General features: G+C 36.1%; 3 protein-coding genes, 1 long non-coding RNA gene and 1 pseudogene across 7 annotated transcripts; 3 read left to right on the top strand and 2 right to left on the bottom strand.

The window, feature by feature from the left end:
• Window positions 1-20,042: 20,042 nt before the first annotated feature.
• On the top strand, window positions 20,043-29,381 carry LOC121266482. Its single transcript, XR_005940811.1, has 3 exons — window positions 20,043-20,055; window positions 23,741-23,748; window positions 28,991-29,381. It is a non-coding gene; the product is annotated as an uncharacterized LOC121266482 (long non-coding RNA).
• LOC121266471 lies at window positions 25,953-29,841 on the top strand. Of its 2 annotated transcripts, none has more exons than XM_041170305.1 (7): window positions 25,953-27,043; window positions 27,161-27,399; window positions 27,485-27,693; window positions 27,808-27,900; window positions 27,989-28,084; window positions 28,186-28,796; window positions 29,536-29,841. In XM_041170305.1, the coding sequence occupies exons 3-6, from the start codon at window positions 27,535-27,537 to the stop codon at window positions 28,540-28,542; spliced, it is 705 nt and encodes a 234-aa protein (XP_041026239.1). In that variant the 5' UTR covers window positions 25,953-27,043; window positions 27,161-27,399; window positions 27,485-27,534; the 3' UTR covers window positions 28,543-28,796; window positions 29,536-29,841. The 2 variants fall into 2 exon arrangements, with proteins under 2 accessions (XP_041026239.1, XP_041026245.1); XM_041170311.1 differs by having other exon boundaries at window positions 25,953-26,991.
• A 4,669-nt stretch (window positions 29,842-34,510) lies between these two features.
• Window positions 34,511-39,271, top strand: LOC121266435 (protein unc-13 homolog). Its single transcript, XM_041170253.1, has 5 exons — window positions 34,511-35,211; window positions 35,986-36,873; window positions 36,959-37,402; window positions 37,520-37,706; window positions 37,932-39,271. Exons 1-5 carry the CDS (start codon window positions 34,651-34,653, stop codon window positions 38,906-38,908), a joined length of 3,057 nt encoding a protein of 1,018 aa, XP_041026187.1. The 5' UTR covers window positions 34,511-34,650; the 3' UTR covers window positions 38,909-39,271.
• On the bottom strand, window positions 39,196-44,141 carry LOC121266446 (protein NRT1/ PTR FAMILY 5.2-like). 3 transcript variants are annotated; one of them, XM_041170280.1, is made up of 5 exons: window positions 43,904-44,140; window positions 42,514-42,731; window positions 40,406-40,971; window positions 40,116-40,285; window positions 39,196-40,012 (listed from the first exon to the last, which is right to left on the bottom strand). In XM_041170280.1, the coding sequence occupies exons 1-5, from the start codon at window positions 44,022-44,024 to the stop codon at window positions 40,002-40,004; spliced, it is 1,086 nt and encodes a 361-aa protein (XP_041026214.1). In that variant the 5' UTR covers window positions 44,025-44,140; the 3' UTR covers window positions 39,196-40,001. The 3 variants fall into 3 exon arrangements, with proteins under 3 accessions (XP_041026214.1, XP_041026198.1, XP_041026206.1); XM_041170264.1 differs by having other exon boundaries at window positions 39,196-40,285; window positions 43,904-44,141; XM_041170272.1 differs by lacking the exon at window positions 43,904-44,140 and adding an exon at window positions 43,350-43,491 and having other exon boundaries at window positions 39,196-40,285.
• Window positions 44,142-58,213: 14,072 nt separating this feature from the next.
• Window positions 58,214-68,825, bottom strand: LOC121266465 (annotated as a pseudogene).
• Between the last annotated feature and the right edge of the window lie 3,264 nt (window positions 68,826-72,089).

The following is a 72,089-nucleotide window of genomic DNA, read 5'->3' on the forward strand; positions in this document are numbered from 1 at the left end:
TGGTGGTAAGCAGGGACGGTGGTAGAGTCCCGCCTGCGATTCCCACCTACAGTGTCCGATAAATGGATTGTTTGTGTGAATCATTTTATGAGAAAATGTTTTACGGTTATTTTGGGCCAAAATGGGATTTTTTGGCGTGTGTTGGAAATAATCATTTTTCTGGGAAAAATGATATTTTATGGCTAAATGTATTTTGCTATATTGTTGGTTGCATTAATGTATTTTTATCCCGAGAGTTGTTTGGTTTATACTTACCTGTGGTACCATTTTATGGTATCGCAGATTTTGATGCAGATGATGATGACGAGCCTTAGCTTGGCTCCGTTGGAGGAGTGATCTGGGATTGCTCCTGTTTAGTGAGTTATGTGTTTTTATCAGTTTATGTATTTACCTTTTGTATTATATTTGGGATGACTGTATATTTATTTTTTTTTAAGATAAATTGTTTAAATATTTGTATTTAAATTCTGGTACTTATTTGACTATCCGCTGCGTTATTTTATTTGTACACTGTTGCATGTACACACACTGGCACTTCGTTGGGATGTGTGACCGTGTTGTCACCATCCTGGCGTCTCGATCCCTGTGTATTTATATAAGGGGGATTGGGGGCGCCACATTGAGTCACTCAATATATAAATTTACTCTCCTTTTAGTTTGAGAAATTATATCAGCTTATTTCATCTCATCTTATTATTATAATTTTTTTAAATTTTCACATAAAATATAATAAATAATTCAACTTTTTAAATTTTTAAATAATAATAATAATATTTAAAAATAATATTCTAATAATATTTTATTTAATTTTAAATTTTTATTTAAAATCATTCAATTTTATCTTACTATATCTTACTATCTAAATCGGACTTATACTTTGTTGAAAATAGTTTTTATTTAAACTAACTTGAAGAAAACAATTTTCAAACCCATTTATAAAAAAAATATAAGTGCTTTTCTTCATTATTTCTCAAATATTTAAGATATATCGTGAGAATTTATTTTTTTAAAAAAATATTTTAATTAAAAGAATTTATAAAATAACGAGTGATTTAATATACTAGGCCGAGGGAGCATTCCTGACTTTCATATACGAGAGCATTAGTATTAGATTGGTCATCCTATTTTTTAAATTTTGATTAATATATAGTTTTTTTACTTTTAGATAATCATTCAAAACTTAAAGTCTATATTGAATTAGTCATCACATTCTCTATAATAATAAATTTTTATTATTTTTTATTATTTATATTTTATTTTTATAATCTTCAATAACCTCTAACAATCATATTCATATTTATTTTCACAATTTAACAATCTATAATATAATAATCTCATATGTATATAGATTATAAAATTTCATATGAATAAAAATCTCATATCTTTAATATAATAACCTTAAAAAATACTTTTAAACTTGCTATAATTCTTTTCATATTTGAAAAGAAGAATAAATTTATTGTAACTTATAGTTTAGATAAAAATAATTTAATTAATTTAATATAAAATAAATATGAATGATATTTATTAAATTTAAAGATGAAAAGATATTTGACTAATTTAGTACTAATACTCTCAGGTCTGCCGTGCCTCCTATTTCCTATTACTGAGGCCCTATTTTTTTTCAATTTTTTTTTCTCCACGTGTACATTGAACGTGTTTAGGTAAAATAAAAATTTATAGATTTCAAATCTATTTTAAAATAGCGTAAGTTGTAAACATCGTGAAAGCATCTTCCGTTGCGTCTGAACGTTGGACTAATTTTAAATTATTCAAATTGATTTATAAATAATAATATTTTATAAATTTATTAAAATATATTAAAATATAAATAGATTAAAATGTATATTTAAATATATAAATAATAAAATAAATTGTGATGAGTTTAACTCTTTTATAAAGAGTTAAAAAAGTAACAAATTTCATTAATAACTACTTTGAAATTGGCTGACATCATTTTAACAATCAAATATAGTTGGTCTAGAGAATGACATTTTATTGGAATACAAAAGAGAAACTTATATATCTATAAGATTTATATTTTACACACTTAACACAACGTTGATATGGAATTATACTAAAATATTATTAGTATTTTAATTTTTTTAAGTTATACTAGATCATCTCATTATACGTGGTGCGCTAACACACCAATTTAAGTATAGCCAAATTCATATAAAAATATTATTAAAAAGTAAAATATCAGCTGAACCGCTGAAGAGATATCTCCTAGGCTGATCTTCAGGTTTTTCTTATTGAAAATAAAAGAAAAAAAATCTATTAGATATAAATGCTCGAAGAACGAGCTCATGCCCCGGTTTGAATAGACAGTTCAGATAAGATGAGATGAGATGAGATGTAATATTTTAAATAGTAGTAAAATGTTTTTAGTTAAGATGAAATGTGATAATTTGTAAAAAATTGTATGTTTGGATAATGAGATGAGATGAAATGGTTTTGACTTTTTGGAATTTGAAAAATGTGTAGGTCCCACAGTATTTATAGAGTATCCGAATTGTGTATTGTTTATATACTGTTCACGTCTGTTTTCACTATTTTATACTATTTATTTACTATTCATTTAAGTGGATATTTTCAAAACTTAAAAAATAAAATATTGTATTTAGATAGCCAAAATTATTGTACGGTATAACTTCAAATGAGATGTTTTCATCTGTATTGATTGACCAAATCCGTTACACTTTCCCAATAATTTCTCCCTCCATATCCAAGATATAGAAAAAAGAAAAAAACAAATATGGTTCTGAATTTCATCTTTTCTAAGGGTGCTCTCACATAAATATTACATTTACGCTACAACAAAATTATTTATTTGTGATCAATTATTTTTTACGATAATAACTATTTTCTGTTAAAGCAATTTTGTTTTCATCGCAAATAATTATTTTTATCATAAATTGTAATTCTTATCACAGATAACCAGTCACAAATACTCGTCTTTCTTATAACATATACGCCACATGATCTATTATATGTTATTTTATCACAGCTAGCGAATGTGATAATAAAAGATTTATAAGTATTACATATATGCCTTTAAGATTTGGTAGAAGATCTGATTCTTTAGACTTAATTTTATATTTGAAAAATGAATGTATTTTTTCAGTCATTTTCTTTTAAAATTTGTCAATTGTATTTTATGTGAGCATGAGTAATTAAAATCTTATCTTATTTTATAATTGTGCAACGTGCTTTATAAATTTTTGTGTATTTATTTCATCTCATATATAAAACTAGTGATCAATATTAAAGTTGACTTTCTAGAAGTTGACTTTCTGGAAGCCTCGTGGCGATGGAGCTCAATTTTATAAGCTCGCGCGGATCCAATAATTTCTACAGTAGAAATAACATTTGTGGTATGGCTCAGTTTGGATACGGTATTAATAACTAATTATTATTTATTAATATTTTTTACTTAATTATTTACTATTATTTAATATTTTATTATTATTATTTTATTACTATTTACAAGATATCTCACTAGTCAAACGTAATTTTAGAGTATAAATTTCGAACACCTTTATTGAAAAAAATAAAAAATTTAAAATTTATATAAAAAAATTCTTTTTAATATTATACTCTACTTTTTTCATAGAAAATGCATATAGTATATATACTCTAAAATTATATCTATCATTGCTATTTCTATAAGTGCCAACTTGGAGAGTGTTTGCGGGTTGTCATTTTTAGAAGAGAGAAGCATATATATATATATATATATATATATATATATATATTCTATACGGTGCATATGAAACAATTCCAACGTATGAATTAATCTCATATTTTTAAAAATCCTTTCAAATTTGTAATCATTTTGAGATATAGTCTTAGTCACGTACTCTTCAAGCATTCAGATTTTCTGTACAATATTAAATATTTAAGACTGTCCAAAAGGGGTGAAATACCTATCTTCAAAATAATCTTTATAAAAACTTGGCAGGTATGAATTACAACATCGATCATGCCATGCGTTTCTCAACCCTGGAAAAGGGGCGAGGCAGCGAGCCTAAAACAGTACCAGGACAAGTTCACTACGTGAGACATGATATTCGTGTAGCTAGCCCGGCCGACCAGCAGAATTTTTTTTTTTTTTTTTTTTGTTAAGATCGCAAACCTTATATTATTTTCTCTTGGCCTTCATCCAACGTTATTGGAAAATGATCACATAAAAAAGCAACGTCAACTATAAAACGTGTCCAGGACGGAATGGACGGAATGAATTTCAAGGTTTTGTTGTTGAGAACAAATCAAGATGCTGAAGGCAATGTTTGATATGGATTGCTAAACTGCAAAACATGCATATATTTATGTATATATATAAGACATTGTTTGGATAAGAATATCTCAGTATATCTGTGAATAGTATGTAGTGAAATGATTTGAGTTAAGATGTGTTAACGCCCAAAAATGACGTAGCCCAAAAAGGAAGAAATATATATTTCCAGATGCACTGAAGAGGACTGGGCCTTGATGGGTGAGGTGTGGAGCCCCCGGCGGTGATTCGATACGGCTGTAGGGTGTCCGTACGTATGTCTATGGCGGTGAATAGTATTTAAATGAGGAGAAAATAAAGAGAGATGGACACACAGATTTACATGGTTCGACATTCAGCTTACATCCACAGGAGTTTGGGGAGGGGAGATTCCAATATAATATGTTTGTTTACAATCTCTCACGGTCTCTCGTCCTCACCGCAATAGAGATATGATTTCTCTCCTCTCCTGGAGTCTCTCTGTCGTGAGGTTGAAGAATATGAAGTCTCTCCCAGAAGCTTGGCCAAAAATCCCTCCAACCCTAAAAAAAAAATCCCTGCAACTGTAGGGACCTATCCCTTTTATCTCCTACCCCCTTTGCTTTATGTTACTTCCATTTACTTTATGTCAAATTACCCATTTTCTTTACTTTATGTCAAATTACCCATTTTCTTTCTTGACACATTACCCATTGCATTCCCTAGTCCTTTCCTTGGAAAACCATGCCATTTACCGGTTGAACTAGAGCATAGAGCAAATTGGGCCCTTAAGACCTTTAATTCATACCTACGAAAACTGATAATCTTAGAAAATTACAATTGGGTGAGTTAGAGGAGTTGAGAAATTATGTTTATGAAAACTCTAAAATCTATAAAACTAAAATGAAAGCGTTTCATGATAAAAATATTCTTAAGAAGATGTTTGAGCCTAATGATCGAATATACTTATATGATTCTAGACTTCACAAGCACTCAAGAAAACTACGGTCTAGGTGGACCGGTCCCCTTTGTAGTGAAGTATGTTTTTGAAAACGGGGCGGTAGAAATAGAGGATCCTAGGGATGATCAGGTTTTTAAAGTAAATGGTCAACGTCTCAAAATCCCTATTGATAGACAAATGCTTGAAGTGGAAGACATTCCACTTGTAGACCCGATCTATCAACCTTGATCTCACCATACATGTATTTTTTTTTTCATTTGTTTTCATTTGTTTTTGTTTCTTCCTTTTTTTCTTGTTTGTTGTTGTTTTCTATTTTTAGGATAATGTCATTTTGCCATTTCATTTTATCATCTTTATACTTACCGGGCAACCCTCGTCACACATCAAGTGTATCCTATCATTTTCAGTTATTTTCCATTCAATTGTGATTATTAAACATTGAGGACAAGTTGGAGGGTGGTGCAACTTCCATATTTACAAATGCTTGTTGGAACTCTATGACCTTTTTTTTTTATTAGCATCACATGTATATCCTTTCACATATGCGCTCATTCTCGTATATAGTCATCTTAGTGAATTCAACAAACTCATCTTGATCATTATGTTGAGGTATTCACAAGATTTCTAATACACTCATCCAAATTTTGTGGTAAGATAATAGTTTAACCTATGTATCTAAAGAACTTTTTTGCCAAAGTTTGAATCTTTCAAGCCAACTCTTTCAATTATAGACCCTTAGAAACTAACTTTGAGTCAAAAAACACATATAGCTTTTTTCTTTATATATCTATATTATACATACCTCTTCACATTAGAGTATAACCTATATATTGATTTTTCCTATCATTTTTCTTCCAAGTGTGTACTAGATGTGGAATTCTTTTTTTTAAAGAATAAAAACAAATGGAATAACACGAGTTACTAGTTGTTTAAGTAAGTTAGTTTCAAAGGTAGAAATACCAAGGCTAGGTACAAATAGCAAAATACTAGGATAACATATACTTGTTCATCAAATTATAAATGAAAAAAAAAAAAAGTATTATTCGGTGATTTGAAAGATTGAAGAGTACATCAAGTGAAAAATATGATTTATTAAGATCTTTAATAAGATTACTTATGTATGTATTTGAAAGCTTTTGAATGATTTTCTTTCTTCCTCCTTCATATAGCCTAACCTAAGCCACATTGCAATATTTTATTTTGACCAATCTATCCCAAGTAAACATGTGGAAAGAATGGTTGAACTCTCATTTGTTAGTATTCCTATCATAAGATCAATATTTGCTTGTTACTTGTTCATAATTACTTAAATCTCCATGTGATTGTGTGCACACCATTTGTCAACTTTAAAGAAAGAGCCCTTACATGAAATACTATTATACCCGTAAGTTATGGAATTGAACCTTTTGCTTGAGACGTTCTTGATGTTGCATATGTCAAGGTTAGTAGTAAGATTGTTATAGCTTGGAGAACACACATTCTATGAATTGCTATAAGCGGATTGATCTTGATGGGGTTATTGAATTCTTTACATTGTTTTGATATATGAATCTGGAAAGTGTAAATTGGTGGCATGTTTTAGTGATTTTCTTTAGTCTCTTTCATTTTTTTTTTTTTTTTTGCATAGAAATTGCTAGAGACTAGTAATAAGCAAGCTGGAGGTGTGATGGGTATACGAAAGTGCACTTTAAATATCATATTATTAGACTAAGATGTTAAAATGTGAATAGAAATCATAGAAATTAATTTTTATTTTTGAACTTAGGTTCTATTAATTTTAAGATATTTCTAAACACATTTTTATATTTAATTTCATAATCCATAAAAGATGAGACCATAATCCAGTCAAATGAGAGCCAAAGCCCATGAAAAGAAAGATGCAAAGCCATTGACAGCCTTTGGATTTTAAAGGCCGAAATGCAAGTTCAAGATGAAGAGATTTGGAAGGACATGATATTTGAGGAGGGGGTTGGTAGGTTGTGATACACAAAATTTGAAGTGATCAACGGTGGGATAAATCCCAACTTTATCTTGCTGGAGTAGGGCTTTGAGGGATAGCAATACTTGAAGTGGGATGACTTATTAACGTGGACAAGACTTAACAAATCTGAGAACGATTTATTGATGGGTAGGTGGATTCAATGAGGTGGACTTTTCAAATATAACGGATTTTGAGGAAAGTTGGTAAGTTGGAAGACAGAACGAGTTTTGTTGGGCAAGAATTTTGTACAAAAAATGACTCTTCAATGGGCAAAAGATTTTCAAAAAGCAAGTAAAAGTCTTCAACAAGTAGAACTCTTCAACGAAACATGTCTTTTCAAGATGAATTTAATTGTACGTAATCAATGAGAGAGGAGGACGGACAGTTCTAAAAAAACTAAAAAAAAAAAAAAAAAGACCATTCTTTTGGTGCTTCTATAGAGAATTAAAATTTGAATAAAATCTAGGATAGAAATTGATTGGTAAAAATATTTTGACTATATTTCAATTTACAAATTAATTTTTATTGTTTAAGATTCTAGAATTGAATTCTCTATTTGATTTGGATACATTAAGTTTGAGATAATTATATTAAATCTTATTATTGTTTGATTTTGTTAAGCTATAGGATTGGATTATGAATGAGTAATGCTATACACCACAATCACATCTTATTTTGATCATACTAAGTGGTATGTGGCACATTCATCACCATTAGATGATAAAGAAGCATGTAACAAATGATCATTTAATGGTAATAAATGTGCCACATATACTTAGTGGGATGAAAGTGGAATAGTGATATGGTGTATAGAATTTTCTATTATAAATATATGATTGTGACTTAAACAGGTTTTCATGCCATTGATGTGATATTTTTCTACACTATTATTTGTGAATATAATGTCATCTTTAGAACTGATATTCCTTTTAGTACATGAAAACTATGGTTTGTAAAGGGGGAATAGATTCTATAATTAAATTTGAGAAATTAGATGAGTATATTTGTCATATCTTCCAATTAGGACATATAAAATTTAGATTGGAAAAATTAGAATATTGGATCCAGTCGATGGAAGCCCAAAGCTTTACTTGCATTTTTATTCATGTCCTAATCGCATTTTAATTACGTGTTTTAGGTAGATTTCAGAATACTTTTCAGATTCATGTCATCTTGTCATTGATCTTTTCCTTTAATGTTACGTTCTTATAGTGTTTCTTTCAACTCCCTGTGGATCGACACCCTGAACTATACTATAACACCGCGTGGCACGTAGTAGTTTGGGTGTAATTAAATCATCAGCTAAAGCACCCAAAAATATCTAAAATTACTGTAGAGATAATGTGTGAGTTATCAACAACTCAATAAATAGAGAACATATACTAATATGTAAAAATGAGCCATTTACAAAATTCATAATGCAGAACAAAATATTTAGTTTCAGAATACCAAAACAAAACACATTATCAAAGTATTGCAGCAATGGTTCAAAAAATACTCATATTCAAAAGTTCTTTGGCATAACATAACTGAACATCATCATTATATCATCTCATAACAGAGGCCATGTTAACTCCTATGGTAGAGTTGTGATATTCCTGGTGGCCAAACTGGGCAGAGACATAAGTGAATTTTTCCCTTATTATTCTTGGAACCTCGAGTGTGCACACAGGAAAAACTATATAGAAAACCAATTTGTTTCCAAAGTGAGTGTACTCAGAGACAGACATGTTGTACCAACCCAAATAGATGCCACAATTTTATACCCGTGATAACGTCAAAGTAGAGTAAAGCAGAAACAAAATCAGATACAGAATCAGAATGTTATGCCAAAGGTTTTCAGATGCCACATCATATGAAACAGAGTATTGAATAGAATTATATCATTTTGACATTTTCACATCATCAAAACAAATTCAGAGCATCTTTTCATAATCATGCCAAAAAATTTCAGATTTTATATTCGTTCTTTTTACGCAGTTTAGAAACAGAATACCAGAACTTTGCTCATATTTACGCCAGTTTTGACAAAAATATCTTTCTATTTTCTTATTTAGATACAATGAGTGATGCAGAACACAATGACCAAGGTTGTTTTTCAATTTTTTTTTCATAACAAAACATGCATATTTTTCATAAATCAATCTCAATCCATCTATTTTTATGTAAAATCTAGTATAAGAACCTCATTTACCTGGACTTTTTAAATTTTTTGAATTTTTCCATAATTGTGCCAAACAAAGATTAATGGTCACTTATAAAATAGAGACGTAACTTACTTAAATCTCTAATTAAACACATATTTTGATATTTAAGCATAAAATACTAAAATAACATATTTTTCCTAAAATCTAAGATTCTCGTTACTCTGACATATCATCATTTCCCAAATTAATCGATATCCACTTAATTTCTCTGACTCATACGTTAAACTCTAAATTATTTCTATAAAATAAAGTGTATGACTAATATATTTACCTAATTAAAACTAAGCCCACATAAAATATATCTCCACTTAATATTCACTTAAAATAATTTCAACTCAATCACAGGTTTATTTAACAATCAAGCCCATAACAAGGTAGACTCAATATAAGTCCAGCACATAAAACAATCCAAGGAAGGCTTAACCGATTCAACTACAAGCTCCAAGTGACAATAACCCAGCCCAATTTAAAAACACAAGTTGCATCTATTTTTAGGCTTTATAGAAGGTTACACGGCAGAATAAGTGGCATTTTTGTAATAACACTAAACTTGTGATATAGACTTATATTATGGAAATATTACATATAAAGGCAAGCCATGTTTTTTGAGAATAACAAAGTCACAAGAAGAGAGCACCATGCATCGGAGCTTGGAGGTCTTAGACTCGCCAAGAGAGAAACTCGCGACGACAGATTTGGGTGGAGATCAACGACGCTGCAGCTGGATGTGGCTTCTGATCGTGGTGGAGTACAAAGAAAGAAGGGAGGTAGTTCCGGTGGTATCAAACCGTGATGCAATGGAAGAGGAGGAGAGACGACGGTTGTGGGCTTATCAGAGCGGCGCGAGGTGATGTAGGGCGGCTGTCGGCAGTTTTTATGGCAGCACGAGGTTGAGTATGGTTGTTCGGGGTGGTGCAAAGGCACTATGGCTGTGATGGACGTATGATTTACAGTGTAGATGAAATGTTGCATTGATCGGCATTATCTGTGGTACTCCAAACTTCTTTGACATGCAGCAGTGGTCAGGCGACTGATTTGAGTGGCGTAGTTGGCCGTTCGGCTTGCTGGCTTCTCTGTGGTGGCGTTGGCGGGGCTCTTTTTATGGGTGTAGGAAACAGGGTACGAAGAAGAGCCTTGCATGGTGGCTCTCGAGTGTGAGACCGCTCATTTTGGGTGGTAAATCTGGGTTGGATCCGCATGGTGCAATGTTGGTAGTTCTCGGTGTTGGAGTTGCTCTGGTTGTTCCCATCGGTTTCGTGGTGATCTCTTGGCTGATTTGGTTGTTTTTATTATAAAACAGTGATTTGGAAAGGCTGGTGGTTTACTCGACGCGTGGTGGTAGTGAGGCTCACAGTGGCATTGCCGTGATTAAAGCTTGTAGAGGGTTAAACTTATTGAGTTGTAGTGTGGGGGTGGATTGCAGGGCCTTTGGTTGTTGGCTCTAAATTGAGTGGTGATAAGACGCATTATGGTGTGGAATATATACTGAGATGGCGTGAGGAGATGGGGCACAGAGAGATAGAGGGAGAGTTGAACTGTGATGTGAATGGAAAACGAAGTATCGGGGAGGAGAGAAAAATGAGAGAAAAATTTGGAAAAAAAAAAAGGGAAACTGTTCGGGGTGGGGGAGAAAAGAAAAAAATAAACCCACTTATTAGAAACGGCGCCGTTTTTCTCCGTTACTAGACTTCTCTACGAGCCTGGGCCAGAGTGTTACATGGGATCATGACCAGGCGATCATGCTCCCCCAAATCCATCCACCGCGGCCCGGCCTTTATACTTGCATTAAATTATCTATAATTTGGATAGTAAATCGGAGACGGTCTCAATTCAAATAAATACAACATTTTTATAGTATCCATTTTAATTCCCTTTTAATTTATTGGTTTAAACTTTGAACCCCTACGCCTTACAGTCCGTAATCGAGCACATTTTTTTTATTATTCTATTTAAAATATTGCCAACGGGGTATATCTTCTAATAGAAAACTAAGTGGAAAAAAATAGAACGAAAATGACAGTTATATGAACTTAAAAGAGGACGTTCAAGTAATGGGAAAAAAAATGGCCCATTTGATTTTTAAAAACAATTTGGTAATGCTAATTGTAATCACAAAAAAATTATATATCTACGTGACTTTTTTATCTGTAAACCATTTTCATTAAAAAAAATAAAATATTAAAAAAATTGTGAAAAATCACATAGATAGTTAATTAGTTTTTTATGAGTATATTACCATTTTCTTTTTTTTATTAAAAAGGGAAAAAATGTGGGTAGAATATGATCAACACCGGGTTCAAAACTTTTGCTAACGTGTGGGTAGCGTCAAGCAACGTGGTCTATTAGACACCTTTTAAATGGTAACTATATAATATATGAGTGGGGCTACTTGCCGACTGCATGTACTCACTTTGTGTGTTACCTAGTGTAAATTATACTTTTTTTTATTTACTTTTTTATTTTAAATATATTTAAATATTTTTAAAAGATAAAAAATATTAATATACTAAAAGTCACTTTCTTAACTATTAAGTAAAAAAAAAATTAAATATATAAACGATCAAAATAAAAAGATAAAATGAGACGACATAATAGCATTACTTATGATATATATACTTCCGGTGGCTGTGTTTCATTATCTTTTCTCGTAATTATAGACAAATTAATATTGAAAACGAAAGAAAAATAAATTATCTCGAATTCGACTGACTTCCAACTTCCAAAGAGATCGATTGACTTAAGTTTTTGTTTGAATCTTAAAATTATAAATAGAAGATATAGATTTATAAAATGAATTGTGTATTATTTATAATTATAAGAATAATTTTTTTAATCACCAATTTTTACCTATATCCCTATTATTTTGAAGGATCCAAGTTATTAAGAAACAAATTTTATTTATGAAGTATTAATAATATTCTATTGAAGCTCAGAAATATTTTGGAAACGAACAAGTAATATGAGTAATGGTAGCTACAAGTTTAAAATGTATACACAATATTCATTTTATAAAAAGTGAGTAAATATGAGATTTATGTAAAAAAAATAAAATTTTTAATGATGACTCCCACTTTTAATTTCAAAATGACGGCGTAGCACTTGCACAAATGATCATGACTGTATTATTACTCTTAATTCTTAACTACTTTTGTCTTCTCTTTTTTCATTTTTTTGCTTTCAATAATTTCCGGTTTACTCTTCTTTTATTTTTTTCCTCTTATTTTACAATAAACAGATTATTCTTCTGAATAATATGTACATGGCTGATGATAATTAAAGACATTATTGCATGAACATGACAACAAGTTTTTCATTAATTATTGATTAGTTAGTGGATCAATTTGACTGACTGACTTACCTACAAAGGGTAAGAAATTTACTTGGTCTAATAATAGGCCAGGTACAAAGTTCACAAAAGAGAGACTTGATTGAGCCATGGCCAATCCAGAGTGGCAACAACTTTTCCCCAACAACATTTGTCATGTGTTACCTGCAATCAAATCAGATCATTCTCCACTCCATTTGACCTTGCTTAGTAATGAGATTAGGGCTTGTAGGAAAAAGTACATTTTCAAATATGAAGCCTCTTGGACTTTGAGGGAGGAATGCTCAACCATTATCCAAGAAGCATGGAAACAAGTGGCTATTGGTGATTTAGCAGATGTAGTAATCAGAAACAGATTTTTTAACTGTCAAAGGGCTTTTCAGAAGTGGAATTCAGCTACCAACAAGTAGACCCGAATATATATCAAGAGGAAACTGAGGAGAATAGAAAATCTTCAGAATGTTGGTGATGGAACCATATCAGCAGTGTTTAGCAGCACCAAGAAGATGTAGAACTTCACTTAGCTGAAGAGGATATCAGGTGGAAGTAACGTGCTAAACAACACTAGTTGCAACATGGGGATAGAAACACCACTTTCTACCACATGTATGCATCCCAAAGAAGAAAAACTAATTCCATCAGGCAGCTGCATGATCATCATGGGCATGTGATTAATGATCATGATATGATTGGTGATCTATTTTCTGATTTCTTCTCCAATTTGTTTACTTCCTCTAACCCAACTGCTATTGATAGTTGTTTATTAGGCATGAACTCTAAGGTTGCAGCTACAATGAACTCGATGCTTTTGATGCAATTCTCTAAAATATAAGTGAAAGAAGCTGTTTTTCAAATGACCCCATTAAGTTTCCCTGGGCCTGATGGCATTCCAGTTCATTTCTACCAATCTAACTGGGAGAATATTGGGTAAGAAGTATGCATGTTTGTTCTACAAGTGCTCAATCATGGTGGTTCTTTAAAAGGTGTGAATGATACCTTTATCACACTTAGTCCCAAGATTAAGGAACTAAAGAAAGTTTCAGATTTCATACCAGTCAACCTCTATAATGTCATTTACAAAGTTGTTGCCAAGGTGCTAGCAAATAGACTAAAGTCTGTGTTGCCTGATATTATCTCACTTAACCAAAATGCCTTTGTCCCTGGCAGGTTAATTATAGATAATATTTTGATAGCCTATGAAACTCTCCATGTCTTGAACTCTCGTATGCAGAGTCAATCAGGTTTTACGGCTCTTAAATTAAATATGAGCAAGGCTTATAATCGAGTAGAGTGGAGTTTTCTTGAAGCAGTCGTGTGTAAGGTGGGATTTGCATCGAAATGGACTTTACTTATAATGGAATGCATCAACTCTGTGTCTTATTCAACTTTGCTCAATGGTGATTCTCAAAACTCATTTTTTCCTTCTAAAGGCTTAAGACAAAGAGATCCTCTTTCCCCCTATTTGGTCATCATTTGTGCAGACGCTTTATCATCCATGCTGAATCAAGTAGAAGCTATTGCCAGCCTCTCTAGTGTTCCAATTGGCAAGGGTCATATCTCTATCAATCACTTGTTCTTTGCAGATGATAGCCTTCTTTTTTTGCAAGGCTAATTCTCTAGAGTGGAGTAGGGTTATCCATATTCTAGACACTTATGAGAAAGGCTCTGGTCAAATGCTCAATAAAGAGAAGACATCAATATTTTTCAGTAGGAATACTCCTGTTTCTACTCAACAAACTATCCTGCAGATTGCTGGGATTAAGCCACATGGCTCTTATGAAATTTTCATTCACTCATTGATAGAACTTGGGCTAGAATTACAAATTGTAGGACTAAATTCTTATTTGCAACAAGAAAAGAGATACTTCTGAAATCTGTGATTCATGCCATACCAACCTATACAATGGGAATTTTGCTTCACCCACTTTCAATAATAAATAGGCTTAATAAACTTTTGAAGAAGTTTTTGTGGGAATACAATGAAGATCATTCCAAGATTCATTGGGTTAAATGGAGTCAATTGGGGCAATCAAAGGATCAAGGTGGTCTGGGCTTTAGAGATTTTAAATGTTTCAACATTGCTATATTATCAAAGCAATGTTGGCATATCTTAAAAAATCTAGACTCTCTTTTAGCTCAGGTTTTCAAGAAAAACTACTTTCCCCAATCAAATTTTCTGGAAGCTAACCTAGGACACAAGTCTTCCTTTTCATGGAGGAGCCTTCTGTCTGGTCACAAATTATTGAAGGCAAGTTTGGTTTGGAGAATTGACAATGGTCAAAAGGTCAGAATCTAAGAAGATAAATGGATTCCTTATATCTATTCTCACATGATCCACTCACGAGGTCAAGATGCTGGAAACTATGAATGGGTGGCTGATATTATTGACTCTAACTTGAAAAAATGGAAAGAAGACATCCTTCCAAACATCTTCTGGCAGTCAGATATTGAGCTCATACAGACTATACCAATTAGCCTTGGTGCAAGAGAAGATCAGGAGGTTTGGTTTTATACTCATAATGAAATTTTTCAGTTAAGAGTGCATATCACCTACAAAAAGAGATGGAGACTCACAAGGAACGGGAAACTTCCCAATGAAGAATGCATACTGCTATTTGGAAGTCTATATGGAAGCTAAATATGCCTAATACTGCGAGGATGTTCATGTGGAAAGCCTGTAAAGATGCCTTACCCAACCTATCTAATCTGTGAAAAAAGAAAATTATAATAGAGGTTTAGTGTCCTATCTGTAAACAAGGCCTTGAAAAAAAATCCAGACTCTCTTTTAGCTCAGGTTTTCAAGAAAAACTACTTTCCCCAATCAAATTTTTTGGAAGCTAACCTAGGATACAAGTCTTTCTTTTCATGGAGGAGCCTTCTGTCTGGTCACAAATTATTGAAAGCAAGTTTGGTTTGGAGAATTGACAATGGTCAAAAGGTCAGAATCTAGGAAGATAAATGTATTCCTTATATCTATTCTCACATGATCCATTCACGAGGTCAAGATGCTGGAAACTATGAATGGGTGGCTGATATTATTGACTCTAACTTGAAAAAATGGAAAGAAGACATCCTTCCAAACATCTTCTACCAATCAGATATTGAGCTCATACAGACTATACCAATTAGCCTTGTTGCAAGAGAAGATCAAGGGGTCTGGTTTTATACTCATAATGAAGTTTTTTCAATTAAGAGTGCATATCACCTACAAAAAGAGATAAAGACTCACAAGGAATGGGAAACTTCCCAATGAAGAATGCATACTGCTATTTGGAAGTCTATATGGAAGCTAAATATGCCTAATGCTGTGAGGATGTTCATGTGGAAAGCCTGTAAAGATGCCTTACCCAACCCATCTAATCTGTGAAAAAAGAAAATTATAAAAGAGGTTTAGTGTCCTATCTGTAAACAAGGCCCTGAAACAACTAAGCATGTTCTTTTGGGATTGTGATGCTGCCAGGGATGTCTGGAGTTGAGGATGCAAGAGGATTTAGAAGATGTCATGCCACAAAAGTTCTTTCTTAGAGGTATGGAGCCATATGATCAAAAATCTACAGCAGGATGAATTAGATGAAGCTGCAGTGATTGCTCGATTCATCTGGTTTAGAAGGAACAACTTGATTCATGGGAAAGGTTTCTCTCATCCAGATTCTCTCATCAATAAAGCAAGAGAAGAGATCCAAAATTTTCAGCAAAGTCAGGAAAGGCAGCATAAGAACCTGGAAAAAACCTTTCCAGTTGTTTATGGATGAAGAATCATGTTGTTTATGGAAAAAACCTCATGAATGCATCTACAAGCTGATCTGGGATGCTACCATAGATAGAGCTGCAGGAAAAATTGGCATAGGTGCTATCATTAGGGACTCATATGGCAATGTCATTGGCACACTAATAGCTCCACGTTCCTTATCTACTAATCCATTCACTGCAAAATCATATGCTCTGATGCTAGCAACAATATTTTGTCGACATATGGGCATTAAAGAAGTTGTTATGGAAGGTGATGCTCTCCAAGTGGTTAACAATCTTAGCAAGACTACTGAGGATTGGAGTCAAGGGGGTCTGCTGATTGAAGATGCTAAAAATATTCTTAATTCATTTGCTATGTGATCTTCTAATTATGTCAAGAGAGATTCCAATAAGGCTGCCCATAGCTTAGCTCGTAATGCACTAATGTTGCATGAACATCACTTGTATGATTTGGAAAAAATTCAGCCTACTTCATGTATTCAATCCATTGTATTCAGTGAGAGATGATGTAAGTCATTTGATTGAGCAATAAAGCCTTCTAGTTTTTCTATAAAAAAAAAAAAAAAAATTTGAGAAAGAACCATGGGTACGTACGTCCACTATTATATATCTAGCGCAAGTATGTTTAAAAAAAACTGTGTACAAGAACCATGCGCGCCAGGTAATGAAAAATGATAATTAGCCTGTAAAAAGAATTATAAAGATCAATTAGATTACACACTACAACAAAAAGTGGTTTTCGCTGCCAAATTTATTTCCGGCAACAACAATCTAGCAGCAAAAAGGCAGTTTTTCCTGTTGATACACTAAACTTGCAACATGTCAGCATTTCTCCAAAAAAATCATCTTTTTCAGCAAAAATGTGTGGCCGTAAAAGCTATGGACATAATTAATATATTACGGTGCTTTTTAGTCTGCTGCAGAGATAATGGTTAGACGGAAAAAAATAAGATGTCATCCGGTTTATTGAGGCAGCTATTGTCACTGCAATAAACCTTACGTTGTAATTAATCCCAAATATTTCCCTTCCTCTCCCTCTACCTCTTTTTCCTTCCAGTGAAAGACCTCCTCTCGTGAGATTCTAGAAAACCCATGCCCTAACCAGTTGACCGCCACCGTTGACCACCACCTTCTCGCAACAGCCACCACCTTCTCGCAACAGCCACCACGATTCTCTATATTTCCTTTTGTTAAAAAAAATACACCGTTAAAACCCTTTCACCCATTCTCAGTCACCATCTGCGTCGAAATCCATCCCAAACTTGAGCTAGCCGACTTAGTCGATTGTTGAAATCGACAACAATTTCCACGTAGCTACTCATCCTAATCCACGAAAATCAATTGTGGACGACGAATTTTCATGGCGAGCTTGCGAGTTGCGATCATCGACACTAATTAGTGCTTGATATCGATCAAATATTCCTATACCATAGGGATATGGGGCGAATCCAGCAAGGTCGGTCCAATCATTTATGCTTGAAAGTTTGATTTTTATGATCTTTATTCCTTAGCAGATAGTTCATGCAATCTGTTAGTTTAATGATGTGTGATTAAACTATGTTTTACTTTTGATTTTGGTTAACTGAGATTTAGTTGCTACACATGGTTGGGTCTCAATGTTATTTGAATGTGCTTATTTCAAATAAAAGAACCATTATCCTCATCTATTTGTTAAGTCTATTAACTGCATGTAATGGACATTTGTTGGAGAGGAAAATATCAAGTGAGAGGAACAAAGAACTTTTTAGATTTTCTGTCTACATTGGTTTAGAGTGAACTCTCTGGTGTTTTAGTTTTTACATGAAGAACTATTGTTTTTTAAAGGTACTGGGAAAATTGTTTCTCTTTAGACATCATAAATGTGATAGTTTAGGTGTTGAAGTTGCGCTAAATCCCTATTAAATTTAGTGTATCTTTCACTGACGTCATTTGTTATTTATACATTGCTCCCAAGGCAGAACAGAAAAACATTTCAGATTGTGTTGTCGATAGATACAACAAAATCACAAGGATTGTGTTTACTCACATCTTTTAGTTTTTCTTTGTACAATGATATAGTTGGGTTGGGGAATCCTATGGTATTTTAGTTTTTAGATGTGGAGTTTATGATGCAACCCTGTTTTGTTTTGTTTGATTAAGCAGTTTAGTTCAATCAAAACTTTCATTTCTACTTTCTCGACAACCTGCATTTAGTATCTCTACTTTTATCTTACCACTTGCATCCTAGGAGTAAGAACTAATTATCGAAGCCCTACCTAGGTGGGAAATAGCACTGATAATTAGGTTTTGATATACCTAGTTTACTTAATCTACTAGCGCTTATGGATAATCACTGCATAAGTACATCCATTACCCACATTTTGCATAATCAATTTAATCTGTGGGTTTTTTTTTTCTTATAATTTTCTATTTTTACATTTCACATCTCAATTTTGCATTGGTCAGATCTTTATTGGCTGATCAATGCGAACCCTCATTTTACTCGCTATTTTTAGTGCAACACAGGTTCACTACGTACTGCATTTGAATAGACATACACTAACATATTCAACACTCATACGAGAAGTCGGACTTCTTTCACCCCTTTACAAATATTAACTTATGCATTACATATGTATATAGTCATAGCATATTGAATTTCCATTATTGTATTCTAAAAGACTAGGGAACATAGGATATGCACAACAATCTGGAAAAATTTATTTTATGCTTCCTTCCATAAATCCACAGATTATAAAGTTGTGTGTTTAAATACTGATAAGGAAAAATATCAAGTAGTTTCTATCCAAAATAGTCATGAGACGTGCACTCTCTCTACTTGTAGTCTTTTCTTTCTCTTATTGTCTTCAGGCTATGTTCTCTGGCACTTGTACTGAGTTCAGTGGTTTTGATCTCTTCTATAATTATAGGTGTGACAAAGAATAACAAAGTTCAAGGTTAGCATTGACTAAATTGTGGTAGTAGCCTAGTAGGTAGATGTATAACACCATTGGAGTAGGTAACTGTATTAAGAGCATTTTATGCCCAGTTTATACTTTTTTTAGTTAATGTGCATAATTGCTAACCTACCAGATTTTCCCTCTCTCTCTCTCTCTCTCTCTCTCTCTGTGTACATATAAAAAAATGAGCACTAATTCAAATGGTATCTGGCAAGTATGCATGCTAACGAGAAGTTAAGGTCACGGATATGAAGATCATGCACACTTAAGGTAAAATCAAAACTAGCAAACTATTTTTCAATGTGGCAGTCTCAATGTGATCACCACGGCCTATTCTAATGGTATTTTTCATAATTTATATTTATTACACCTAACATGAAATCAGCTCCCTGTTAAGAAAATATACATATATAATCATTTTTTTATATCAACTATACCTCATACAATAGCCTATAGAGTTGGGGAGTACACACACCATAACCCTAGTTATATATACTTAGCTAGATGGATTACACTTTTTGCATCATTATTATGGGTTTATTTGTGACTTGAAGCACACATCTTTCATTCCAGCTGTACGTTTACATTCTTCTATTGCTACTTAAGATATCCTACACTGTACATTATATTCTTTGTAGTAGATATACAATGTATAGCATGTTGGAGTCGGTCCTATATCAACATGATATCATCCAAGTTAGAGGGGAGAGTTTGGGACAATAACTGTCATTAAAGTCTAGAGTGAACTTTTTCCATTTCGTTATCCAGGTTTTTTTTTCTTAAATAGATAGAGGCTTAAGCAAGCAGAAAAGGTACTTATTTGAACCCCCTATTTATAAAAGCAACGGGTAATATCACCATTATTATTTACTTCAGTTTATCATTAGGTCTATAAACTTGTGCATTTCCAAGATTTTGGTATGAACTATTTTTCATTAGGGCAACACTAAATACTTTTAGTGATACCCAATCATAACATACATAATTTGAATCTGTAAGGATCTCTTTCTAACAAGCACTATCACTGCAAAAATCCAAAATTTTTCATAAGTATGTTTTCTATAAGTGTGCCTTCCGTTATTTTGCAATTTGTTTGGAACTTTGTATATTCATCAATAGCCATATACATTTCACACTTTCATTTGTGGCATCATATCTAGATGTTAAGACATGGATGGATACTGAAGATAGATTTGTGTCTAACAAATATGCATCGGGGGTTAACCATTTCATGACTATGGCTTAGGAATATGCACCCGGAGGAGTTGGCATTAGGTGTCGGTGTTGTAGATGCCGTAATATGTTCTTCTAGCCAATAAATGTGGTCGAGGAGCATTTATTTATCATAGGAATTGATCCATCTTATAAGGCCTGTACATTTCACGGTGAGGATGAAGTATTGAATGTTAGTTCCTCAGATTATGGTGATGAGGCAAGCTTGAATGATGGCTACATTGATGATATGGATGAGATGCTGGATGACATTCAGGCTAGAGCCTCTATGGACCACTCAAACGGCTTTCAAAGACCTACTCATGGTGTAAAAGAATGGGGTCTAGGTGCCAACTTTGATGAATTGTTAGAAGATGCATGTCATCCACTTTATCCATCGTGCCTAAAGTTTTCAAAGCTATCATTTATCGTAAAGTTGCTTCATATCAAGACAGTTGGTGGTTGGAGTGTTAAATCCTTTAACATGGCTATTAAGTTGTTGAAAGATGCATTTCCTAATGCTCTTCTCCCTGACTCATACAATGAGGCATGCCGCTTGGAACGTGGTCTCAGCTTTAATTATACTAAGATAGGTGCTTGTTTGAATGACTGTGTTTCTTTTTGGAATGAACATTCTGATAAAGAGAAGTGCCCTAAATGCAACACTCCGAGGTGGGTGTTAAGCTCTAATAAGGTAAAGAAAATTTCACACACAGTATTGAGATATTTTCCTTTGATCTCAAGGTTGCAAAGACTATTTGTGTCAAGCAAGACTGTCGTGGCAATGAGGTGGCATGCTTGTGAACGGGTCAACGATGCTAATGTCATGAGACATCCTACATATTCGAAGGTCTGGCAAGATTTTGATCTCTAGTATCCCATGTTTGCCTCAGATTTTTGTAATGTGAGAATTGGTTTAGCCAGTGATAGTTTTAACCCATTTAACAATATAGCTAAACCGTACAGTATATGGCCAGTGATACTCGTACCTTATAACTTGCCCCATTATGTATGCATGAAAGATCCATACCTCATGCTATCTTTGCTAATCTCTGGCCCAAAAGCACCTGGTAATGATATTGACATCTATCTACGCTCTTTAATTGATGAATTGAAAACTTTGTGGGAAGATGAAGTTAATACATACGATGCCTCTGCCTCATCTAGGTTTCGCTTACATGCCGCATTACTATGGACCATTAATGACTTCCCAGCGTATGCTAATCTTTCTAGGTGGAGCATAAAGGGAAAGATGACATATCCAACATGCAATGATGAGACAGATTCATTGTGGTTGGTCCATGGGCGAAAGCATTGTTACATGGGTCATTGTCGATGGATGTCGGCAGGGCACATGTGGAGATCTAAAAAGGTTAATTTTAATGGTAATACGGATCATCGGCATCCACCTATACATTTTTCAAGAGACTCTATCCTAGAATAGTTGAAAGAAGTGACAGATGTATAGTATGAAAAAATTTAAATAAAAGGAAACGCACTGCCAATGAGTTGAATTGGACAAAAAGAAGTATATTTTTTAAGCTACCTTATTGGTCTTCCTTGAGTTTGAGACATAACCTCGACGTCATGCATATTGAGAAAAACATATGCGATAGCATATTAGGCACTTTGATGAATATTGATAGAAAAAGTAAGGACTCCGCCAATGCACGAAGGAATTTAGCCAACCTAGGCATACGAAAAGAATTACACTCACAGCAGGATGGTGATCGTTATGCCATGAGGTTGGCATGTTATCAATTAAATAAACATGAGAAGAGATCTTTCTGCGAGTGGTTGGTAAATGTTAAGTTCCCTGATGGTTTTGCCTCAAGCGTTGCTCGATGTGTTAATGTTAGTGAATCAAAGATATTAGGCATGAAAAGTCATGATTGTCATATTTTCATGCAAAGATTGCTTCCAGTTGTGATTGGTGGATACTTTACGAGTGATGTTCGACAAGCTTTGACTGAGTTAAGTATCTTCTTCAAAAAATTGTGTGCACAGGCATTATGCATTGATGTCATACAGAGGCTACAAATTGACATCTCTATTCTTCTTCATAAACTGGAAATGATATTCCTACCTACATTTTTTGATATAATGGTCCATCTCGCCATCCATTTGCCACACGAAGCCTTGCTTGCGGGACCTATGCAATATAGGTGGATGCATTCTTTTGAAAGGTATTTAGAAAAGTTCAAGCGCTATGTCAAAAATAAAGCCCGTCCAGAAGGCTCAATTGTTGAGGCCTATTGTTCATGTGGAGTGGCTTACATTTTGCTCAACTTATCTCAATGACATTGAGACAACTTTTAATAGAGAGGAACGAAATGTGGATGTTGGTCAAGACCATCAGGAATGAAGTTTGACTGTTTTCTCTCAAAAGGTTCGACCGATGGGTTCGTCATCTGCTAAAAGGTTGGATGATCCGCTTTTTGCAAAAGCGGAGTGGTACGTGCTCAACAACTGTCCTGAGATTGAACAATACCTAGAGTAAGTATTATGGTATTCTAAACAAAACTTCATACTCAACCTTCATCTTGTATACTTTTTTGAACATAAATTCTACTATTTTACTTGTCTCTGTGTGTAAACAACACTATAACAAGATTAAACAATAGGACACTAACAACGTTGATCGTAGGCACCAAACATAATTTCCCAACTGGTTCAAGAACCTTGTAAGTCATGACATTTATTACATAACTGTTTGACAAGTTTTCTACACAACATATATTTCATCTCCTACACATAAGATTCTTACGATTTTGTTCAATGAAAAATACAGATTCAAGAATTGCGCAACTTAAACCCGGATAAAGTTACAGATGAAGTTTATGCTCTGACATGTGGACCAGATCCATGGGTTGGGTCATATAGTGGATGTATAATGAATGGAATTAGGTTTCACACAAAGGACCGTGAACAACACTGACGCACACAAAATAGTGGGGTCGTTGTTTTAGGAGTACATTAGTTGAACTCAGTTGATTTCTATGGTGTGTTGACAGATATTTTGGAATTACGCTACATGGGCTAGCATCTTGTATACTTATTTAAATGTGATTAGTGGGACGTTGGTGATCCTAGACGAGGCATACATGTAGGTGACCATGTTACCAGTGTGAATACATCTAGAAAATGGTATTAGGTTGAGCCTCTTGCCCTTGCTTGTTAGTGCTCACAAGTTTTTTACTTAAAACACCCAAGTTTGGTTGGAAATTGGAAAGTGGTACAAAACATAACCGACAGGAATGTGTACGACATTCCATCCATCCCAACAGCTCTAGACGATGGTGAGGACTCCTCTGATAGTGAGGCATCTCAAGAGGAAGATGCTACCAACAATTATGGTCCAGTCAATCAAAGTGATAGTGGTTTGGTGAATCAATTGCATCGAGAGGATGAAGAACCAGTTGCAGTTAATGACTTAACTGCAGTACACAGTGATGTTGGGAATGATATCGACCATAATTTTATTGACGTCGAAGTGGACGGTGACACTTTTGACGATGATCCCAATACTGACCATTATGAGGATGGTGATAGTGAGGAAGATTTGCATTCGAGTTCAGAAACAGACTTTGACTGAAGATTTGCATTCAAGTCCAACTACTAGTTGATTTGCATAATTTAATTATTAGAAAATTGCTATACTTTAATTATAGAACTCGACTTGCTGAATGTTAGCTTGTTTGTTACGTAGGTCGATGGAAAAATGTGTGAAAATGGCATGATTTGCATGTTTGAATATATCAGGTTCACATGGTTATTAGTAATACATATTTTTGGGTTTTCTCAACAAGTTTCATTTTTAGGGACTACCTACTAACCATTAATAGTCAAACTTCCTTGCTATTTAGTCATACAGTGAAAGAAAAAAGTTGATAGTCCTTGGAATGGTGAAAAAAACAGGATATGATGTGTGTGAAATATTCTTTAACCTTGGCCACCATGTATCTCTAGTATGTGAAATGGAATACAAAGATTAGGGAAGATGAAACTGGAAACTAATGACTTATAAAAAAAATAAATAAAAAATAAAAACTGGGAACTAATGGTAAAAGTTGCTAGAAAATGGCATTTAGAAGGAAAAACCTGACTGGTTATGATTGCGTTCGAGTTATGGAAATATTAAGCTCTACTATGTATGTTTTTGGACTGCCCTATATAGCAAATTGTCCTTATGCTTGTTGCCATGATGTGTCAACAATTGCCCCATTCACAGGTGTTGAAGATACCATCAATTTATGCATTCTAAGTCCATCAATCTATTTGAACTTTCATGTCATCAACACATCTAATCTTTATGGACTTAGTTGAGTTGCCCCAATGCAGGTGCCCATTACCAAACAGTAGTCATCCTCTGTTATACTCAACATCAAAAGACAAAATCTAAAATATGAAAGAAATATATACTTTTTCCATTTGATTGAGCATACGTGTGCATACTTGTGTTATGGAGCAATAATGTCAAAGCTATTAAGAAGAGTATCATTTCTGTCTAGAAAGGCTGGTTTTTTTTTTTCTGGTTAATGTCATATTAATTTAAAATCATTAATATGAATGAAAAGTCATGAATTTTTTTTTTTTTTTAAAAAATCAAACCATAAGTGCAGATATGTTTTTTTTCTAGGGACAAAAGTTGTAAGATTAAACTAGAATGTCAAAGAACTTTCTCATATAACATTGACCAACACTATATAGCGGACTTAGTTTAATGTGAAAAGAATAGAAAATTAAAAAACTAATAAACAATGCTTTTCGGGAAACTTCTCTTCTGACATTTAATTAGTCAATTTTTCCTATTTAATGGTTGACAAAGTTTCACTATGTAATTCAGATTGATGTCAATTAAATGTAATAATCTTGTCAAGAGCTTCATGTATATGATATAAACCCAAGAAATGAAATTTAGAAATAGACAATGAAATTGGAGCTAAATAAAATGAAATAATGTAAATGCGATAAATGGAACCTGGGCCATTGGTAAGCTTCAGTAACATGACAATTCCAGTTATATTATAAATGGAGTAATTGTTATTATTGTATTAAGGCCAAAATAATTACCAATGGCCCAAAATGTCTTGCCTAAGTAGTATTCATGTGTTAAAAGTATATTCATGACCAATCAAACTGTGCTGCCCAAATACTACCAAACCAACACTTGACTGGAAACTGAGGCCTCAAGCAAGGCACAGTAAATGGATTTCATTTACATGGGAAAAATGAAATATTTTGGCTCCACTTTCAAAAAACAATCTCTTCATACAGCTGTATGAGGGTTGGTATACCTGCTGCTACCCATTTACCATGGTTAGATTGATGGTTAGTTCCATTATTTCCTTCACCAAGTCTCGAAGACTCAGTTTCTCACTTTGCAATTGTGAAAACTGAGGGTTATCTGAGAAACAACTGCTGACTAGCACTACAACAACACCAAGTTCGGCATATCTCAACACTCGATAGAGGCCAGGATATTTTCTAAACACCAAGAAACCTAATAAGTCCTCCATTACCTTTAATCTCCACTGCTTAACAATGGGTTAATCAGATAATGTGTAATGATATTTGTAAAGGTCTCAAATAATATGGTTGGGTTCGCAAGAAACACAATTGTTCAGCTTTACAAAATCTGGGGATGGGTTACGGTTTTGAAAAAAATCTCATAAGTTTATTAAGCACTCTTAAAGTGTCGATGGTAGGACTTTATGCATGTGAAATCTGTTTTATTTTTAATCATTTAGTAGCTGGGCTCTCTAAAGCATTATCTAGCAGTATATTTGTTTTGAGCTTCAGCTAGTACTAGGGTTCTTGCTAATCAGAAGATCATGCACACTTTTATAAGCACTAACTGCCAGAACTTCACCATTAAATGTGCTTATTTGAAATTGTCAGTTTACATTTGAGAAACATATTATACTAGATATTTGTTTTCAAGTAGGTCTCTACACTTTGGATAAAAGCTGGGTGGTATTGCTCGTTTTTTAGACATTATTAGATACTTGGTAATGTATAGTGCATACAGATATAAGTATATTTATATAAAATGAAAAAAAATGGATTTTTTTCTCACTTGGTTAATCACTCTCTATAAGCTAATTTGTGGTTGGTAGCCCATATAGTTCATACAATTTTGTCCATTACTTGTATATAAAATCAAACTTGGGTTGTGGTTGGTTATATAATGGTACATCCTATGAGAGGAACTATGAATTTACGAGGTGGGCGTGCTGGCAATCACGTAGCAGCCCGTGGTAGAGGAGCAAAAACACGGCCTTGAACACACATTCTAAGAGACGAGACTATTTCATTTTCAGATGCCTCCACTCAAGGACTGAGTGAGATCCCTGAGGAGGTGACAATTCCAGCTAATAAGGCTTCAATGTCTAACATTGATGTCCTTGCAGGTATAGAGATTAATCTGCTTTCCATATGTTTTGGTGTTACTAGTAATATTACCCAGATCAGCAGTTATTATCCATGTGTTAAACATATTATTATAATTGCGTGATCTTCTTCTCTAGCTCTACCCGAGAAAAAACGTGGACAAGGACCAACTAGAAGCACAGAATTTGAACGTATTAGCAAATTTGGCAAAATAGCAGTAGAAATTAAGGATGGATAAAGAGGAGTATCATGTCAGAATGCGACGATGTTTTCAACACGTGTGACCGGGATTGTGAAACTTTATGCAGGAATGCGACATGCAAGTTGGAGCCGTGTTGATAAACAGAACAAGGATGAACTAACGAATCGTGTCCGAGTAAGAGTTGTGTCAAATAAAGCAAAAACTATTGAATCCAAGTGTATTTACTTAACTTTATATAATGTGTCAATGTTTTTAATAGGCTGATTTTGCATTCGATTGGACCAAAGCAACCATCGAGAGGTAGTGACAATGACACTTGCTCAAAAATATAATGATTATTACTACCTACTGCACTGCAAGTACTTGGAGTATGATACACATGAAGCTGCAATTTCTGGATGGACAAAGTTGCTGGACAAAGCCGTTTGGCAATGTTTGTGTGAGAGATGGGGGAGTGAAGAGTTTAAGGTAACAACTTTCCTTAAGCTATTTCTTTAAAGTTTGTTAGTTGGGTTTTATTAGTTATTAAAGGTTTTATCATTTCATACAATAACAATATTCAACAACCTTTTTAAATTGTAGAACCTATCAAGGCGGAACAAACATAATTGGTCCAATCAAAGGATAAATCACACGGGTGGCAGGAAGTCTTTTGTTAGGATAATGGAGGAAAAGGTAAAAGCATAAACTCTTACTTATTTTTGTGTTTAATTTCTAACTCATATGCAAGAATGTGCTAACAAGGTTTGTTAATTCATTGAAGCGAGAACAAGCTTCGAATTATGTTGCTTTTTATAAAGAGGTGCATTGGTCTACAAAGAATGGGAGATTTGTCACTGAAGCTGCTGAGCGGAATTACTTGAGTGAATTCAGTATCGACTGTTTACTTTTTGCTGGAAATATATAGAGATTATTCACATGGTTAATGCCTAAAATGGATATGCTTATATTCTAACGTAGAATATGATGGTGGAGCTGTTGAATGAGATTCCACCAGAAGATGCAGGGGATGATAATGCAAATGTTGTGTTCAATGAGGTTTTGGGATCTCAATCGGGCTATGTTAGAGGGTTAGGCCACTTAGTTATATCTGAACCATCTGAATCATTGATGTCCAATAGGAAGTTTATACGACTTAGGAAGGAGAATGAGAAGAACAAGGCTGAGGCGGAAGGCTTCAAGAGGAAACTTGAGTCATTTATGATTGATGTCACAAAAATACAAGCTTGTTTTGATGAATTTGACAGGCTGAATAGCCGTGTTACAGAATTAGAGTTACAGAGGGAGTTTCAACGGGAGACTCAGGGAGATGCCTAGCCATCCTCCAATAATAGAGATGTGGGGAGTTTTTTTTATCATGTTGAACTTTTTTGAACTTGTTGGAGTATAAGTAAAATCTGGGTGCATCCTTTTGTTTAGCATGTTAGGGTGGATGTTTTGTGGGGACTTGGTTGGAAGTGGGAAATTATGTCAGGACAAAGATTTAAGTAAAGAGCATGTATCCGTTTGATAGTAGGCCCATGGAAATATAGGATTTACAAAGGCATCCTGCATGGGCTAGCATGGTACAGGTATGATATTTATTGCACCTAATGCTCTCAATTTTTTAATGTCATTTCCCTAAAATTGCACATTGCTATTTTATTTGCATTTTCTAGATTAGAAAATGTTAGATGACTACATGATAATTATAGATTAACTTAATTGTAGTTCATAAATCAAGTTCATAACTTTTGCATGGAAAGTGTATAAATTGCTCTTCCAGTTGAATGATGGTCACTCAATACTAAAATGCAAAAGTGATAGTGGCACAGGATATGAATCAAGGGCACCATAACTAGTATTAGAGTGTTAATGAGATATGTTTGAAACATATATGGACTTTTCACAAACTTTGGGAAGAGTGTCATAGACTCAGTCTAATATGCAAGAGATTGTCAAATAGGTGGGTGAAGCTTGAATGATTTGCATTAGATGTTACACTGTTATCAACTTAGGTAACTGGAATAGTCATAGACTAATATGCACTCTGCTTTTTATATTTCTCTATAAATGTTAGTGTTAATTTTTCATAAGCACACACTATGCACAACAATTAGTGATTTTACACATTACACATCCTCTTTTGAAGTTACATTATTATCAAGGAGATGAAATTTAGTTGTTGGGCTATCTATGGGTAACAGGACATGCATGGTTAATGATGAAAAATTTGGAACAAGTGAAACTTATATGGTCTGGTTGTGAGTCTAGAATTGGGGACCTTTTACATGCACACTGATATTTGACAATCTTTATTCAATATTGCAGCTATCAGTTACAGGGACTAAAGATCCCATATTATAAAATTCAAGTGCCTAAGTAGAACAAAGAACCAAGAATCCAAGCCTCCATGCATACAAGTTTAGGAAGAAGATCTTCATTACATGATATAGAATGAAAAATCTTCAATTGTATGAGATGCACGATCAAACTTTAAGTTAATACATGCTAGTAATTTTGTGTAGACTGCTCTAATGCATGTTTTATGTAAATATATGCATGTTGGTAACATGCAATGAAACGATGTGCCATTTCAATATATGTATGTACGATGATCTAGCTCCCCTTTCTGTTGTTACGTTTTGGGTATAATTTTGGATTTATGTTGGTCACTAGTAGGGGTGATACCCACCCCCCACGGGGCGGGGCCACCCCTCCCCCACCCCCCACCCCCGCATATGCAGGGTGGGGAATTTTTCCCCGTACCTCGCCCCCGCCATGTACCCCGTCCCGCTGCCGGGGTGGACCCCTATCCGTCCGCACCCCGCATCCTCCTCCTATGCCTTTGACCTAGTACAGTTTTCTGGGCTCTAAATGGCCCAGAATCGGTTTTTGGGCCACTTTGAAATCCCTAAATTAATTTAGGGTATTTCGAAACCCTAACTTAACAATATAGTTTCTCAGACTTGAAAGACTATAAGCATAACAACTATATAATGAACATAAAAAAAAGTATCACTTGACATTCATATATATGTATATATATATATATATTTCATCTTAATTAATTATATTGTATTTTGAAATACCCTAGTGCATTCTTTTTTTCTTTTTTTTTTTTGTTCAATTTGGTAGGGAACATGAAATTATGTCCCTAAATTAATTTTTTAAACCCCTAGTGCATAGCAATTTTAAAGATTAAACCCCTAAATTAATTTAGGGTATTTCGAAACCCTAAATTAATTTAGGGGTTGCAAAGATTGAAACCCCTAAATTAATTTAAGATATTTCGAAACCCTAAATTAATTTAGGGTTTCAATCCAAATTAATTAGATACAAATAATATCATGATTCAGTGATTCATACATATTACATAATGCAAACAAAAACAAAAACAAACGGACGAGACCCACGGGAGTCATTCAAAGTTCAAACCACATGCACGATCTAAGCTCCACAGCACACAATTTATAAAATCTCATCCTCCATCTCCGATAAACCCCAACCTTCCTCCAATCTCCATTAAAAATATAAATCACAAAAAAAAAAAAATTTGAATTTAGGGTTTCTTACCTTCGGATCTTCGATGACGAAGATGAAGAGAGAGGGATCGGGGGCGAGTCGTGCAATGGTGACGGGGACGGCGATGCAGAGAGAGGGATCGGGTGCGGCGCCGGGAACTTAGAGAGAGGGAGAGACTGAGAGGGTGAGAGCGACTGAGCGAGGGAGAAGTGACGAGATTCGGGAATCAGGAGGGGGGCCGGGGGGTGGGTTTTGATTTTTAACCCAGGCATGAAACGACGTTGTTTCATGCCTGGGTTTTTTTTTTATATATATAAATATATAAAATATATATATATATATACATCCGGGGTGGAGTATTTGCGGGGCGGGGGTCACCCCCATCCTGCCCTCGACCCCAAAGGGAGGCCCAGATGGGGGCGGGTGGCCCCGCCCCCAACATCGGCCGAACGGGGGGATCCGCCCCTAGTCACTAGTAACTTCTGGTTAAAACTACATTGACTTATTAGGCATGAAGTTTACGGCTTAAGACAGATTTTATGGACATGCACGTGGTTCAATATAAAATCTGCATATAATTTAATAAATGTAAGCAGTGGCAATTGTAAAGGGAAAAAAAATTTAATATATATTTTCCTGTATGTTAAGCGTGTCCAAAAAATGATCTATTTGTATAAACTAGAAGGACATTTTTGACGATTGTGTTCCTGTAAAAAATAATTATTTCTGGTGAATTTTTTTTATCGGGGTTGTGTGTTTCTGAAGGACCTATATATGCCACAACTCCATAAATTTCGCAAATACAAACCGCAAGAAAAAAATTATTTCTGACGACACAATTTGGTAACATATGAAATAAGGCTAATTCTGGCATAGATATCATGGACAAAAATCTTATATGGGAAATACATTTCTTGCAAGTCACTGTCCCCAAAAATATGTATCTTTGACCCAAATAGTTCACAGGAATTACTCATTTGCTGATGTATATTATGGACAGAAATACTCAATTTCGGTGAGAGATGTCACCATAATAACTTTTTACTGATGAAGAGGCCACCTACTAGGCCACCTTTTCCCGATAAAAAGTACACTTTATCTGAGGATTTAGTCATGCCAGAAAATGTACTATTTCGGATAGAAATTGACATCGTAAGATATAGTATGTTGGGCCAGTTATTCCTAACGATATTGCCACGACTAGAAAATGCCAGAAAAACACATTTGTGACATTATATGTGGGTAATATGGACAAAGATGTCCATGGGAAAAGCCGCTTTTTGTTGTAGTGACAATACATCAAAAAACTAATTACAAGTTAATGTGATTTTTTTTTGTTTATTTGAAAGGAAATTTATAACATTCATGATCATAAAAATCATAATAATGACAGAATGCATGAGGAGGATCCTCCATGCAGTCTACTACTACATCAAAAATAAGATCTATCGAACTAATTGTAATGAAAGAGTTTTATTTAACTTATTATATCAAACTATATATATTAATTTGTAAAATAAATTTGTATATTCTTAGAATTTCTGATAATTAAGTAACGAAGAGATCGATGCTGCACATATTTAAGAGTTTAACACTAGACGTACGTTACCTCTAGCTAGGTTATGTTCATTATTATTATGTGAGAAATGGTACTTAAGCGTATGATCATCAGCCATTTACCCTATTTATTCCATTGATATCTCAGCGTACGTACGTGTTCATCATGATGTGGGTATCGAATGGATCGTCAATCCTTACATTTAAATCAATAACGAAGACTTAGGTGGGGTTTGGATTGATAGGGAGATGAGATAAGATGACTTAAGATAAAAATTTAAAGTTAAATAAAATATTGTTAGAATATTTTTTTTAATATTATTATTGTTTTAGAATTTGAAAAAGTTGAATTGTTTATTGTATTTTATGTTGGAATTTCTGAAAATTGTAATGATGATACGAGATGAGATGAGATGAGTTAAGATGGTTTTGATATCCAAACTAAGCCGAATTCTAGTGTAGTACTATACTATATAATATATATGAGTTTTGATACGTACAACCACCTATGCGGAATCGGGTGACGTGGTAATTTATCACGTTAGCCTCTGACAGAAAATATAATAAAAAATTTTAAAAAAAATGAAAATAGAGAAACCGAGAAGACCATCGGATTGGAACCCAGAAGGAAGAAAGAAGGACTGTGTGACTTTGTACATCAGACTGAAACCCAAAGGATGAAAGAAAGAAGAATTGAAAGCCAGAATGAAGAAATATTTGCATGACTTGATTCAGTGGACTAAAACCCATAAGTCTGAAAAATGCCAAATCCATTTCAACAGCGTGACGTGGTTCATCGGACTGAAACAGAGTGAAATGAAGTATTCCGAGTGAAGATCGTTTGGACTGAAGAACACTACGTTCTGAAGCATTTGAGTTTTCGTTATCCCAAATCCATGTTCTCCAAATTACCAATAAATCCTGCAAAAAGGACAAGAAGTTCTATGCGGTAAGGCTTAATTTTTGAGTGTTAGATATCATTTTGGCATCTTACCTTCCTTCTTTGCATTTTTGATTAGTTTATACTTCCCTGCAAAGACATCCATATAGTTTTGCATTTCTTGTCCTGTACTCGAAATTAAGATTGATAAATACCAATGAGAATGGCAATGAGAAAGTAGAGGAAAGAATTAAGGCCAAAATTCAACATAGAAAAACGCACACAAATTCTATGTGGTAAGGCTTAATTTTTTAGTGGTAGATATCGGTGTGTTTTGTAGGGAGAAAGGGACGCACGGAAGGAAAAAGCTTGGGAAAGGAAGAAAGGAAAAAAACTTAGAAGGAGAAGGGAGAAGACGAACTGATGGAAGGAGAAGAGAGTAAAAACAATAAGTTTTGACTTTAAATAAAACACGCCGTTTCATTAAAGGTGAAGACTATCTATCTCGTGGTTCATCTCATCGCCAGCTTCAATTAAAACACACCGTTATATTTAAAGAACGTGGAGATTACCCTGCGGTTGCACGAGCCAATTGAACAAAGCTTTATTCAATATATATAGTGCTTGAGCGTTGGAATTATCCTACATATATATGCTTAATTAATTGCCTAGCTACACTCTTTAATTTTTACGTTGACTAATTTTAATATAGTAGATAATCCCATAAATATTAACTCATAATGATATATATATACATATATTGCGACGACAACTTAATAATTATTCATACACATTAATTAGTACTTGATCAATTAAGATGATATGAAAGCATAAATTCTTATAAAGCATTAACAAATTAGAAAATATTGTATGGCACATGACATTAATTAACTTGTTTAATTTTGTTATAGCGTACATGTTGACATAATAATATTGTCCAAATATTATTATGCAATGGTACGTACGTAGCATCTCGAAGAAACAAATATATCATTCATGGTAAAATTTCAAACAAATATAGGAGCTGCCAGTGCTAGATAGCTAGCTGTTTGTATCTTCTGAAAACAAATACCAAATAATATATATATATATATATATATATATATATGCTATTATTAGTACGATATGTGTATTAATTTGTCAACAAAACAAAAGAATCAAGAGAAGCAGAAATGTTGGGAAACACAGGATCGATTTGATAATGTCCCACCATGCATGCGCATGACCACCTCTACTTTCTCTCGCTTTCTTCGCACAACAACGTTGGCTAAGCTAACCACATGCAACTCATCTATTTCTGTCTCTTTGCATAAAAACGCTGTCATAACCATCAAAACTATTTTGTCCCCCGCTCTTTTGGCCTCTCCACCTCTCTCTCCTTGAAGAGAATGCATATTCTCTCGCCCCACTCTCTCCCGCCGGATATCTAACGAGCATCACCGCCAATCCAGTTACGCGTGCTTTCATCATCACTGCCCTCTGCCATGGGCCTCCAGTCGCGTCGTGAGTCTCTATCCTCACCCCACGTAGCCTGCAGGCCCGACTACCGCGAGGCCCTTGAGGCTGACCTTGTGTGGCCCTTCGGCGAGCTTCGTGGCATTGACCGCGACGACATCCGGGAAACTGCATACGAGATATTCTTCACTGCGTGTCGGTCATCCCCGGGATTCGGAGGTCGTAATGCGCTCACGTTCTACTCCTCGAATAACCAAGAGTGCAACGGGGAAGGGTCCGGGGGCCAGAAGCCGTATGGGGTGGTGATGAGCCCGACGAGCCGGGTGAAGCGGGCACTCGGGTTGAAGATGCTAAAACGGTCACCGTCGAAGAGGATGGTGTCGGGTGTGGGGGGAGGTGGCACCTCTGCTGGGACGAACCCTCCGTCACCTATAGCGCACGGGAGCAGCTCCTTGTCGTTCACGGTGCCACAGCCGTCGAGGCCGAGACGGCCAATGACATCAGCGGAGATCATGAGGCAGCAGATGCGGGTGACGGAGCAGAGCGATACCCGGCTTCGGAAGACGCTAATGCGGACCCTCGTTGGCCACGTACGTATTGAAACGAGTTGTTGGCATAGGTTATGTGAATATTATTTTAATGTTGTTTTCTTGTTCTTATTTAGTTACCTTCTTGGTTTTCCCCTATACATTTATGCTTAATTCGTAACTAACAAGAAATGTGCATAAAAACTACTAAACTAGTGATGATCTTATATTTTTAAAATTTAAGATTTTTCGTTTTTTGAATCCTTGGCTTTTCCGTCAGCATCATAAAGGTATAAGAAATGATCATAAAAATATGAGATCCTGATCCCCATTAAAATACACCTACCCGTTGTTTCATCTATATATATACAAGAAGTTATACTTCCACATGCACCCTTGATTCGCTGGTTTCAATTAGCTAGTAGCTTTTTGTCACATGTACGTACAAGGATTAAAAAAAAAAAAAATAGAGAGATACTGTAAATTTTTGTCAAATCTATATTTAATTTGTTATCATAAGGTATGAAATATCCGATCCATCAAGTCAATTTATAAGATTTTTATAACAAAATTGTTAGTGTCAAGTACTATTTTGCAAATATAAAATAAGTCCATGATCTCATGCTATATTATTATTTGTAAAATAAAGTAAATGATTGTACCCATTAAAAGACTTGTTTTTTGGGCTGATTGATATTAATGCACTTAATAATAAAAAGTGGATGATAAATTAATTTTTATTCGTTTATTATCGCATTATTAGAAGATGGTGAAAGGACGAAGGGGGTGGGTGATATATAACATTTCTCATTTGAACTTTTTCTTGGCGTGAAACAGATGGGTAGACGTGCAGAGACAATAATTCTCCCAATAGAGCTCCTTCGCCATCTAAAGCCACCCGAATTCAATGATTTCCATGAGTACCATCTCTGGCAAAACCGGCAGCTTAAAATCCTCGAGGCAGGGCTTCTCCTCCACCCTTCAATCCCTCTAGAAAAGTCAAACACCTCTGCCATGCGTCTAAGGGAGATTATCAGAGCTGGAGAGACGACACCAATAGACATCGGGAAGAATTCCGACACCATGAGAACACTTGCCAATGCCGTGGCTTCGTTATCATGGCGAAGTCCAAATGGAACTCCCACAGATGTTTGCCACTGGGCTGATGGATTCCCTCTCAACATCCACATCTACATTGCTCTTCTTCAATCAATCTTTGACCTTAAGGATGAGACACTAGTCCTTGACGAGGTTGATGAGCTTCTAGAGCTAATGAAGAAGACGTGGTCAACATTGGGAATCACTCGACCTCTGCACAATGTGTGTTTTACTTGGGTGCTATTTCAACAGTATGTTTTGACTGCACAGATAGAACCAGACCTTCTTTGTGCTTCCCAGGCTATGCTGTACTTAGAAGTAGCAAATGATGTCAAGAGACCAAACCGAGAGTCCGCATATGTCAAGATCCTATCCTCAGTATTGACTTCGATGCAAGGGTGGGCAGAGAAGAGATTGCTTAATTACCATGACTATTTCCAGCGGGGAAATGTTGGCCAAGTTGAAAACCTTCTTCCTTTGGTGTTATCGGCCTCAAGGATTTTAGGGGAAGATGTTACAATCACGGAAGGGGCAGGACGAGAGGAAGGAGAGATAACTTTGGTGGATTCGTCTGGGGATCGTCTTGGCCACTATATTCGGTCATCCTTGAAAAGCGCATTTGCCAAGGTTTGTAATTTAGACCCTCTCCAAATTTCTAGTTCAAGTTTTGGCATAATGCATAGTCATTGTAGTCTTTGATTGATAACGACAGATAATCAAAACTGGGAACATAAAAAATATGAAACAAGAAGCAAGCGAGGCTCTATTTCAATTAGCCGAGGAAACTGAAGATTTAGCATTGAAGGAGAGGGAAATCTTCAGTCCAGTACTTAAAAGATGGCACCCAACTTCAGCTGCAGTTGCTGCCGTGACGTTGCATAATTGCTATGGGGCTGTGTTGAAACAATATTTAGGCGGGGTGTTCGAGCTCACGACTGAGACAGTCAGGGTATTTCAGAGGACGAGAAAACTGGAAAAGCTATTGGTCCAAATGGTTGTTGAAGACTCAGCTGACTGTGATGATGGGGGCAAAGCAATAGTACGAGAGATGGATCCATATGAAGTTGATTCAATCATATTGAACCTCTTGAAAAGATGGATCAACGAGAGGTTGCAGAAAGGGAAAGAGTATCTCCAACGAGCAAAAGAATCCGAAGTAAGTTTCTTAACTTTAGATAAATTTGGCAAAGAATCTAGATTTACTTTTGAAGAGTGAGCAAACCTCTAAGTGGGGCAGGTGCCACAGACTGAATGGTTACAATTTGTGTTGCAGACATGGAATCCGAAGTCCAAGTCAGAGCCGTATGCGCAATCAGCTGTCGAGTTAATGATGTTAGCCAAGGAAACTGTAAATGACTTCTTTGAAATCCCAATAGAAATTACGCAAGATTTAGTCTTTGATCTTGCAGATGGTTTGGAGAATCAGTTCGAGGAATATGCTACATTTGTTGCATCATGTGGTAAGATCTTTCACTTTGTTGTTTAATTGTTTTCCCTTTAATGGGAACTCCTGCATTGGCAGAAAATTCCTCTTTCCTCTCTAAGTTATCTGGTGGTATTAGTACCAAGAGCATTAGAGAAATGCATGGCATTTTTATTTGCATTAGCGCGAAGGTTATTGCAATTCTCTAAAAGATTTGTGCCATGTATATTGCTTCTTCCTCACCTCTAACATATATTTTCAGGTTCAAAACAGAGCTATATCCCCACACTTCCTACTCTGACTAGATGCAATCGAGGCTCAAAGTTCCTTCAGTTGTGGAAGAAAGCTAGCCCATGCAGTGCTGGTGTCGAGGAGTTGCACCAAAATGGAGAAAATGAAGGTCACCGTACTCAATCATCAACAAGCCGAGGAACACAACGCCTCTACATCCGCCTTAACACCCTGCATTATCTTCTTGCCCACCTTCATTCCCTTGACAAAACCATCTCCCTCTCCTCGCGATCGGTTCCTTCAGCTCGAAAACGTTTCGCCAATGGCCGAAGGTCCAATAACAATTCCTCTTCATACTTTGATCTTGCAACCAGATCCATCCAAGCATATTGCCAACGTATCTCAGAAGTAGCTGCTTACCGCCTCGTCTTCCACGACTCAAACTCTATATTCTATGATAGTCTCTATGTCGAAGATGTAGCCAATGCACGGATTCAACCAACATTGGGCATTCTCAAGCAGAATCTCACTCTTATGACTACAATTCTCACAGACCGAGCCCAAGCCCTGGCAATAAAAGAAGTCATGAAGGCCTCGTTCGAGGCATACCTTATGGTCTTGCTTGCTGGAGGAAGCTCTCGGGTTTTCTTTCATTCTGATCACGAGATAATAGAGGAGGATTTCAAGGCGTTGAAGCAGGTTTTCTGCGCTTGCGGAGAAGGATTGATAGCAGAGGAAGTAGTGGAGAGGGAGGCCGAGATTGCGGAAGGGGTAATAGCATTGATGGGTCTGTGCACAGAACAACTGATTGAAGATTTTAGCATTGTGACTTGTGAAACGAGTGGGATTGGAGTTTTGGGTTCAGGGCAAAATTTACCGATGCCTCCAACAACTGGAAGGTGGAATAGAGCGGATCCAAACACAATACTGAGGGTGTTATGCCATAGGAGTGATGCAGTAGCAAATAAGTTCTTGAAGAGGACATTCCAATTAGCTAAAAGGAGATGAAGACATTTGTTTTCGCGTATATTTGAAGCAGAGAGATTGGATTTGTGATCTGATTCAAATGCTGGCTTCCAGCCGTTACTGTGAAAAAACACAAATCAAGCAAATGTTTGGGGTTCATAATTAGGTGGAAAAAACCTTCCTGAACTTTGAATGCAAAAATTAAGAAACTTGCTGTGGATCGAGAGAGAGGGCATTAATGTACTATTTTTTGGCAGTGGCCTTTGTGTTCTTGGCATACCCAAACCACCAGTCTAATGATCTTTTGATGATTGTGTTCTTGGCATGCATTCACGCCCCTAAATTCTTTTTCTATTATCAAGATAGTGTAAACGTTACATTCTCCTGACTGAGGTAAAGCAAAATCAACCATAGAATATCTTAATCCAAAAGCTATACAAACCAGTAGGAACACTATGATCAAAGGCCTGTCCACAAAGCTGAATATCGGCCTTGACTTCTTTTTTTCTTTCATTGTTTCCCATCACCTATGGTCCGATCTATTCGGCCAATTCCTATTGGTTTACAACCTTGACTGTCGTCCCCTTCAATTCTTCTGTAAGCACTTTTATTGAATCCGAAATTTCAGCCTTATAAACATAGAACTTAATCACAATCAAGAAGAAAATGAGGTTAAGGATGCTTAGTATCACAAAGAACGCATAATAGTAATCGAGATGAGAAGCATTGATGTTGTTTAGAATCCATCCATGGTGACCATGCGCCTTGGTGATGTCAGAAACTGTCGAAAGAAGGAAACTACTCAGGAAGTTTCCAATTCCTAGAGTAGTCATGGCATAGGAAGTCCCCAGACTCTTCATGCTCTCTGGAGCTTGGTCATAGAAGAACTCAATCTTCGCAACCTCTAAAAATGCATCTGCTGTTCCCATGAGCACAAACTGAGGAATTAAAATAAATATGGTCAAAGGAACTTGTCCTCCATTTTCAACTAATCCATGTTCCTTGGCCACCCTGAGTCTGTATCTCTCGGTTAGAGATGCGATTATCATTATTATAATATGAAAAACAAGGCCGATACCCATTCTTTGAAGGAGAGTGATACCTCTAGGGATTTTAGTCCACCTCTGCATAATCTTCACAAAATACCTATCATAGAGGACGACACTTATAAGCATGGATATGGTAACAAACCCAGCTAAACTTGCTGGGGGAATCTTGAAGCTGCCAATGCTTCTATCAAGGGTGGTACCCTGCTTGATGAAAAGTGTATTGATCTGAGCGCCCATTGTGCTCGGCACAAGCATGGCCACTAAGATTGGGATCATTCGTAACATTTGCTTAGTCTCCTCTACTTGTGTAACTGAACACAACATCCATGGACTAGTTGAGCCAGTTTTCACAGAAGCTTTGGTAAGGAATCTGCTTCCATGCGAACATGAAGATAGTTCAAATAAAAACAGTTAATTCCCAAACTATATATATATATATATATATATATATATATATTCAGTACTTGCCTATATTCCAGGTTGCACGCACCTTAAGGTCGGGGTAGAATCAATCCTGAACTTTCCTTTCCTTGTATACTCCTCCAAGTCAAGTTCATAGAGCTCTTTAGGATCATTAGGTACAGACACATGCGATTTCCTTATAGCAGCCACAATAACCTTGGCCATTCTTGTGAAGGGACTCCCTGAGGGCACCTTGTGCCTATAGAAAGGTGTTCCAGCCAAGAAGATTACAATGGATATAGCAAGTCCAGTAGTAGGAAGCCCATATCCTAAGCTCCATCCTACGTTGTCCTGTATGTACACAAGAACTGTATTGGCAAAGAGCGTCCCACTGAAGATGCTGAACATCCACCAGTTGAAGAAGGAGAGCTTATGCGCCTTCTCCTTGGGGTCGAAATCATCAAACTGGTCAGCCCCGATGGTGGAGATGTTCGGCTTGGTTCCACCTGTTCCCACGGCTAAGGTATATAGAGAACCGTAAAACACTGCTAGCTGCAATGTCGAGGCCTTCTTGCAGTTCTCTAAGTCGGCTTCTAAGCAACGAGGGGGTTTTAGGCTAGAGACTGAAACTGACAATGTTAGCAGTGACATTCCCTGCCAATACAGTGATCAAGCATGTCAATTTAGCCACAATAAACGATTCTCGATCCCAATTTGAGCAAAAAAAATATCATAATATTAAAGGCACCACCCCCTAATTTTTATTTAGTTTTATTTAAATTAATGAGATTAAAGTTCTATTTTGTCAACAAAAATCCAAGGATTGATAGCAAACCTTCTGTAATAATTCTATCATGTATATATCTTTCTAAGATTAAAAGAACGTACATTTTTCTCACTATCTGCCAAAAAAACATCACACATACAAAGTACTTCTTACATTTGACCATATTTTTTTTTATTCACTTAGGAATCTTTGTCTCTCTCTTGTGATTACCTCAGATTAAGGTCCCTGTCATGATTTGTCCAAAAGATGACAAGGTGATTTTAGGAGAGAAAATGAAACAGAGAAGTAAAGTCGAATATGATCCACATAATTGGACTTCCTCAGAAACTCTTCCCAAAGAGGGTGATGAGCTCTGTTGGATCCCATGCACTCTTCTATCTCTATCTTTCTTCAAGTCAGATGATCCCTACCATGATTACCATTAAATGGCAAGGGAACGCGGGCCTCCCCTTCTATATATATGAATATCATGTGACAAGAGACATGCAACGGTTTTCATTTAACTACTGTTCCATTTTATTTTAAAATAATTGCAACCAACTCAGCCAACTTGCTTTCCTTTTGTTTCCCCCGATCCTCGTGTATCCCCATCCTGTTCAGTTCGGTATATTATTATTCTGTCTATGATATATCATACCTTGGCAACATTCTTATTAAAAACGGTGTCTATAACATTAAATGTTATATCTACGCATGAGAAGCACGCATGCACTCTAAATTATATCATTATATCTCCAGTCTTTTCATTTAGAGAAGTATTTTAGCCATATATAGATTTTATAAAAGTAAATTCATAAATTAATATGACTTAATGTACGTCAGATTATAAAATAGATCTAACAGATTGCATGAAACCACTTCAATTTATAAAATTATTTTTGTAAAATCTCGTAATTTATGTCTAACACTTTTCATATATTCTTTATTATTGCATCATTTCAAACTAAAACAAGTATTTCAATGCCCCAAAAAGATAGAACATACATCTGTATCATGATAAAAGAGTAAACGTTAATGGTAAGAAAAAAATAGAGATGAAAATATGACATATTGTTAAGAAGAACTGACGTTTGGCACATGCGAAAAAACCAATGTTCTTTAATTGGACGTGCATGCGTAGGACCAGACAACAATCAAGTTGTGACATAGATATTGGTGGTCCACTTGCCACTAAAGTTACAGACTAGCAAGCAAAACAAGCAACTACTGCCTTATAAAAACAAAGTTCCAAAGTAGTCAAACGTTCATACTTCAGAAGGCTTTGGACAAAAATAGACGCATCACCCAATGCAAGTCCAAAATGGAGCATTGAACAGGGAAAAATAATTACAGAAATCCGATAAACAAGAAAAAGGCAGAAAACGAAAGATTCCGATTCAAAGGTTCACATGGTGCATGCGAAGACTTACCGAGATGTAAATAATGGAGGCAATGACAAACGTCCAGTATCGGCCGAGATGAGCATCAGCGACGTAAGCACCTAAAATTGGGGTCATCCAAATAGTTCCAGCCCAATTGGTAACATTGTTGGCAGAGGTGACTGTGCCCTGACGCAACTTCTCTGTTAAATATATGATCATATTGGAAGATATACCGTAATAAGCCATGCGTTCAAACACCTCGTATACTGCACAAAAACAATAATATTGAGAAAAATGATCAGTCACGATTAATAATATACGCGGCTCCATCGGAAAATATGCATGACAGGTGCCAACCAACTGATAGGAATAAAATCTCCTTTCGTTAATAAGTAGTGTTACATATACTTAAAGTTTTACTTACAAAACTCATTTTATTAATTTTCTTTTGAAATTTTAAATTTTAAATTTCATAATTTTCAGCACATCAAAATATGTGGAGAAGTAAGTTTTTTTGTAATTTTTTATTTAAGTATATTTAACATTTTCCTTTGTTAATAGATATTACACAATGAAGAATCTGAGACCGAAACAAACAAAATGAAGAAACTGAGACAGATCTAGAAGCAAACAAAATTCTTTTGCAGAAAAAACAATTGGATCAAGAGCAGTACTACCCATAAGTCTCACATGCTGCATATTTACTTAAAAACATATCATTTTACCTTTCTTATCCTATTTTACTTATAGACATATTTGGAATCATTTTCATTACGTAGTTAAAATAGTAAAATGACATGTTTTTAAGTGGGTGTGCAAGGTATGAGGTTTATGTTTAAAATTTTTCTTGGATCAAACATGTATTGATTCTAGATGTGTCATACTAAGAGAACTATTTCCATCTTCTTCAGCAGCAGCAATAGAAGGTATATCTTATGCATGCAGCTTGCTGATCCTAAGAACAACTTACCACCCAAGGTGTTATGTTCACCAAGTGGAGCAAATTAGTAAGTGCAGGAAAGATCATAATTAATCGAATTTCAATCTTAGACCATGCAAAGGGCATTACTATTTCTTAAATTTAGATGTATACCATCAGTACTTTTAAGTCTCCCAGTCAGATGGAGATTAAAAAAAAAAACACTGGAAGAAAATCCCAGTTTCGAGGAGCCATTGCAGAGACGAGTGGGACACGGTGCGGTATGGAAACATGCCGAAAGTGAGCAACTTTACGACTTAAACTTTACGACTTAAGAAATTCAGTGCCCTCGTAAATTGGCTTCCAAGTTTAACGATCTAGACACAGGTGACGTGTATCCCAACTTATATATATGCATATACATGTGTAAAGTGGATTGTGCGTAACGAAATCAAGGCTCGATGCTTTTTAGTTGAGAAGTGGAGAGAAATGGAAAGGGAAAGAGACTAGAGAGGTTACCGACAACAAACCAGCAAGCAGTCCATCCACCTCTTTTGGATCTAAGGACTGGGTTCCCTCTCAGATCCACTGTCCCATCCTGCGTGTATTCATCCAGTGCCAGCGGAGCTTCCTCTGCCATATTTTTTTGCTCGCCGACAGATTTACAGTGACATACAAGAGATTATACAACCCCACCTGTTTGTTCTTTTTTCTTCAGTCTCAGCTCCACTAGTCGGTGTCCAACCTTACCTCACCCACTTTCTAATTATTTATAGACCTCAATTTGCCATCCATATTAATAATAATATCTTTGGGATTTTTCGGCCTCGGCTATTAGCCTATTACTTACTTGCAACTGCGAGTAATGTGGACCAGTTCAAAAGAAAAATAAATACTGACATTCATCTTCTGGACGATGGATTTGCACTCACAATTTTTTTTTTTTTTTTCTTTAAGGTGTCGAAAATCATTGATTTTTTTATTTGGGATAGGTAAGTTTTTTTTTTATATTTACTAAAAGAATAATTTCGTATATAATCGTGAAGTGCGAAAAATTTATATAATTATTTTAAAAGAAAATAAAATTTATTATTAAAAAATTAATTTTTTTCATATAAATTTTATATTTTATTTATTTTTTAAAAAATAATTACATAATATTTATAATAATTATAAATATTTTTTCTCATTTTATAGTGGGATGTATTTCGTTTGAATTTTGTGGTTACGAAGTTTGTCCACGTATCGAAAACTTCAATGCTCAATGAAGTTTATTTTGGTGGCACAGGAATCCGGCGCGCAACGATGAACGACGTCCTTCTCTTTTTTCATTGGATGACAGTAAATGTTTGGGCACCAACTATTGTGCACTTTATGATATGCTTTGAATTCATTTAATCATTTCGGTATGGCATCTGTTTCCGTTTGCTGTAATAAATTTTCTGAGATATACAATGCCATTAATGCTCATAATAATTATAGGAAAATACTATTCTAGCTACTCATTTCTTTCGTTGTGATTTTTTATTTTTTTACTTTTATTTTGTGATTAGTAAATATTTTTTAATAATATTATAAGTTTTTTATTTTTTTAAAATATATTTAAAAATATTAAAAAATACATAAATAAAAAGGCAAAAAAGAATAATAAAAAAATCTTATAACTAACGATACCTCTCACGGTAGATGAGAACGATGTTGTAGTGCCACCCATAATTATAATAATGGACATTTTAAAAGCTTTTCAGGAAAACGATCAATAATGAGCTCGATGGTATCGGTATTATACGAGTAATGGGACATTAAATCAACGTGCAAGACATATCATTGGGTGCAATAAAGAATCTCATTGTGTCAAATGTGACATTTTTATTATTTGTAGATATTTATTTATTTATTTTTATATAAAATTAAATTAAAAGTACACGGATAATACCTCGTCATAATAGTAAGATGAGAACATCAAAATTAGAATATTTCTTCATAGAATATGCTAATCTCATCAGAATTAATTCCCTGAGAGAAGACTTGAATTAAAATCTTCATTCTTTCTTTATGACATCCTTTTTATGACCATTATTTTATAGAGAAATCATTTTTGTAATTTTAGAGTATGCAATTGATCTTGTGCACTTTCTTTAAAAAAAGAGATAAATTTAGGATTCATATAAAAAATATATTCAAGATCTCTATTGTACAGCAAGAAATGAGGGTGGTCTGGTACGGCTATGCATACATCCATGACAATGATCTAAGCCCAAATTTTCATAGTGGACTCGAAATTGATTCTTTCTTTCCTTCCAAACTGTTGTGTGATTTTTGGCATTAACAATTGGCGCCGTCTGTCTGTGGGATCTTAGTAATTTTTTACACCAAAAGCAGGAGAAAGACGATTTTTCGGCGTGGTAAATCATCTAAGACTGAGCAAATAAACTTTTCTCCAAATAAGTATTTTCAGATCCTCCACTCATACTTTTATTGGAGACACTGTCACTAAAATTGAACGAGTGATCATTCTCTCACCCATGTGGTTAATGATATTGTGCACTTTTAGTGCATAGTGCGCAAAACACAAGCACCCAACAGGCCAGGAAGATGAACTATCCGGCCACTTGAGTTGCAAGGGCATTTTACAAAAAGAGAGAGGGTGGGATACACTGAACGCGCACGTGGGCACAAACCAAGTGTGCACTGGTGCAACGTGGTGGTCGTGCATGGCATAAACAATGCCATGCATGTACCACATCGAGTGCATGTTACTATGCACCCAAAGGCTCGTGGTGTTCGGCCGTGAGCCCAACTGACCCTCCGATGGTCCCCACTTGGACAGCCAGAGGTTTTTGGCAGCAACCGAAACAGCCCCCGTCCACGAGGGTCGTGAACAGTGCACCTTATCTTGCATAGGGGACAGCAGCTCCGCCCATCAACGGCGTGACCAAGGGAGCTCGCCGACAGTCACCTTGTAGCCCGCAGGCGTCGTCTGTCCTTGCTAGTCTGGTCCCCAACCATCGAGGTGGGCAAATGGAGGCTCACGGCTTTTGCACTATGGGAGCACGTAGCTCGCTCACAGCAAACTGTTGTGAGCCACTTTGCCCGCCGGCGGTCATTGTGGTGCTCGCCAGTGTCCTCTGCCTGCTAAAGGGAGGTCTCTGACATCCATGACTGACCCTGATGGCCTTTCGGCCATGCATGCAGTGCACGAAATGTGCATTGGACTCCTCGGCCAACTCACGACAAACTGCCGTGAGCCGCTAGCGCTCATCGACGGCCCTCATGCACCTTCTGAAGATGCCATGGTGGTCCCCGACCACCATGACTGACCTAGCCAGTTTCCTCAACCACGCACCCGTGCAATTTGGACTCATTTGCCAGCTAAGGGCTAACTCCTCGGCCAGAACCCTCATGGGCTAGTGACGACCCAACCAATGTCCTCGGCCAGTGATGACCCAACCAATCTCCTCGCCCACGACCATGCACCATCGCCCTTGACTCCTAGCCCACAGATTAACCTTTGTTAGCCATACTCCTCGCCTATGACGACTCAACAGAACTCCTCACCCAAGCTGCCCAGCAACTTGACGACTAAACGCATCGACTGTGGTATCTCCTCATCGCCCAAGCTATCCAGCGACTTGTCGTCCATGCACCTCATCGAAGCTGTCTAGCGACTCATCTTAAAATTTCAATGGAACAAAAATTTGCACACAACGACTAAAAGACATCGGTTTGTCTATTTTTAAATATATGTGAATTCGATTTTTACTAACAAAATTGATTCTCATAGCTCGAAACACCAGCTACACAGCCACACTCAGGCACCGCTTGGACATCCAAGTTTGTCTCCATCAGAATTGACTTCTTGGAATTAACATGCACAAGGGCACCTCGGATCTCTATCACTGTCGAAACATGGCAGCTCATAGGCAACCCCAACGCACCTTAAATTTTCTCTACGATCCAACGGGACAATTAAAGTATGTAAATCTCGCACTTGTGACTGGAAATTATTTATGCTAACTGGTTTGGCTTCTGTAGCTCGATTATGTTCCCCAACTTTTCGCACCGACTCCCGTACCCCCAATAACGAGAAGACCAGGGGAGCCGAGAATCGTGTGTCCATGGCTTGCTTCATCCCTTCCCTCAGTCTACAAATTCGACAAGAAGACCAAGGGAGTAAAGCACCATGTGTCCCTGGGATTGCCTAATCCTTTCCCTCAGTCTACGTGTAACACCCCCTTCCCGTATGCTAGGAGTGCCACGTATTTTCCATAAAAATAATCCGGTAATAGATCCCATAATTTCATAATTTAAAAAAAAACTGAACTTTTATTATGCGGAAAAATGTCTAATAAAACTGTCTTCCAAAATATTAAATGAAATAAACTGAAATAAATTCATGTCATAAAAACATGTTTATTTTAGAAAGTCTGAACTAAAAAAAATAAATGCTCCTTCTACTCCTGGCCTGCCTGCTCGTAATCATCATCTTCACCTGGGTGGTTAAAAACATTGAAACAAACTAAAATGAGTCGATGACTCAGTAAGAAATTTATCACAACGTAAACGTAATGAACATAAGATTTTCATAACAACTTTCATACTGAGCTTAAAAAAAATTCATGACTGTTCATGCTGATGTTTATGCTATGTATGACTATCTTAACTGAATTAACAAACTGTTCTGACTGATTTAACTGATTTATCTGACTGGCCAACACACTTAACCCTGTGTGCAAGGTTGTGCACCGGCCCCACATCCCGCGGCCGCAAGGGGAGCCGCTGATAGTATTCTGACATACTATGGTGGACCACGACTGAGTTCGTGGCTTGCACATCCACCCTGAACTGAACTGCATTGGTACCATGCATCTGAATGGCCATCTTATTAACTGATCTGATATTATCTTACACTTGAATTTAAGATGGCTTACGTGTCTTATACACATGAGATGCATGACATACTACATACATAATCATAAATTCTGAATTTAAACATGATGCGGAATGACATGGTCATATGCTATGCTAGATGACATGCTTGCATATGACATGAGCGATTCATAAATAGTGGCTATCAATGAACTGGCTTGGATAATACATACATATAAGCTAACTGTGATGATCCTAATTTATGATCAAATTTACTTACCTCGATGCGTTTCTTCTTGAATAATACTTCGTAACTTGAGACTTATATTCAATAAATAACTATCACTAAATTGTTTGGAAATAAATAAATACTAATATCTTACTTAACTAAATTCGAAATTCTAAAATATAGTCAAACCAATATTTGTTTAACACTAAAATCAATAATTCATAGTATTTATATTACTTAAAATACTAATTTATAATTTAGTAGAAATACTCGAGCTATTTTAAAATAATTCACAAAAACTTAAATTCTTAAACTAAGTTTCATTTCTCAACATAATTATTAAATCTTATAAGAAACTTAACCAATTCCACTAAATTCTTAACATAGAAATTTTATTAAAATCTTACTAAATTGACAAAGGAAATTTAACTCAAACATTAGACTTAACATTATGCTTTAAAACATATTTCTAATTCTTTAAACATTTTTTTATTAAAAAAATGAACCTTTAATTAACTACATTTATTTAATAACTCAACTAGTAATATTAAACTCAATAAATTTCACTAAAATAATTATTGAAATAAAATAAGATCATATTCAATTAAACATTATTATAGTCTGTAAAAAGGGTTAAAAACTCTGGCCCATAAATATAATACTGTACAACATGAGCCCAAACAGGAAAATAAGCCCATCCCAACCCCATACGGGCCTAAGGCCCAAGGCCCATCAAAAAGAAACCACGGCAGAACCGAATACACGGCCAAAACAAAACACAGAGAGTTTGAGATAGAGAGAGGGTCTGCGATGGAGGAACTCACCGAGGGAGAGGGGCTGAGGCGATGGCGGCACTGGTGGCTGGGAGTGACCGGCGGCGCGACTGAGGGCTCCTATGGTGGTCGGCGCCGAGTGAGAGAAAGAGAGAGAGAGTTTAGAGAGAGGAACTACTAAACCGAAACCAAGAGAGAGAGAGAGCTGTGGCGGCCGAGGCCTTACCGGAAGGGAGTGGGTGAGCTGGGGCTGAGCTAGTCGGCAGTTTCTGGTTCCACGGGTGGTGCTTTGATGTCCTATGGTGGTCGGCGGCGGTTGGAAGAATCTAAGGCTTAAACGGCAGTGTTTTGGTACTCTGGGTGTTTCAGAAGCAGATGCTTTGGAGTGGCTCACGAGATACTCTTCTCGTACGAGGTAAGCGATATATATAATGGTAGGTGATAGAGAATTAGAGAAACCCTAGAAGAGCATAGACGTGCATGAGTAGAGGAATACACGGCACTAGAGTTGGTGTTCCACTAGGATGCTAGCAAAACAAACAAAATCACCGAGAGAAACATACGGGTTGGGAGGTTTGAAGTTCTCAACAGAGGCTAACAAAGTGATGAGGTTCGGTGACTAGAAGAAAAAATTTAAATTTTAAATTTCAAAACAAAACCGTAGTAACAAAATCTGATACACTTTAGAAATCCTTATTAAAACAAAACTCCAACAAATCATAAATCGCAACTATAATAGAAAATATAAAGATAAAGTACATATAAATTCTGATAAAATTATAATCATAAAAATATAAATTCTAAAAATATAAGTTTACTAGAAAAATTACTTATATACCCTAAAACCAAAACTGGTATGTCACACTACGAGATCAATAAGAAGACCAGGAAAGCTAAGCACCATATCTCCACGAACTTGCCTCTTCCCTTCCCTCAATTTACAAGGGAGGACGAGAAGAACCATGGGATGACATCTCACCATTTCCTCAATTGAGTTCATCTCTCGGAACGTCCCAGATCTGCACTTGCATCTTACGTGGTCGAGTACACCTGCCGCCTAACTCCACGCCTAGAAATCTTCATCACTTACAGCAAGTGAAAAGGATAACCAGGACCCACTCCTGGGATTTATTTCTCTACGAACCTCGGTGGATCATTTTGACTCCATATTTTATATTTAAAGATTCTCAATGTCTTTTTTGAAACAAATGATACTTAAGAATCGCGGGCAACTGGAATGAGTAAAATATATCCGGCCCAGAAGAGTCTAGCCTAAGGGGGGAGATCTCATCACTAAAAAGCAAAGGAAAAGAGAGGAATGAGAGACAATGAGGGGACAAGGGAAATGAGGATGTTAGGAGAAATGGACAAGACGAAAAAAATGAGAAAATGGAAAGAAGATAGGATTTCAGACATGCAAAGGAAAGTCGATCAATTCTCACCACTCCTTAAGGGCACTCGAAAAGAGTTGCACACAAAAGGAGAAGACAGATAAAAGGAAACGAACAGACTACTCCAAGGGAGTCTTCGACTTCTTCTTCAGTTTCTTCAACCTCTGGAAAGAGGCTCCAGCGAGAACATCTTCTCCAAAAAAATATATTCAAGATCTCCGTTGAGAAATGAGGGACCCTGAGAGACTGTAAAACAAGTATATCATAGTGGATTTCTCCTCCTCAAAAATCTAGTGGACATAAGCTTTATGCCGAACCACGTAAATCTGTGTGTCTATCTCTCTTTTACATTCTCAATATTTATTTTTTATTCACTGTCATGGACGTATGCACAGCCGCATCGGACCATGTCGGTGGCTCCAGACCACATCGATCAAGGCCCAAATTGTCATAGTGGGTCGAGAATGACTATTTCTCCCCTTCAAGACTGTTGTGTGACTTTTAGCACTAACACATTCCTCTATATCAGGCACCACCTATGGCCAACTTCTATCAAAGTAATATTCTTCATGCATGTGTACGTCTATTGAATAAAGTAGTACTCTATATGCCTAATCATTATCAATCAACAGACACTGATCTTACGTCCTTACCATGATCTTTTCTATCAGAGCATGATATAAAAGAAGGATGTTTTCCTTTCAAATATTTGGGAGTTCCTATTATTTCAGGTAGACAGAAGATTGTGCATTTTGATGATTTGATTGCAAAAGTACAGGCCAGGTTGGAAGGTTGGCAAGCTAGATTGTTATCCAGTGGGGCGCGGTTGATTTTTATCAAACACGTGCTCCAAAGTATTCATATGCATAGTCTGTCCATATTAAGGACGCCTAGATCCGTTCTTGAAAAAATTCAAAGAATCATTAGTACTTTTTTCTGGGGCGTAAAAGATGATAAACCTAAGAAAAAATGGCGTTCTTGGGAGAATATTTGTAAGCTGATTTCGGAAGGTGGTATGGGTATTCGTAATCTAAGAGAAGTACAGTCATCTCTCCACATAAGGCTAGCTTGGAATTTATTGAAAGGTAATTCTCTTTGGTCTAATTTTTTTCATGCTAAATATGTTGTGGATTGACATATTTCTATGGTGGATCCAAACAAAGGGTCCCGTTTTGGGAAGATGATTTTACAGAATATTCCTCTAGTGCAAGCTCATTCTAAATGGAAAGTGAGGGAGGGAAACCTTTTCTTTTGGCATGATAATTGGCATGATCCTATTCCTTTAAGTGAGAGTACTCAGATTTCTGATTTGCCGAATCTTAAATTGGAAGATTGTAAAACTGAGCTGGATTGGAATCTGGAGTTATTTACTCGGTTGATTGGTCATCAAAAAGCTGAGGATATTATCTTGCAGCTGGATAGGATTAAAGATGGGCAAGATGTACTGATTTAGCTCCCGAATGCTGATAGGAAATTTTCTTCTAAAAGCGCGTGGAATTGTATTCGTTCGACGGGTCCAGAATTTCCTTGGGCAAAATAGGTCTGGAACCCAGCTTTTCCAAAAAAAAAAAAATCGATTATAATGTGGAAGGCCATTCATGATTGTCTGCCGGTGGATGATCGCATACGGAAACTTGGTATTCCTATAGTTTCCCGTTGTGATTGTTGTTTGTCATATGGTGATGAGGACCTTAATCAGGTTCTTGTGAGAGGGATTTTGCAGAAAAAAAAAATTGGAGAATTGGCTAGGTTGTTCTGGGAGTACCTTTGATGGTAGGTAGTTCATGGATACAGAGGATAGATTGTTGGCACAGGAGGGGGAGGAATTCTAATCGCCCTGGTCAATTACTTGGAGGCTATGGGGGCGTCGATGCAAGGCTAGGATGGAAGGTGTGAGGGATTCGGTCCAACAAGTTTGGTGTTCCATAAAATATTGGGTGTATTGGATTGCTTTAAAACTTAAGGAGGTAAATGTGCTCACTCGGCGAGATGAAGGTATTTTACAGTGTTTCAATTTGCCCTTAAATTTCCTAAGAAAGGAGATTGCCATTTCGGTTATGTGGAAACATCCTATACCAGGTTGGGGTAAGTTGAATGTGGATGATTGTTCTCTGGGTAATCCCGGTGCTTCGGGTGCGGGTGGAATTATTAGGGATTATAAAGGGGACTTGATTTGTGGGTTTGCCGCTACGACTGGATATAATTCTAACAACTTTGTTGAGTTGATGAGTTTACTCCATGGGCTTCGACACATTGATCAGTTGGGTCTTTTATTTGTGGAAATTGAATTGGATTCCTTGTTAGTGCTTAACTGGTTGAGGGCTCAAAGATGTGGCCTATGGTATATGGAGGATTATTGGGAAGAAATACAAAGACGGCTAGCTGGACTTCAAGTTTCTTTAGTTCATTGTTACAGAGAAAGTAATTCAGTTGCTGATGGATTGGCTAAAATGGGTGCGAAAGGTTTAATTGGTTCTTGGGCTACGTTATCTGAGTTGTCTGCTCCTATTAGAGGTAACATTAGACTTGATAGAAGGGGTCTCCCCTATATTCGAAAACTTCGCAAAGTTGGCTGGGGGGCATCGCTCCAGGTATGTTTTTCTTGCCATTGGTTTAAGTTCTTATTGACTTTATGTTCGTGCAGGTTGGTTTTTTTTGTTTTGCAGGTTAATACTTTGGGTCTCGGTTTTGTATCCTTTTTTTGGTTTTTTTTTTTTTTTTTTTGTATCGTTGTTAAGATATCTTGGATTTTTTAGGTATGATTTTGGTCTTAGTTCTATATTTGTAACCCCAGGCCTCCAGATGTAACCACGGTATTCCTCTGCTATAAGTGAAGGTTTATCAATAAAATTGGGACAGGACCACAATTGGACATGTGACCTTCGGCTCTTTATTAAAGATTAAAAAAAAAAAAAAAAAAAAAACCACTTGCATTTACCAAAGAAGAAAAAAAAGCTAATGGCAGCCTTTATAGGAAACAGTAGTCAGGACTTGACCACTCAATCATGCATGCTCTTTTAAATTGAGAAAATACTCTAACTATAAGAATTACATAAATATAAATTAGCGTAATTTGATGTAGTACGTCAGATTTTTAAATTATTTTTATTATAAAAAGATCTAACGGATATCATGAAGTTACATTAATTTATAAATTTTTTTTATATAATTTTTTTTTTTTGTATACTTATATTTCTCTTAAATTGAAGCTAGTTGTTAAAATTGAGAAATATTCAAACTTTCATTCACATAACTTGATTTTTACAGTGAGAAATGTTACATATATATAGCCATAGAATGCTAACTTTGTATGGAAACTTTGTATGTTAGGGAATGATTTTCTAATTACAAAAATTATGGAACTAATTACAAGGATCAGACTAAGTATGGAAACATTTATCAAAGGTAAGTAGACTAATTATACAAATTAGACAGATTCCTAAAATTAAGGTGATTGATTTTCTAAAGATGGAGAATCTGGAAAATATAACAACTGTCAATATATGTCAACTGTCAATACTCCCCCTTAAGTTGGTGCATGAAGATCCGTAATACCCAACTTGTGTGGAAAATGATGAAAAAGTTCTCGTCCTAAGGATTTGGTGAAGATATCGGTAACTTGTTCAGTGGAAGAAGTGTGAACGGCTGTAAGGAGGGCCGAACGAATTTTATCACCAATAATGTGACAATCAATCTCAATGTGATTGGTACGCTCATGGAAAATTGGGTTGTGCCCAATGTAAAGAGCGGATTGGTTGTCACAATGTAACGTGAAGGACTCGGGATGAGAAATTTCAAGATCAATGAGAAGTTGCTTCAGCCAGGTGAGTTCATAGGTGGTGGCGACCATAACTCGATATTTAGTTTCAGCGGAAGACCTTGCTATTGTAGTCTGCTTCTTTGTACACCATGAGATTGGACTGATCCCTAACTGAATGAAAAATCCGATGGTGGAACGGCGGGTGGTGGGACAGCTAGCCCAATCAAAATCAGTGTATCTTATGACATGCATACTACTAGAGGAAGAGAAGAAAATGCCTTGGCTTTGACTGCATTTGATGTAATGAAGAACACGAGTAGCAACAGTCATGTGAGGAACCTGAAGAGCATGCATGAACTGACTGAGAGTATTGACTGCATAGATAATATCAGGTTGGGTGATGGTTAAATAGATGAGTCGGCCAACTAGGCATCTATAAGTGCAAGGATTAGGGAGGAGATCGTCGCCTTCAGTGCTGAGTTTCAAGTGTTGTTCCATAGGAAAAGGGGCAGTGTGGGCATCGAGTTGTCTATTGTCAAAAAGAATATCAAAAGCATATTTGCACTGATTGAGAAAGATACATTTGTAAGAGCGAGCAACTTCAAGTTTGAGAAAATATTTCAAAGAACCAAGATCTTTGGTTTTGAAATGGGGGAAGATGAGTCTTTTGAAAACCTCGATCTGAAAGATATCGTTACCAGCAACCAAGATATCATCAACATAAACAAGAACAACAGTAATATTGGTGGAGGTGACGAGTAAATAAAGAATGATCGACCTGAGACTAATGGAAACCTGCATCAAGAAGCACATAGGTTAGTTTAAAAAAACCAGTTGCGGAAGGCTTGTTTGAGGCCATAGAGAGATTTTCGGAGCCGACAGACATGGGTCTCCCCTTTTATGCAATATCCGGGAGATGGTGTCATGTAGACTTCTTCATCAAGGTCGCAGTGTAAGAAGGCATTGTTGACGTCGAGTTGATGAATGACCCAATGTTTGGCGGTAGAGACCGCCAATAAGCAATGAACAATGGTCATTTTGGCAACCGGTGCAAATGTCTCATGAAAGTCAAGGCCTTCAACTTGAATGTAACCCTTGGCAACCAACCAAGCTTTGTACCTTTCAATGGAGCCATCGACCTTGAGCTTATTTTTGAAAACCCATTTACAATCAGTTGGTTTTTTACAGAGGGGAAGTGTCGTAAGAGTCCAAGTGGAGTTATCCTCCAAAGCATGAATTTCATCAAACATTTTTTCACACCAATGAGAGTGACGGATAGCATCAAAATAACAGGAGGATCAATACATGTGATTAGAGCAGTTAAAAAGTGAGATGAGATGGAGAAAAAAAAGAATATGAAAGAAAAGCAGACAGAGGATGAGTAGTACCTGAGCCATGTGTAGCAGGTGAAGATGTTATGGGCTCCGTGTGGAGTGTGTTATGAAGATAGGAGGGCCGAGTGATGGTTCGATGAAGATGAGAGATAGGAGGAGACAGAGGTGAGGAGAGAGGAGAGAGAAAGCTCGGGTGAGTTGGGAGAAGGAGTTTCTAGAGATGGAGGAGATGGTATAGGAGTTTCATGGATAGTTAGTGGAAGGACAGGATGAAAAGGAGACGAAGCAGGAATATGTTTGAAAGGTAAGTGGTGTTCCTAAAAGGTGACATCACAAGAATAAAAAATGGAATGAGTGTCGAGATTATAGAGTTCATAAGATTTATGAGTACTGGGATAACCAAGAAAAACACATTTAGTGGCACGGAAGGAAAATTTTTTGCCGTGAGCACTAAGGGTTTGTGCATAGCAAAGACACCGGAATACACAAAGATGATCATAGCTGGGTGTTTTATTGAAAAAAATTTCAAAATGTGACTTATTCTGGAGAATGGGACTGGGGTTATGATTAATAAGATATGCAGCGGTGATGATACAATCTCTCCAAAATTTTAAAGGGAGATGTGCTTGGAAACGAAGACTACGGGCAACATTTAGAATGTGCCTATGTTTACGTTCTGCAACGCCACTTTGTTGTGGAGTTTCAATACATATACGTTCGTGAATGATGCCATGGTTTTGAAGATAAGTTTGAAATTGATGAGAAAGAAATTTTTGTCCATTATCAGTACAAGTAATTTTAACAGTTGTATTAAATTGATTTTGGACAAGAGCCAAAAAATGCGTTAAATGAGTAAAAAATTCAAATTGAAAACGCATTAGGTAGATCCAAGTAGTGCATGAAAAATCATCAACAATGATGAGGAAATAGTGAGCCCCATTCAGAGAAGAAGCATGATAGCCACCCCAAATATCACAAAAAATGTGATTAAAAGGAGAAACACTTTTATTTACATTATTAATAGAGAAAGGTAATCGGGTGTACTTAGATCGAGCATAAACATCATAATCAGAGAGAATGCATGGAGAATTAAAAAGACTGGAAATAATAAAATGGGAAGGGTGACCTAGAGGTTGATGCCATAGGTCTTATTGATAGTAGATTGGGTAGCTAAAGCGAGAGAAGATTCAGGCCAATACACGTAGAGCCCATTACAAAGATCACTTGCTTCAATCGGCCTCAGTGATTATGGGTCCTAAAATAAACAAGTGTTAGATGAGAATAAAATGACAAAGGAGTTATGAAGAGTAATTTGGGGAACTAACAAAAAGTTAAAAGAGAAATTAGGGACAAAATAGACATTATGTAATATGAGAGATGGAGAGAGAACACAGGTTCCCATCCCTTCGACGGGGTTGGGAACAACTTAGACATTAGGGAGTTGTACATTGTGCTCAAAGACAATACTCCTCAAGTCAGTGAAGGCATCACGTTGATGGCACATATGGTGGCTTGTGCCACTGTCCGCCACCCAGTGGTGGTGCCGATCGAAAGAAAAACTAGAGGAAGAAGAAGAAAGTGTGTAACCGACGAAGTGGGCTGAAGGATTCGAAGAGGTGGTGGAGGACGATGGTGCGAGCAACGCGAGCAAGTAGTTGGCCATATTGGCAGGGGAAGGATCGGTTAGGTTGGTACCATGTTAAAATTGAGAAATATTCAAACTTTCATTCACATAACTTGATTTTTACAATGAAGAACGTTACATATATATAGCCACATAAGTCTAACTTTGTATGTAAAGGAATGATTTTTTAATTACAAAAATTATGGAATTAATTACAAGGATCAGACTAAGTATGGAAACATGTATCAAAGATAAGTAAACTAATTATACAAATTAGACAGATTGTTAGAATTAAGGTGATTGATTTTCAAGAAATGGAGAATCTGGAAAATATAATAACCGTCAATATTGGTTTAGCTCTAGTGTGTAATTATGTTGGACAAAGTAATGCCAGATGCATGCAGGGTCTATATATAACGCCGTAACGGGATCTTACCGAATAGGTAGGCTCCTATTATATTATATTATATATATATATATACATACACACACATATACACACACACATATACTAGATAGTTCCAGTACCCATTCTGCATACACAAATGATCTTAATCTATCTTGTATCAATTTCTCTTCTTCTATTATTATATGCATATCATAGAATTACGTGGTTATATATTATAATATGAGAGTGGTCATTACAAAACTATACCAATATATAGGAGCTAGCTCTATGATCAAAGGCCTGTACACAAAGAAAGCTTTTATTTAAACCTTCAACATGTTGAATATCTGTCTTTGACTTGATCTATATGGCTCATATTCTTCCGCATCACTCCATCCCCGATCGATCTATGTCCTCAACTCCTCATGGTACTTAATAATTAATAGAGACTCTCATGACTGTCATCCCTTCAATTCTTCTGTAAGCACTTTTATTGAATCCAAAATCTTAGCCTTGTATACGTAGAACTTAACAACAATCAAGAAGAAAATGAAGTTCAGGATGTTTAGTATCACGAAAAATGCGTAGTAATAATCAATATGAGAAGCGTTCAAGTTGTTTAGAATCCATCCTTTGTGACCATGCTTCTTGGTGATGTGAGAAACTGTTGAAAGAAGAAAACTGCTGAGAAAGTTCCCAACTCCTAGAGTAGTCATGGAATAGGAAGTTCCCAAACTCTTCATGCTTTCTGGTGCTTGGTCATAGAAGAACTCAATCTTCCCCATGTCAAAAAACGCATCGGTCATTCCCATAAGCACAAATTGAGGAAGTTTGGTCAAAGGTACTTGTCCTCCAATATTTTCAACTAACCCATGATCCTTGGCCATAGTATGTCTGTATCTCTCGGTAAGAGATGCGATTGCCATAGTCATAGTGTAAAAAACGAGGCCAATTCCAATTCTCTGAAGAAGAGTGATACCTCTAGGGTTTTTAGTCCACCTTTGCATTATCTTAACGAAAAACCGATTGTACAACACAACACTGACAAGCATGGAAACAGTAACAAATGCAGCTAAACTTGCCGGGGGGATTTTAAAGCTGCCAATACTTCTATCAAGGGTGCTACCCTACTTGATGAAAAGAGTATTGATCTGAGCAATCATTGCACTCGGTACAAACATAGCAACCAAGATTGGGATCATTCTCAACATTTGTTTGGTCTCATCTACTTGTGTAACTGAGCAGTGAGCATAACAACCATGGATTAGTGGATCCAGTTTTTGTAGAGGCTTTCGTAAGGAACCTGCTTGCATGCATGACATCAAATATATCAGGACGGGTGAATTAATCTCGATTGAGACCTGAGAATAAATGTATAGCGAATAAACTAATATTTTAATATACCTCAAAGTCGGTGTGGAATCAATCCTGAACTTTCCTTTCTTCCCATACTCTTCCAAGTCAAGCTCATACAACTCTTTAGGATCATTGGGGATATGCACCCTCCATTTTCTTGTGGCAGCCACAATGACCCTAGCCATCCTTGTGAAGGGACTCTCAAATAACCCAAAAAAAAACCTTTAGGCATTTCGTTTATTGAGCGGTCTCTAACCACGCATTTTTTGTTTGTTTCCTTTAGAATTTTTTTGATTCTTCATTATGATCTATTTATTGAGACAACTGAAAATGGTATTTACTTGTTCCATAATTCTTTATCATTTCCTTGAATCGTCGAGTTTAGACATGACTTCGGTGATCTTTAATCATTTCAAAAAATGGTAGCAACATACCATTTTTGTAATTTCTTTCTATCAAAGAATCATACAAATGGTTGATTCCCGCGTGATACACTTTTGATGGAAACCCGAGGGCACCTTGTGCCTATTGAAGGGTGTGCCAGCCAAGAATATTATTATTGACACAGCAAGTCCAAGTGTCGGAAGCGCATATCCTAATGTCCATCCTACGTTGTCTTGTACGTAGACAAGAACTATATTGGCAAAGAGTGTCCCAAAGAATTAAGATGCTGAACATCCACCAGTTGAAGAATGACAGCTTAAAGGCCTTCTCCTTGGGGTCAAAATCATCAAATTGATTTGCCCCGATGGTGGAGATGTTGGGCTTGGTTCCACCTGTTCGCAAGGCTAAGGTATATAGTGCACCATAAAACACAGCTAGCTGTAATGTCGAGACTTTCTTATAATTTTCCACATTAGTTTCTACGCAGGGAGGCGGTCTTAGGCCATGGAGTGAAACCGCTAGTGTGAGTAGTGACATCCCCTGCCAATTTAGCCATGAAATACTTGAAGAAATCAGTCACTGTTTATAACAAAGCAACCAATGTTAGACTTTGCCTATCTTTTTCTCCCACTTTTAGCTTCATAAAAATTCCTGCATGTGTTCTTTTCAAGTACTAATTATCAAGGAAATTGAAGAAACCAACCAAGTGCCAACTCAAGCATAGCTGTCACCAGATTTTGTGCCTTCCATGATTCACCCATCATCACCATCAATGCCGCAACCACCATCAACGAAAAACTCACCCCTTCTACCTTTTCTCAGCGGAGGGCTCAATTTGAAACACTGCTCACTGGTTATGATCTCATTGATTTTGTCACTAGTGTCAAACAATGCCCTGCTATTGATGCATCGAACTCTGCTACCTCCAAAGCCGCGAACTCCCACTGGGTTCGCCAAGACAAACTCATCTTTCGCGCCATTCTTGCTTCCACCTCCATCACTATTACTCCCCTTCTTGCTGCATACAAAACATCTCATGAGGCTTGGATAACACTGACCCGCTTATAAGCGGGAAAATCATGAACGCGTGCAATGCAACTCAAGGAGGATTTGACTTTGAGCGATCGTGTAAATCGCACCGTTATTGAGTTTCTTCAAGCAATCAAAGTGATTGCTGACAAACTCGCAATCATCGATCATCCTGTTTTGGGTGATGATTTAACTCTTTACATCCTCAATGGATTGGGTCCCGAATTTAGAGAAATTGCGGAACCCATTCGTGCCCGTGAGACATCCTTGAAATTTGAAGAAATACATTATCTCCTTGTAGGTCATGAGAGTTACCTTCGGCGGCTGGAGAATCAATCGGCAGCAACATTTGTTCCCACTGCAAATTAATCTCATCGGCAAGGAAATGCTCCTGGAAAGCATAAACCAAGCCCTAAGACTCCCTTCAACAAGCCACGCAGCAACAATGGGCACAATAAAAAAGGGCCTTCCAATTCGGGCTACAGGAAATATAAGCCCAAGTGTCAATGGTGTGATCAAGTGGACCACATGGCGAAAAATTGCCCAAAAATGCCTTCAGTCGAATTCACTGCAAACTGTGCCGCATCTTCTCAAGGAAAAAATCAAAAGTGGCTAGTTGACTCGGCAGCATCTCACAATATGACCACCGATCTCTGTAATCTGTCAAATAATTCTGAATATGATGGTACTGATGAGGTGGTCATTGGTGATGGATCAGGTTTGCCTGTATCTCATATTGGTTCATTATCTTTTGCATCGTCTAATCGTGTCTTTCATTTACTTGATACCCTTTGTGTTCCCACAATTCAGAAAAACCTCATTTTTGTTCACCACTTTACCAAGCATAACAATGTTTACCTTGAATTTCATCCTACTTATTTTTTGGTGAAGGATCGGATCACGGGGGCGACACTACTCAAAGGCGAATGTGAAGATGGAGTGTACCCATTTCCGGAGCATCTACCACAAAACTCCAAACATGTTGTTGCCTATGTTCATGAACGCACGACTGCCGATGGATGGCACAAAAGGCTTGGTCATCCATTGTCAAAAATAGTCCATTATTTAATTCATGCTTTTTCTTTACCAACCAATAAAAATGGACATTTATCTCTTTGTACTTCATGTTCTCAAAATAAAGCTCATCGTTAACCGTTTAATTCTCATGGTCTCACTAGCACTAATCCCATGGAATTGATTTACACAGATGTTTGGGGTCCATCTCATGAAATTGGTGTTGATGGTTCAAAATATTATGTTATTTTTGTTGACCATTATACCTAATACATTTGGCTCTATCCTATGACTCATAAATCCAATGTTCAAATAATCTTGTCACAATTCTGAAATCTTGTGAAAAATCAGTTTAACACCAAAATAAAGAGTCGTTATTCTAATAATGGTGGGGAATATGTTGGACTCAAATCTTATCTTTCCGTTCATGGGATTAGCCATTACACAACCGCTCCCCACACTCCACAACAAAATGGTATGTCTGAAAAACAACATCGCCATCTTGTTGAGACTGGTCTCACCTTACTCACAGATGCTCACATGCCTTTCTCCTATTGGCCATACGCGTTTCAAACTGCTGCCTATCTCATAAATAGAATGCCCACCTCAACTAGGGGTGCAAATGGTCCGGTCCAGCGATGGACCGAATATTTTTGGTTCATCATTGGACCGGACCGGACCGAATACCCATAGGGACCAAACCGAACCGATAGTTATCGATCTGGTCTGGTCCAGTCCAATCAGTCTGGCCTAATTTTTTTTCCCTTTTTTTATTTTTTTAAATCAATTAATAAAAAAATTATTTAAAATACTAAATTAAATTAAGTGATTTATTAATGTGGATTATGTAATAAACTCAATAAAAAAATATTTTATATGGTCAATGATAATAAATTAGATGAAAATTACATTATTAATTTATATAATTAACTAATTGATATTATATATTAGTTAATTCATAAAATATTAACAAGTGTTAATAACATATTTAAAATTTTATATTGTTAATAGTGATAGGTTAGATAAAGATATATATATAAAATATTGTTAATTTATAGAAAATTAACAAGTATTAATAACATATTTAAAATTTTATATTGTTACTTGTACAATTATTATATAAATAATATATATATAATATTTTTTTATTTTTATTTTTTATTCGGTCGGTCCGGTCCGGTCCGAGAAATCTCCACCCTGGGACCGGACCGAAGACCGAAATTCTCCTACTTATTAGACCGGACCCAACCATGCATTTTTTCAGTCTGGTCCGATCCAGACCAATCCGGACCAATCCGGACTGAACCGGTCGGTCCGGACGGTTTCTCCAGTCCAGACCGACCGTTTTACACCCCTAACCTCAATTTTGAACAATCAATCACCGTTTGAAAAATTGTTCAAACAAATCTCAAATTATCTCAAACTCAAGCAATTTGGCTACCTATGTTATCCATTAACTAGGCCTTATAACAAGCATAAACTTGAGCCCAAGGCCCAACCATGCACATTCGTGAGTTACTCTCTATCCCAAAACGCTTATCTCTGCATTGAGCCCAATACCTGAAAACTTTTTACCTCTCGGCATGTCATCTTCCACGAAGGGACCTTCCCTTTTCAGAAATCAAACCCTAAAACTTCCGTCCCCATCTTACCTTCATCCGATGCCGCAAACTCCTATGTACCGATATTACTCCCGCAAGTCATCTTGACTCCACTACGACCCCCTCAATCTCCGAAATTGGGTGCCAAAGTCTCGCCATTTTCTGAGGGTGGGTCATCCCCTAAACCGCCTCCTCTCCAGGTAAGTACCCTCTCTTCTCCTACCTTGATTTCAAGCCAAATTTCTCCATTAGAAGTGCTTGCACCCACTAGTTCTGAAAATGATGTAGTGCGCACTCACCGAATGACTACCCAATCAATGAATGATATTTATAAGCCAAAAAAATCTTTTGTAGTCACTAAGCATCCGCTTCCACCCTCATTGGAACCCACGAGTGTTATTGAAGCACTCACTGATTCAAGATGGTGTGATGCCATGTCCTCTGAGTTGACTGCATTAATGCGTCACAATACATGGCAACTAGTGCCCCCTCTGAATGACTGTAATATTGTTGGCTGTAAGTGGGTGTTTCGAATTAAGAGGCTTGCTGATGGATCTGTAGATCGATTCAGGGCCAGGCTCGTGGCCAAAGGGTTTAATCAGAGACAGGACTAGATTACAAAGAGACGTTTAGTCCTGTTGTAAAACCAGTCACCATATATACTGTCTTAACTCTTGTTGTTATGCAAGGTTGGTCTCTACGGCAATTGGACGTCAATAATTCCTTCCTTCATGGGCATCTCACTGAAAAGGTATATATGAAGCAACCACCTGGTCTCAGGAGTCCAGACAAACCAAATCATGTTTGCTGTCTTACAAAGGCAATATATGGCCTTAAACAAGCACCTCGTGCTTGGTATTCTGCTCTCAAACAAGCACTGTTAGCAATTGGTTTCATCAATGCAAAATCCGACTCCTCTCTATTTGTGTTTCATGATGATTCCATACTTGCTTATTGCTTAGTCTATGTTGATGATTTGATTCTCTCCGGAAATAACTCGACATTTGTTGCAAGCATTATTCATCAACTTGGACAGAAATTCTCCATCAAAGACCTGGGATCTTTACATATTTTCCTCGGTGTTGAGCTCATTCCTACCAAAGAAGGCTTGTTTCTAACCCAACATAAGTATATCCAAGACATTCTAGCTAAAACAAGTATGGATGAAGCTAGGGATGTCACCACTCCTCTCTCTACCTCGATTTCTCTAAAGCTGGCAGATGGTTCGTCATTCATTGATTCAATCGAATACCGAAGGGTGATTGGAGCATTGCAATATCTGTCCTTGACTCTACCTGATATAAACTTTGCAGTGAACAAACTATCCCAGTTTATGCATTGCCCCACACAGACCCACTAGACAGCCACTAAAAGATTGTTGCGCTACTTGAATAACACCATTTTTCACGGCATCAATATAAGAAAAACATCAAACCCAGCACTCACATGTTTCTCAGATGTTGATTGGGCTGGTAGTTTGGATGATAGAAAATCAACTTCAGCTTATATTCTCTTCCTTGGTCACACACCCATTTCGTGGAGCTCTAAAAAGCAACGTGTCATTACGCGGTCATCAACAGAAGCTGAATATAGGGCTTTAGCAACGGCTGCAGCAGAGTCCATGTGGCTGCTATCTTTACTCCAAGAAATGAAGTTTACATTACTACAGCCACCTATACTCTTGTGTGATAATTTGGGCGCAACACAACTAGGTTTTAATCTTGTCCAGCATTCAAGAATGAAGCACATCCAAATAGCCATTCACTTTGTGTGAGATTTGGTTGAAAAAAAATTTCTTAATGTTCGACATGTCCGCACTAATGACCAGCTCGCAGATTTACTCCCCAAGCCACTCTCTAGACAAAGGACAGAACATTTGAGAAACAAGATCGACCTATCTGATAGTAGCCCGTTCTTGCGGGGGCGTATCAAGGAAATTGAAGAAACCAACCGAGTGCCAACTCAAGCCTAGCTGTCACCAAATTTTGTGTCTTCCCTGATTCTAGGATCAGTTTTTTATTTATGTAAATATTGTTTTTTTGTGATTGTAAATTTCCTTTTCAGTTACATAGTTTTGAAATGCCTAAAATTAAGGGTCTTGGGTTGTATAAAGATACATAACGTGAATAGAAATTGTGTGAGTTCAAAATACAAATCAATAGCAGTGTAAATTCTCTATACTAATTACTAGTTTTATATATGAGTAATAATACGTTTACACTTCTTTTATTATTACTTTACTAATACTTTACTACTCAGTTTGTTTTTTTTCCTTTTGCTTTGTGAATTTGGATTAAAAATCTCAAATGCTATTTTTTATAATTAGATTTATTTTTAATTAAATTACATGATTATATTAATTGATTAAATTTATTTTTTTCTAAATCATGCAAGGTTGTCATGTTTTATGATTTTTAATCCAAATTCATATAGTAAAAAGAAAAAAAAAACTAACTGAATAATAAAAAAATAGTAAATGAAATGTAAGATATCGTTATCGTGCGGACTTGTACGGTAACTGAAACTAGCAACCATCCAAATTACAATTAGATGAAATTCGGAGGGAGAAAGCCAGCGTGTGAGGTCAATATTATCTGGATCCACATGGACGTGATTTATGATCAAACAATATTTTATGTGTCTTTCTCCTAATTGTTAATTTCAGCTTGCAATTCCGAGCGAATTGAGATCTTAGGTTTGGTTTGGTTATACAGTTTAAATTATTTTATTCTTATTTTATTTTATATAATTATTTTAATTATTTTAAGTTTTTATATGAAATATAATAAATAATTTAATTTTTTAAAATTTTAAAATAAAAATTATATTTAAAAAATATATATTAATAATATTTTATTTAATTTTTAATTTTTATCTACTTTCACTGACCACGTTCAACGTGGATTGGAACTAAAATAAGGCCGAGGGGGCCGGGCCTTTCTTTGGATTGCATCTCCTTGATTATTATTTAAAATTATTTGCAAATGACGGTGAAATCCTTGTTTTATTTCTCTAATTAACCTTTTGTTAAGATTCTTTGAAAAAAATCATTTCGTCTTTGACATAGAAACACAAAATAGTTTTTTACTAAATATTTTATCTGTCTTTCCTAATAATGGTATAATGATTTCAAACCAAGACGTCAGCTTAAGACAAAAACGTATAATGCAGCGCAGCAGCTGTTTATAATAAAACAATAAAAATGTGGAATGATGAGAAATATTAACTATCAAGATATTGCAAAATAATAATATTATTATTATAATAATTTCAATAACAATATAATGAAAATCACTTTTTGTAAACTTGACCGATGAAGATAGCTAGGATAAAGACATTAACTATTAAGATATAAAATAAATAATACAATCTATTTCTTCTTATCAGTTTAAATTTTTAAAATAAACGGTAATTTTATATAGTATCAGAATAGATATTTTGAGATACGTTCAAACTGATCTGACTTTACACTTTATCTCATTTAATTAAATATTACACGTATTGGATTATCCATTAAATGAGAGTCTAGCTCACATGTAAAGGAAGATGTTAAGATATCAAATAAATAATAAAATCTACATCTTTTCATTAATTTAAAGTTTTGAGACAAATGAAAATTTTACATTAACGTTCCGTAAATTTAACCGATCAAGATGGATAAAGAGACAACATTCAAGTTGTGATCATATTAATTATATATAGATATCCTGTAACAATTATAAACTAGAAGTACTATTAATAATAATGTCAGCTGTAATTTTCACCTTTCAACTGCTGCCAGCTTAAGTAGAAACGAGAATTTTCCGATCGATCGAAGAAAATATCATTAATGATATTTTTAACACTTGTACACGGCCATGATCAATCGTCATCTTTGATTATTTCTCATATTTGAGTAGTACTATATATATATATATATATATATATATTACATTAGTTAAATAAAAATTAAAAAAAATCTAAACTTCAGTAAAATATGAGTATTGGTATGCATCCATATTGATTATCTATTTACTATTTACTCTCTATATAAAATATTATTAATTTTTTATTTAAAAAAATTGAAACAAAAAAAAAAGAAAAATGAGTATACTATCAGAACAAAAATGACATAAAAAAGCATGAAAAATAGACATCAATTTATGTGCACCGTGGGGCTCTTAAGGGCTTTTTGATAAAACATGATCATTTATTAAATTCTACAAGAGTGTTATACGTCAAATGGTCAAGGGTATTAAGGACTTTTTAGTAAAACATAATCCTTCATTAAATTTTACAAGAAAGCTACACATCAAATGGTCAAGAATTTTAAAGACTTTTTGATAAAACAAAACTTAACAGAAAAATATGAAAAATTAACAGAAAAATAATAAAAATTATCATTCACAATTAGATAGGCATTTATTATAATAAAATAGATATAGTGCAAGATAATTAATGAAGACTACACACCGAGATATAAATTATGGATGCAATGAGGAAAGTCCAGAAACGGCCAAGATGAGCATCGGCGACATAAGCACCTAAAATGGGAGTCATCCAAATAGTCGCAACCCAATTAGTGACGTTGTTGGCTGAAGTGACAGTCCCCTGGTGGAGCTTCTTTGTTAAATGGAAAAATTTAGTTACAAACGATTCCGTGTATTAATTCAATATAATTGATTAGAAAATATATTTTATTAAAAATAATATTAATTTAAATTTAGAATATAAAGATAACAATATTAATATGCAGATTAGTACGTAAACTTAATTGTACATAGTAAAACTATTGTTAAATATACAATGAGATTGGAGGATATTCCGTAATAGGCCATGCGCTCAAAAACCTCGTATACTGCATGCATGCGTATGATCAACTCATCAAGATCATCAGAAAAATAGTCGGAAAATTAAGTTTAATCTCCATACATGCATGAGTTTTATCCCACGAACTTTTCACGACAAAATTTTGTGGGAATAATATTTTTTCTACAAAAAATCTGTTTTTTACCACAAAACTCAATCATGAAAAATTGCAGTATCTGTCGAGAAATTTTATATATCAAAGCTGCTTCCAAGAATATTAAGTACATGAATTTACTCCAATCCATGCAAGTGATTATATGACGTACGTTCTTGATCATGGAAATAAGTAAAGGAAGGTGATCATAATTAAGCTGCTAGTTTTAGCTCTTAAATATAATCCTATCTGATTAACATGATGAAAATATACGGATACCCATACTTAATTATTACGGCCGGCAAAGGAAGATGGAGGCATGGCACAGACAAGGGCAAGAGGTAACTAAGCTGCAGGAAGAGTGGGCTGTATCTGTAAGTTTGTCACTTTTACCTCTAAAAAGATGAGTGAGTATCTTGTTTGGATTTCAAGTTTCAAGGAACCTAACACGCGTACGTGTATATCCTAAAAGGTACATATATGGACTTGTTTGTGAGTGATAGCCAAATCCAGGATTCTATGCCTTGTGCGCGCGCGCGCGAGAGAGAGAGAGAGATCAGGTTAATAATTAGTAATTACCAACAACAAACCAGCAAGCAGTCCATCCACCTCTCTTGGATCTAAGAACTAGGTTGCCTTTCAGATCCAGTGTTCCATCCTGCGTGTATTCACCATCAAGCTGCGCTGCTTCCTCCGCCATACTTTTACTTGCAGTGACAATCTCTCTTTTTTCTTTCCCGATCAATTTTATCACACCCTTGCAGTTTGCTCTAGTATTACATGTTGTCGGGGCTCAACCCAACCTTTTTTTATAGACCGCACGCTATTTATTTTCCTTCGGTAGTTGGGGCGTCATTTTGCGGACCGCATCTTAGGCCTTGCGTTGACTTGCAAGTACGAGCAATGGGCAGACACCTTCCTAACGGCGGGATATGCCTGCCCTCAAAACAGCACTTTCTTACATGATAAACCCTATTTTGCCCACCCATTTGTACTGCTTCATTTAACCGCTTGGCAAAAAAAAATTTTTTTTTACGTAGTGATTAAAGAAGTGATTTTAAGTGTATTGACATTTTTTTTATTTTTTAAAAATATTTAAATGTATTAAAAAATGTGAAAAGGAAAAAAAAAATTTACACTAGGTGGTATGCCTAGCGGTCAACATGGGGCGGCATAGTAGCCGCACCCTTCTTCTATTAATTCTTTTTTTCATTATGTAGCTTAATGAGATTAATTCTCATTATGCATATCATATGCTTGACAGAATGTGTGAAACAACTTTCATTCCTGGTGTATTGTTTTCATTACATAGTTTTGACTCTTTTACATCCATACATATAGACAATATTTACAGTAACTAATTTTTCACTTTTCTTGTATTTGTTGACACCTGTCTTTCAAGAATATTATTCTGAGTTCTGGATGATTTTTTTTTCCTCTATTGTGCATCTTTGTTATTTGTTGTGATGCATGTGTTGTTGCTACATGTTCCTACAATATGTGGTGGTCTCATGCTTGCCATGTGATCTTCCTTAACAGTCCCCCTCGATCCAAATGGCACTTGTGAAACTGTGATACTTGATCGAAGAATGTGAAAGCGAGCTGCTGACAAAGGCTTTGTGAGAATGTCAGCCAATTGATCTTTGCTAGACACAAATGAAACCTTGAGAGTCTTTGCCGATCCCGATCTCTAACAAAGTAATAGTCAAGTTCTACATGCTTAGTACGAGCATGTAAAACTAATTAACTGATAAATAAGTTGCCCCTAGGTTGTCACACCACAAGGTTGGTGGATCATCTAAGTAAATACCAAGTTCCTTGAGAAGTGAGAATCCATAGAAGTTCACATATAGCATTGGCAACCGCCTTATACTCTGTTTTGGTGGAGGATCTTGCAATGGTTGGCTACTTTTTGGAGCCCTAAGAAATAAGATGAGAGCCAAAAAATACACAAACCCGCCTATGGATTTTCTATCATCTAGGCAACCAGTCCAGTCAGCATCAGAGAAGGTCGAGAGAGAGAGTTTGGAAGACTTAGCAAAATGAATGCCAAAATTGGAAGTAAGCCTAAGAGACCTAAGAATTCTTTTAACAGCTTTCCAATGAGGAATTTGGGGTTATGCATGTATTGATAGACTTTATTTGCAACGAAAGAAATGTTAGGACGAGTGAAGGGTAAGTATTGCAAACTACCAACAATGCTACGGTATAGAGACCTCAAAGGAGGTCCCCTCAAATGCCGAAAGTTTAATGGAAAAGGATATGGGAGTAGAAACAAGTTTGGCTTGTTGCATGTTGGCTCTTCTAAGAAGATCATAAGTGTATTTAGATTGGCTGAGATACAAGCCATCAGCAGTTCTGGAAATTTCAATTCCCATAAAGTAATGCAATTGTCCTAAGTCCTTAACAGGAAAAGACATACCAAGAGCCAAAATAAAATCAGAAACAAGAGATAAATTGGACCTAGTGACAATAATATCATCAACATATATTAAAACAAAGACCATATGTGCATCATGACGATAAATAAAAAGTGAAGTGTCCGATTTGGACTCTTGAAAACCCAGTGAACACAATTTGTTACTGAGTTTTGAAAACTAGGCCCAAGGGGCCTGTTTGAGGCCATATATAGCCTTTTTCAATTTGCACACATGAGGGAAAATCAGGATGTACAAAACCAGTGGGTTGCTGTATATAAACTGCTTCCTCCAAATTACCATGTAAAAATGCATTATGTATGTCTAATTGTTTCAGATGCCAGTTCAATGAAACAGCAAGTGAAAGTAATAGACGTATAGTAGTGGGTTTAACAATAGAGGAGAAAGTCTCAGTGTAATCTATACTAGCTTGTTGGTGAAAACCCTTAGCTACTAGATGTGCTTTACGCCGTTCCAGAGACCCATCAACTTTCATTTTAGTCTTAAGAATCCATTTAGGACCTAAGACATTGTAGGAAGAGGATGGGAGAACAAGGTCCAATGTTCTGTTTTGCAAAAGTGCATGAAATTCAGTCTCCATGGTTGTGCGCCATTTGAGAAACTTAGAGGCCTCCGAATAGGATGTGGGTTCCTCTAGAATCATGGTGGGTGTAGTGGTTGTGAGTGAGAGTGAAGGAGTGAGATAAGGCCATGGTATAGTGACATCTGTGCATGTAAGGGGTTTCGAAATATTTACCTTTGAACATGTAATCATGGGATGAAGGTTGGAAGGTGGCTCAGTAGTGAATGATGGCGAGGAGGAGTGAGCTGAAGTGTGCGTCAAATTTGAAATGGGAACAGTTAAGTTTTGCATAGAGGAATCGTGTGAAAATGAAGTGTCAGGGGAAGGGGAAGATGAATTTGGGTTTTGATGGGATTGAAGTGTTAGGACTGAAGTGTTGGGCAAAGTAGTGGAAAGAAACGGTGAGAGAATATTTGAGTTAGGACTAGATAGTGAGACATGGGTAGGTACTAGGCTATGAAATGAAATAAGCGATGAATTTTATGCATGAGGGGAACCAGATAGTGGTGTGGGCTACGTGTGAGTGGGTTGTGCGAATGGAAAGTCAGTCTCATTGAAAATTACATCTCTAAATATATTCATTACATAGTTTTGACCCTTTTTACATCCATATATATATATAGATAATATTTACCGTAACTAATTTTTCATTTTTCTTAGATATGTTGACACCTGTCCTTCCAGAATATTATTCTAAATTCTAGATGATTATGTTTTCCTCTATTGTGCATCTTTATTCTCTATTGTGATACATGTAGTGCTGCTATTGCGTGTTCCTGCCATATGTGGTGGTCTCGTGCTTATCATGCGATATTCCTTAACATAGCTTTTATCCCTTACGTACGATGTATTTTCGGAGCATACAAATATAATTATGGTTGGGATTGTGTGCTGTCAAGCCCATAGAGAGTCAATAGCCCGATCCAAGAGTAGGCAGCAGATGGCAAGCAACCCAACCTGTCAGCCACAAAGTAGATGGGGGAGTTGGCCAGTAAACACACCGTAGCAAAG

Source organism: Juglans microcarpa x Juglans regia, chromosome 1D, assembly GCF_004785595.1.
Source record: "Juglans microcarpa x Juglans regia isolate MS1-56 chromosome 1D, Jm3101_v1.0, whole genome shotgun sequence".
Taxonomy (NCBI): domain Eukaryota; kingdom Viridiplantae; phylum Streptophyta; class Magnoliopsida; order Fagales; family Juglandaceae; genus Juglans; species Juglans microcarpa x Juglans regia.

Excerpts from the sequence above, each read along its gene's own strand:
- LOC121266435 (XM_041170253.1), top strand. The coding sequence starts at position 34,651 with ATGGGCCTCCAGTCGCGTCGTGAGTCTCTATCCTCACCCCACGTAGCC. Across the intron at positions 35,212-35,985 it reads TGCGGACCCTCGTTGGCCAC|ATGGGTAGACGTGCAGAGAC; the intron begins GTACGTATTGAA and ends GGCGTGAAACAG. Across the intron at positions 37,403-37,519 it reads AACGAGCAAAAGAATCCGAA|ACATGGAATCCGAAGTCCAA; the intron begins GTAAGTTTCTTA and ends TTTGTGTTGCAG.
- LOC121266471 (XM_041170305.1), top strand. The coding sequence starts at position 27,535 with ATGACACTTGCTCAAAAATATAATGATTATTACTACCTACTGCACTGC. Across the intron at positions 27,901-27,988 it reads TTAGGATAATGGAGGAAAAG|CGAGAACAAGCTTCGAATTA; the intron begins GTAAAAGCATAA and ends AATTCATTGAAG. Across the intron at positions 28,085-28,185 it reads AAGCTGCTGAGCGGAATTAC|AATATGATGGTGGAGCTGTT; the intron begins TTGAGTGAATTC and ends ATTCTAACGTAG.
- LOC121266446 (XM_041170264.1), bottom strand. The coding sequence starts at position 44,024 with ATGGCAGAGGAAGCTCCGCTGGCACTGGATGAATACACGCAGGATGGG. Across the intron at positions 42,732-43,903 it reads TGCTTGCTGGTTTGTTGTCG|TATACGAGGTGTTTGAACGC; the intron begins GTAACCTCTCTA and ends GTTTTTGTGCAG. Across the intron at positions 40,286-40,405 it reads GATTCTACCCCGACCTTAAG|ATTCCTTACCAAAGCTTCTG; the intron begins GTGCGTGCAACC and ends GCATGGAAGCAG.